This window comes from Lemur catta, chromosome 8, assembly GCF_020740605.2.
Source record: "Lemur catta isolate mLemCat1 chromosome 8, mLemCat1.pri, whole genome shotgun sequence".
NCBI lineage: Eukaryota > Metazoa > Chordata > Mammalia > Primates > Lemuridae > Lemur > Lemur catta.
In genome coordinates this window covers 98,988,525-99,060,613 of record NC_059135.1, presented here as the reverse complement: position 1 = coordinate 99,060,613, position 72,089 = coordinate 98,988,525, and the positions used below count along the sequence as shown (strand labels likewise).

The following is a 72,089-nucleotide window of genomic DNA, read 5'->3' as shown; positions in this document are numbered from 1 at the left end:
GAGGTGGAGAACCAGAGCTCTGCTTTTTGGTTGGGTTATTTTGCCTCTGGCAAAATAACTTGGGAAAGAATTGGTAGCAAAATAACACCAGCAAGAATTCTCAGTGACTATCCCTTCCTGTAAACTGCAATCTGTAGCCCTTAGGAACAGTCCCAATTACTTGGGGCATAGCATATGATCTTGCTTGCCTTTTCTTGGTATTAGTTTGGTGTAAAAGTAATTGTGGTTTTAGCATTGTTGAAATTCGCTGTTTGACTCTTAAATAAATGTGGTTATGTTATACATCATTTTAATGTGCATTGCTTGCTTTATGTGTTTTAGCTAATGACTTATTACTTGCTGTTTATTTTATATTTATTTTAGACTATGGAAATGATGTAAGACAAAAAGCAAATTTGAGTGATTTTCTTATTTGAGTTCAAAATGGGTCATAAAACAACAGAAACAACTTGCAAGATCAACAGTGTATGTGGCCCAGGAACTGCTAATGAACGTGCAGAGCAGTGGTGGTTCAGGAAGTTTTGCAAAGGAGACGAGAGCCTTGAAGATGAGGAGTGCAGTGGCCGGCCATCGGAAGCTGACAATGGCCAGCTGAGAGCAATCATCGAAGCTGATCCTCTTACAACTACTGAAGTTGCAGAAGAACTGAACATGGACCATTCTATGGTCATTCAGCATTTGAAGCAAATTGGAAATGTGAAAAAGCTCGGTAAGTGGGTGCCTCATGAGCTGACTGACAATTAAAAGAAACAGTCGTTTTGAAGTGTCATCCTCTCTTCTTGTGGGCAACAATAGTGAATCATTTCTTGATCGGATTGTGATGTGCGATGAAAAGTGGATCTTATACAACAACCAGTTATGACCAGTTCAGTGGGTGGACCGAGAAGAAGCTCCAAAGCACTTCCCAAAGCCAAACTTGCTCCAACAAAAAGGTCATGGTCACTGTTCGGTGGTCTACTACCTGTCTGGTCCACTACAGCTTTCTGAATCCCTGTGAAACCATTACGTCTGAGAAGTCTGCTCAGCAAATTGAAGAGAGGCATCAAAAACTGCAACTCCTGCAGTGGCAGTGGTCACCAGAAAGGGCCCAGTTCTTCTCCACGACAACGCCTGACCGCAGAGGGCACAACCAATGCTTCAAAATTTGAACAAATTGGGCTACAAAGTTTTGCCTCATCCACCACATTCACCTGACCTCTCGCCAACCCGCTACCACGTCTTCATGCATCTCCACAACTGTTTCAGGGAAAATGCTTTCACACCAGCAGGATACAGAAAATGCTTTCCAAGAATTTGTCAAATCCTGAAGCACAGTTTTTAAAGGCACAGGAATAAACAAACTTATTTTTTGTTGGTGAAATGTGTTGATTGTAATGGTTCTTATTTTGATTTGTAAAGATGTGTTTGAGTCTAGTTATAATGATTTAAAATTCACGGTCTGAAACCACAATTACTTTTGCACCAACATAATAGTATTAATTTTGTAGACCGTTTTTTGTCATCTATATTTAAGAGTTTTATTCACTAAAACTATATAGTTCTGCATTGCAATTATTTGTCGATGCTTTATTTCCATACTAGATTGTAAACTGCTAGAGGGCAAGGCCCACGCCCTGTCGTTCCTGCTCCCCTCGTAGCTTCTGGAAGCACGCTGTAGAGTGCAGTGTCTAATGGCACTGTTCAGAACACAGGTGGGAAGCAGGAAGACCTGGGTCTGCCCACGCCCTGATCCCCTCCTGGCAGTGTGACCTCACGCAACTGATCGAACCTTTCTGAATCTCAGTCTCTTTAGCCAAAAAGTGGGCATGCACATAGCTGCAACAGGGCATTACTGTTAAGATTAAATGGCACGACAAAAAGTGAGCAAGGTAATATTTGGAGTTTAACAATTGATCAAAGGCAGGGAACCATGCAAAACCTAAAGTCATGATAGTAGTGGATATTCAATTATCATTGGGATGAGTCAAAATAGCTGAAGGCAGCAAAACTGACAGGAATCAGGGACTTGACAGGCACACAGGCTGACGGCCTATTTTGAATCTGCTACTTTTTCCTTCTAACTTAATTGGAATCAGGGTTTCTCCACTGGTCTACCACAATATTATGTACTCAATAAATAGTACCTTAAAAAAGAGATCATGTAGGTTAATTGCCTTCTCTGGTCTCACTTCCCACTACAGCTTGTCTGCAGAGACCTTAATATTTGAATCCTGCTAGTATTAATCACACAAGTGTGAGCAATGTGATGTTGTGTATCATATTAGAATGTGAGCTCCCGGAAGGTAGTGGTTTTTGCCTTATTGGTTTACTTCTGTGGCCCAAGGACCTAGAATAAGATCTGGCTTATATTAAATATTATGTGTCCAATAAATATCGGATGAAGGAATGAATGAATGAATGAACAAATGAATGAGCCCCCGGGCAGTTTCAGCCGATCATAGCAGTTCATTTGGGTGCTAAAGCAGCTTGGATTAGGCATTGTTACTGGCTGATAAATGACTAAAGCTCAGCTGTCCAATGCGACTGCCTCTAGCAGTTGAGTTAATTCAATACCTGAGGCATCTTCTGGAGATTATGTCAGAACAGCCAGTTTCCCAGGCAGGCAGGCTGGGCTCATAAATCTGCTCAATGCATTCTCTCTCTTTAACAACAAAAAAAATTCATTTGGAGGTAAAATGTCTTGAAGGGGCCTTCAATAATATGTGTCATCGAAACAGAGAGGGCCCAACGGCCACCTCAGCGCTGGGAGCCATATTTCATTGCTAGTTAGTGTCAAACGTTATCTCAGTTGTCAACAGAGCACTGGGGAAGTACGACCAGGCAGCCGCTGGGGGACAGGCCGGCTTTGAACCCGGGGAGTCAGCACTTATGGAAGGGAGACCTGCTCAGCAGGGGGTGTGTGCCTCACTTCAGACCCTGCCTGGGACAGCAGCAGCCTGCAGCTGATTACTATGCTCTCTCTGGCCACAGTGAGTGGCTACGCTGCAATTACTCCTAAACAAAGACTGCAGCAAGCACGGAACACTCGTGCTTTCAAAGGGGTTTTACATCCTTGTCTGGCATATAACTGAAAAACCAAAAGAAACTGAAGAAAACTGGGAGCTACGCTGGGATATTTATGGACCTTACTTTACAAATGGTTTAACTAAGGTTACAGAGGGCAAAGACAGTACTTACGGGATAAATATTTGTATTTAAAGAAAGGGGAACAAATGGGTAGAGGTTGTGAGTCTCACTTTTACCATCTGGTAGAGCAAGTTGGCATCTTTTTTCTTCATTAAAAAGTTTCATGCTATTCCATGTTTTGCATTGTAGGACTTTTAGGAGTAGATTGTCTAGTTCCGTGGAAAATCTTGTTGAGTTTTTAATTGGTCTTGGATTTCATTTACAGATTAATTTGGATGATATAATTTTTAAATCCTTTCATGTTTATTCTAGTATTTTACAGGGTTTTTTTTTTAAAAAAAAAACTTTGATCCGTATAAAATAATTTTGATGCAAAGAATGAAGTAGGGATCCAGTTTCCATTATTTTTCTTAACAATGAGTCATTTGTCCAAACACGGTTTATTGATTAATACATGTTTCCTAACTGGTCTGCCTTACATATCTTACACTAAATTTTAACTTACTTTTGGACTCTCTTTTCTATTTCCTTGATGTCTGCCTTCTATTCATGTGCAAACATTAAGCTCATAATTATTGTACTTTATAATACTAAAAATCTTCTCCAGAATTATTCTGGATGTACTTTTATGTTTACTTTCCCATTACTGTTGAATCAGTTTGTGTGCCCTGACTAACCGCTCCTTCCCCTCTAACATGTCAATCTCATGTAAATATAAACATACAGATTTCTAGTTTTGACAACTTTATAGATTTATAGAGTCTTGATAGCTTTATAGTATTGGCTTTTCACCTCAAAAATAGAGTATGTCTTTCCACACATTAAAATATATTTTTTTACAATTCTCACTAGTATTTATAAATTTTCTTCGTAGAGCACTAGCACATTTCTTGCTAATGATTATATGTTTATTCTTTGTTGCTATTTTAATTACAATCTTTTTCTCATTATGTTTTCTAAGTGGTTGATCTTTTTATAGTGGGAAAGTATTGAATTTTTTATGTTGATTTTATAATCAGCCACCTTACTGGGTTTTCTTTTTGTTCTTAATTATTTTAAGCTAACTCTCTTAGGCTTTCTAGATATGCTTTCTTATTTTTGGCAAATGACAACAATTTTGAATGCTTTCCGATTTTGTGCCTCATATTTTTTCCTCTTGCCTACTTGTACTGGCTAGTACCTCCAGAATAGTGATAAAAATCATGGGCAGAATAGCCTGATTTACTCCTGATTTTAATAGGGATGATTTTAGTGTTTCATTGTTAAGCATAATGCTGGGTTTTAGCTTAATCTATAGCTACTTTATGACGATTTTTATTTTTATTTTAAAGTTAAGGATGGGTATTGAATTTTATTCAATATTATTTGTCTACCAGCTACAGAGGTATCTATGCCTCTTCTGCTGCTATGATGAATATTGCCGTGCAAGGCATTTGGTGGCTATATATTCCTTTGTTAATGTCCTTCAAGATTGTTGGTTAATACATAATTTAGGACATTTTCAATGACATTTTTAGTGAATTCATCTCTGTCTTATGTCATGTTATTTTTGTCATATTTTGATATCCATAGTATGATGGTTTTATAAATATAGTTTGGAAACTTGATTTTTAAGTTCTAAAATAATTCTGAAAGCACTTGGGTGATCTATTAGCTGAAGGATGGATAGAATTACTTGAGAACCTGGTGAGGTCTGATGTCAGTTATCATGTTCCTCTGCATACTATACTTTCTGTAAATTCATGGTTAAACCTAAAGACATTATCAAATTTATATTTTATTTTATTTTTGTAAGACTGCTTCTTAAGAGTTGTAGGGTACTTCCGTTAGGAATGTCTGATTTTTCTCTTTTTATGGTATTGGAAGCCATTGATAATCATTATCTAGATCCATTAATTCATTGGGAATTGCAAATTATTAATATCCCTATTGTATCATTTCTTTTTTCTTTATTTGATAGAATATTTTATTAAAAGAAGCTTTCTCTTATCAATATTTGGTTATATTGAGATATAAGTTCATATAGGAAAGGCAGAATAAATGTCCTAAATTCTTGCTTTTTTTCCCCCCACATAGTGAGTTTTTCCTCAGCATATTTCACAGGATAGCAATGAGAGGTATTTTGATGTGTCATTGCTGTTGTTGACTTTGCATCTTTATGAGCTGCATTTAGAACTTACAAGTAATGGACACGGTGAGTGTTGTAGAGGGGAAGGCATGCCTCTAATCCTCGACTGGGTGAGGCAAAGTCATAAAATGTAACCAAAATGTTTGTATCCTCACAATATCCTGAAATTAAAAAAAAAATTGTTTGATGTGCTGCATTGCAGTTACCAGCCTAACTAATACTCACATTTTCTCATCTGTGGAAATAAGACCTTGTCAAACTTTATTGATGAATCTTTTTGACCTGGACCTTGTAGTATTTGATATTTTTCTTGCTTTCTAATGGGAAAAAAATCATAGTCCCATTTTGTAATTTCTTTTACTTTCCCAGATCTAGAATGTGGGATCATTTTTTTCAAGGAATCCTGGTTTATCTTAGGAGAAAATAATATTTAGAGAACTGGGCACAAGGTATGTTTGCTGCTACTGGGTCAATCATTGGTAGGCTTTTTCAATGGATAGAGTTAAGAAATTTTTTTAAACTCACTTTGTGAGTTCCCACTGATACTTCAAATTCTAATAATTAACCATTGTAATGATTGATTCTCTTTATTTTATAGCACAACACACACACCAATTTCCTTTTGACAATATTAACATTGCTAGCAAAGAGGTTTAAGTGTTTGTATGTGGTAATTATTTATGTTCTTAGAGTATATCCCCCGACTATGAACACACAAAAATCACTGTTTTAAAGTCATCTACAATAGTGTCTTCCTGAGTAGTTATGCTGAGTGAACACTGAGTTTGGATCACTTGTTTAATTTATTTTCTAATTTGTAGGTATGGCTTTTTAATTTAATTTTGTGTTATAATTTGCATTTTCCTAATGACTAATGATATTGAATATATTTTCATGTGCTTGTTGGCTATTTGCTATCTTCTTTGGAAAAATAGCAACTGAAATAATTTATCTATATTTTAATTGGGTTTATTATCTTTTTTGTTATTGAATTGTAAGAGTCCTTTAAGGATTTTAGATATAAGTCCCTTTGTATACATATACGTATATAATTTATAAGTATTTCCTTCCATTCTGTGGGTTGTAGTTTCACTTTTTTTGATTGTGTCCTATAAATTGCAAAAGTTTTTACTTTTAATGAAATCCAATTTGTCTATTATTTCTCTTGTTGCTAATGCTTTTGGGATCTCATCTAAGATACCATTGCCTTACATAACATCAAGACAATCCTGTGCTTTTTCCTAAGATTTTTTAAAGTTTTTACTCTTACATTGAGGTCTGTGATCAACTTAAAAGTAATTATTTGTGAGGAATTATTTGCAAATTAATTATGATGTGAGGAAGGGATCCACCTTCATTCTTTCGCATGTGGTTGTCAAGTTGTCCTAGCACCACAGTTTAAAAAAACTACATCTCCCAATTGAATTGTCTTGGTACCTGTGTAAAATATCAATTGACCATAAATGGGAGGGTTTATTTCTATACTCTCCACTCTGTTGCATTGATGTGAGGTCTATCTTTATGCCAGTACCACAGTCTTTATTACTGTACCTTCATAGTTAAGTTTTAAAACTGGGCAATGTGACTCCTGTAAATGTATTTTTCTTTTTCAAGATTCTTCTGGTTATTCTGGGTTCTTTTGGTTTTGTTGATATTCTCTATTGCTTGTCTATTCTTACTTCATTTCTTTTGAGTCTAATCTTTGTTGTCTTATTTCTTCTGCTTATTATTGATTTGAGAGCTTTATTATTTTTTAATATATGCTATACATTACAGCTATGCATTCCCCTCTGAACATTGCTTGAACTGCATGCAGTCCACAACTTTTCCTATGTTGTATTTTTGGTTTATTCATTTGAAACTATTTTCTATTAGGCCATTAAATATGAAAAGTTGGATTTCAAATCAAAAGTTTAGTTTATTATATCTTAAACAAGAAGCACTACAATTAATCAAACTATGTGCCTAAACTATTGACACAGTTTTGTCATCTTAACGGCAGGTTGTTTATGTCAGCATTGAAGAAGTCTGGAAAGCAGGTGGCGATGAAATCGCAAAAGAGATTTTTTACAGCTTTTTGAGAATTGAATATTTTTCCTTGCAAGAAGTGGCCCAAAGTCTGGAAGAAGTGGTAGTCAGTTGGTGCAAGGTCTGGTGAATATGGTGGATGACAGGGAGTTTCCAAGTCCAGCCTCTGTTTTGGACAGTGTCATTTGTGTGACACATGGTCGAGAATTTTCTTGTCAGAGGATTGGCCTGCCTCAATTGACCAATCTCAGCTGTTTAATTGTAAGCATCCTCATCATTTCATCCAACTGGTTGCAGTAGACATCTGTTGTGTTTGACTGATCAGGTTTCATGAAGCTGTAGTGGATAAACCAGTGCTGGACCACCAAACAGACACTGTTGACTTTTTTTTGATGAATACTTGGTTTCGGACTGTGTTTTGGAACTTCATCTTTACCCAACCATTGTGTCGAATGCTTGTGATTGCCAGAAAGAATCTGTCTTTATTACACATGACAATATGGTATAGAAATGGTTTGTTTTTATGTTGTGACAGTGAAGAAAGGCAAGTTTAGAGACATTTTTTAATGCTCGTTTAATTTATGTGGTACCCAGGTATCCGTTTTTTTTTTATCTTGTCGATTTGTTTTAAATGGTCGAATAGTGTTGTAATAGTAACATCAAACCTTGTTGTTAATTTATATTTAGGTTGAGATGGATTTGCTTCTACTATAGCGTTTAGCTCATTACTATTCACCTTGGTCTCAGGTCACCCACGTGGATCATTTTTAAGATTAAAATCACCAGAATGAAACTTTTCAAACCATCAATGTACTGTGGATTCATTAGTCACATCTTTTTTAAACACTTCGTTGATATTTTGAGCTGTCTGCACAGTACTGGTTCCATGATGGAACTCATATTTGAAAATAACACAAAGTTTTGACTTATCTATGGTTTTACAAGAATTTTTTAAGAAAGATAATCACAAGTTGAACTGTGTGTTTGAAAGAATGAGGATGTACCTTCACAATAAAAATAAAACAAGAAGTGTCAAAGTGAAATGTCAGAGATATCAACTGTCAAACTTAGTACTTACGGAAATTGGACATTTCATACTTAATGACCTAATACTTTTCCCTATGATTTTTTCTCTGATCTTTAAGTTCTTTGTGAATACATTGTTTAATTTCTACATGTTTGTGAATTTCTCAAATTTCATTTTGTTTTGGATTTCTAATTTAATTCCATTTTGGTCAGAGAGTGTGTATTGTATGACTCTAAGCATTTTAAATGTATTTAGGTTTGTCTTAAGGCTTAGCATTAGAACTCTCCTGGAAAATGTTCCCTGTGTGCTTGAGTAGTATGTATATTCTGCTGCTGTTGAGAGGAGAGTTGTGCAAATATCTGTTAGCTCTAGTTGATTTATGGTGCTGTCTCGCTATTCTACTTACTGATTTTGTGTCTAGTTGTTTTATTCATTATTGCAAGAGGGCATTGAAGTCCCCAGCTATAATTTGAATTGTCTTATTATACTTCTACTTTGTCAGTTTTTGCTTCATGTATTATGTTTCATGTATTAAATGCATATATATTATCTTCCTAATATATATAATTTATTTGCCTCTAGTAATAATTTTTGTCATAAAATATATTTTATTTACATAAGTATAGCCACTATAGTCACCTTTTGTTTACTTCGTGAATGGTATATCTTTTTTAATCATATTATTTCCAAATTATTTGTTGAATCTAAATTTTGTGTTTTATATACAGCATATAGTTGGGTCATTAAAAAAATCTTTTTTTTATCTCTGACTTATGATTGGAGTGTTTAATTCATTCATATTTATTGTAATTACCGATTAGGTAAGATTTTCATGACATATATGGTATTTTTTCTATATGTCTTTTTGTTTTGTTTTGCTTTTGTTGTCCTTGATTCTTGCCTTTTCTGTTAAATAGATAACTTTTTCATGTAGACTTTTAATTCCTTGATGTTTCTTTTACTATTTTCTGAATTATTATCTTATTTTTTTTCCTGAGGATTATAATTAGCATCTTAAATTAAAATAATCTTGTTCATATTATTAACTTAATTTCAATAGTGTACATAAACTTTGCTCTAATATACCTTTTTTGCTAACCCCTCTCTTTTGTACTATTATTGTCATACAAATGACAAATTCTTACATTATAAGCCATTCAACACTGCTTTATAATTATTTTATTTTGTAATCATCTTTTGAATCAGTCATAAGAAGAAAAGTTTCAAATAAAAATCCATTTGTACTATATTTTATAATGCCTATCAGGTTAACTTTACTGGTACTTTTTATTTTTTCATGTGGATTCAAGTTATGATCTACTATCCTGTCATTGTATCCTAAAATCCTCTCTTTAGTATGTACTATAGGGCAGCTCTGCTAGTAACACATTTTCACAGTTTTTGTTTATCTTGGACTGTCTTAAGTTTACCTTTATTTTTGAAGGATAGTTTTGCTGGATATGGAATTCTTAGTTAACAATCTTCTTTCAACAATTCGAAGATGACATCCCACTGTCTTTAGTCTCTTAGTGGTTTCTGGTGATAAATAAGCTGTTGATCTTAATTAGAATTGCTTGTATGTGATATTATTTTTCCCTAGGTATTTTAAACATTTTCTTTCTTCCAGTTTGGCTATAATTTGTCTAGGAATGGATTTTCAAATTTTATTCTACTTACAATTTGTTGAAATTCTTGGGTATATAGATTAATATTTTAAATCCAGTTAGGAAAGATTTGGCCATTATTTCCAAAAAATTTTGTTCTCCTTCTCAGACTCCTACTATGTATATGTTTGTACTCTTGACAGATCGCTGAAGCCCTGTTCATTTTTGTTAATTTTTCTACTTTTCTAATCTGGGTAATCTTTCTTGACTTATATTTAAATTCACTTATTCTTTCTCTTATTTTCTCAACTCTGTTATTGACTCCTTCTTAGTGGTTGTTAAATTGCAGTTATTATACTTTGCAACTCCAGAATATCTATCTGGTTCATTTTCATAATTTCTGCCTTATAGCCAACATCAAGATATTCTACTCAATATCATTATTGATACTATCTATCCGAGAAGACATAGTTCTCATGTTTTCCTTTAATTCTCTATGATTTATTTTAATTATTTGAACACATTTATAATAGCTGCTTTGAAGTTTTTGTCTACTAAGTCCAAAATCTGGCCCCTGTTAGGGACATGTTCTATTGGGTGCTTTTTTTCCCTATGTATGTTGAATACATTCCTGTTTCTTTGCATTTTTTATTTTGTTGAAAATTGGATATATTATTTATTTTTTATTTTTTATTTATTTATTTTTATTTATTATTATTTTTTATTTCAATTCATCATGGGGGTACATAAGTTCAAGTTATGTACAATGTCCATGTCCTGCCCATCCCTCCGAGTCAGAGCCTCAAGCGTGTCCATTCACCAGACAGTTCACCTGGCACTCACCATGTAGTCATACCTCCATCCCCTCCCCCCACCGCCCAACCCCCCGAGTCAGCACCCTCAAGCATGACCGTTCCCCAGACGGTGTGCAACACATTCATTATGTAGGCATACACCCATCTCCTCCCCCCAACCCCCATCTCAGTCCGATATCCAATTGGTATCCTTCCCCAATGTGCATTTAGGTGATAATCAGGGAAACCAATTTTCTGGTGAGTACATGTGATGCTTGTTTTTCCATTCTTTGGATACTTCACTTAATATAATGGGTTCCAACTCTCTCCAGGAGAACCAAAGAGATGTCATATCATCGTTATTTCTTATAGCTGAGTAGTACTCCATGGTATACATATACCACAGTTTACTAATCCATTCTTGGATTGATGGGCACTTGGGTTGTTTCCACATCTTTGCAATTGTGCATTGTGCTGCTATAAACATTCGGGTGCAGGTGTCTTTTTTATGGAATGTCTTTTGTTCTTCTGGGTAGATGCCCAATAATGGGATTGCTGGATCGAATGGTAGGTCTACTTGAATCTGTTTAAGGTATCTCCATAATGCTTTCCACAGGGGTTGCACTAGTTTGCATTCCCACCAGCAGTGTATGAGTGTTCCTATCTCTCTGCATCCACGCCAACATGTGTTGTTTTGGGATTTTTTGATAAAGTCCATTCTCACTGGAGTTAAGTGGTATCTCATTGTGGTTTTGATTTGCATTTCCCTGATGATTAGGGATGTTGAGCATTTTTTCATATGTTTGTTAGCCATTCTTATATCTTCTTTTGAAAAATTTCTATTCATGTCCTTTGCCCACTTTTTGATAGGGTTGTTTGATTTTTTCTTGCTGATTTTCCTGAGTTCTAAATAGATTCTTGTTATCAGTCTTTTATCTGATGTGTAGTATGTGAAAATTCTTTCCCATTCTGTAGGCTGTCTGTTTATTTTCATGACTGTTTCTTTGGCTGTGCAGAAGCTTTTTAATTTAATCAGGTCCCATTCCTTTATTTTTGTTGTTGCTGTGATTGCCTTAGGGGTTTTCTTCATAAATTCTTTGCCTGGACCAATGTCTGTAAGAGTCTTTCCTACATTTTCTTCTAGAATTCTAATCGTTTCCCATTTAAGGTTTAAATCTATTATTGACCGTGATTTGATTTTTGTGAGAGGTGAAATCTGTGGGTCCTGTTTCAGTCTTCTGCATGTGGCTATCCAGTTTTCCCAGCACTATTTATTGAATAGGGATTCTTGTCCCCAGAGTATGTTTTTGTCTATTTTGTCAAAGATTAGATGGCTATATGGGGATGGTTTTATATTTGGATTTTCTGTTCTGTTCCACTGGTCTGTGTCCCTGCCCTTGTGCCAATACCAGGCAGTTTTAAGAACCACAGCCTTGTAGTATAGTTTGAAGTCTGGCAGATTAATACCTCCCATTTTGTTTTTATTGCTTAGAATTGCTTTTGCTATACGGGGTCTTCTCTGATTCCATACAAAGTGTATAATTATTTTTTCTAAATCTGTGAAAAATGATGTTGGTAATTTAATAGGAATTGCATTGAATCTATAGATTATTTTGGGTAGTATAGACATTTTAACAATGTTGATTCTTCCAATCCATGAGCATGGTATGGTTTTCCACCTATTTACGTGTTCTGCAATTTCCTTCCTTAGTGTTTCATAGTTCTCTCTCGAGAGGTTCTTTACCTCTTTCATTAAATATATTCCTAGATATTTTATTTTCTTTGTTGCTATTTTGAAGGGTATTGAGTCCTTAATTTGGTTCTCCAATTGAATGTTATTGGCATATATGAATGCCTCTGATTTGTGTGTATTGATTTTGTAACCTGAGACTTTACTGAATTCATTAATTAATTCCAGGAGTCTCTTGGTTGAGTCCTTGGGGTTTTCCAGATACAACATCATATCATCAGCGAAGAGTGAGAGTTTGATCTCTTCTGTCCCTAGTTGGACACCCTTGATTCTGCTCTCTTGCCTGATAGCTCTCACAAGGACTTCCAATACTATGTTGAAAAGCAATGGGGACAGTGGGCAGCTTTGTCTGGTTCCAGTTCTGAGTGGGAATGCTTTCAATTTTTCCCTGTTCAGTATGATGTTGGCTGTGGGTTTGTCATATATGGTTTGTATCATTTTTAGGTAGGTCCCATTTATGCCTATTTTATTAAGTGTTCGTATCATAAAAGGGTGTTGAATTTTGTCAAATGCTTTTTCTGCATCTATTGAAAGGATCATATGGTCTTTATTTTTGCTTCTATTTATGTGGTGAATTACATTTATAGATTTTAGTATGTTGAACCACCCCTGCATCTCTGGGATGAAGCCTACTTTGTCATGATGAATTATTTTTTTAATAAGCACTTGGATACGATTTGTTAGGATTTTATTGAGAATTTTTGTATCTATGTTCATGAGAGAAATTGGTCTGTAGTTTTCTTTTTTTGTTGAGTCCTTTCCTGGTTTTGGTATCAATGTTATATTGGCTTGGTAATGTGTTGGGGAGAATTCCATCCTTCTCGATATTGGAGAATAATTTATGTAGGATGGGCACCAATTCATCTTTGTATGTGTGGTAAAATTCGGATGTGAACACATCTGGACCAGGGCTTTTCTTTTTGGGAAGGTTTTTTATTGCTGTTTCAATTTCAGTTTTTGATATTGGACTATTCAGGAATTCTATTTCTTCCTGATTGAGCTTGGGAAGGCTGTGTGTTTCTAAAAATTTGTCCATTTCCTCCTCATTTTCCAATTTGTGTGCATAAAGATTTTTGTAAAATTCATAGATGATGTCATGTATCTCTGTGGCATCGGTTGTGATTTCTCCTTTCATGTTCCTGAAGGAAGTTACTAGAGATTTTTCTTTTCTGCTCTTGGTTAGTCTAGCCAGTGGTGTGTCTATTTTGTTTATCTTTTCAAAGAACCAACTTTTTGTTTTATTAATTTACCTTGTAGTATTTTTGTTGTCCTTTTCATTTAATTCTGATTTTATCTTAATAATTTCTCGCCTTCTGCTGGGTTTGGGGTCAGTCTGTTCTTCTTTCTCCAGCTCTTTGAGTCTATTCATTAAGGTGTCTATTTGTAAGTTTTCTGTCTTTTTGAAATAGGCATTTATGGAAATGAATTTTCCTCTCAGGACTGCTTTAGCTGCGTCCCATAGATTTTGATAAGTTGTGTCTCCTTTGTCATTTATTTCAAAGAATGTTTTGATTTCTGACTTGATTTCTTCCTTTAGAAAATAGTTATTCAGGAGAAGGTTGTTTAGCTTCCATGACTTTGAGTAGGAATGAGAGTTCCTGTTAGGGTTCATTATTACTTTTATTCCACTGTGATCTGAGAAGATGCATGGTATAATTTCTATTGTTTCACATTTTTTAAGACATGCTTTATGTCCTAGGATATGGTCAATCTTAGAGAATGTCCCGTGAGCTGATGAGAAGAATGTATATTCAGTGGATTTCGGGTAGAATGTCCTGTAGATGTCAGTCAGGCCCATTTGTTCCAGCATTCTGTTTAAGTCTGCTATTTCTTTGCTTCTTTTCTGCTTGGAGGATCTGTCCTGTGCTGTCAGTGGGGTGTTAAAGTCTCCAGCTATTACAGTATTGTTGTCTATCATTTGGTTCAGATCAAGTAGGGTTTGCTTTATGAATCTGGGTGCACCTAGGTTGGGTGCATATATATTAAATATGGTTATGTCTTCTTGTTGAATTGTGCCTTTCACCAGTATGTAGCAACCGTCTTTGTCTTTTATTACTTTTGTTGGTTTAAAGACTAAGTTGTTGGAAATTAAAACTGCCACACCAGCTTTCTTTTGGCTACCATTTTCTTGAAATATCGATTTCCATCCTTTTATTTTCAGTCTAGATGCATCTTTGCAGGTTAGGTGAGTTTCCTGAAGACAGCAGATACTTGGTTTGTGTTTTTTTATCCATTGGCCCAGTCTATGTCTCTTGAGTGGGGAATTCAGGCCATTGACATTTAGTGAGAGAACTGATAAGTGGGACAGATTTCTGTTCATATTGTTGGGTAGAACTTCATTGCTATGTTTTCTCTCTTGAGCCATTGTGGTGGCTGGAATTTGATCTTTAGCTCTTGGGTGGTTTTACATTCGTGGGTCTTTGTTGTGCTGATCCGTGTGTAACTCTCTTTTGAGTACTTCTTGTAGGGGTGGTCTTGTCTTGGTGAATTCCCTCAGTCCTTGTTTATTGGAGAATGTCTTAATTTCTCCTTCATATAGAAAGCTTAGCTTAGCTGGGTACAAGATTCTAGGCTGGGCATTATTCTGTTTCAGAAGAGTGAGAATGGGGCCCCAACTTCTTCTTGCTTGTAAAGTTTCAGTTGAGAAATCTGGCGTAATTCTAATGGGCCTCCCTTTGTATGTTACTTGTTTCTTTCTCCTTACAGCTCGAAGAAGGGTCTCTTTAGTGGATATTTTTGTCAGTCTGACGACTACGTGGCGTGGTGTTTTCCTATTTGCTATGAATCTACCAGGGGTTCTTTGAGCTTCTTGAACCTGTATATCTAGAGTTTTAGCAAGGCCTGGGAAATTTTCCTCTATCATGTCTTCAAATAGTTTATCTGGCCCTTGCTTATTATCTTCTTCACTCTCAGGCATGCCGATAACTCTCCTGTTAGGCTTCATCACATAATCCCACATTTCTTGTAGACTCTGATCTTTTTTCTTATTTCTTTGCTCTATCTCTGTGACTGACTTATTTAATTGGAAGGAGTTATCTTGAATCTCTGAGATTCTTTCTTCTGTTTGATCTACCCTGCTCTTGAGACTTTCCACTGAGTTTTGTAGCTCCCTGAATAAATTCTTCATTTCTAGGAGTTCGGTTTGGTTTTTCTTCAATATTTCAATTTCCTTAGTGAATTTTTCTTCCAAATCCTGGATTTTTTTTGCAGTTTCTTTGTGTTGGTTATCCATTTTTTCTTGTATATTGTTCAGCTTATTTATAATCCATAACTGAAATTCTTCTGGTGACATGTTGGTATTTTGAATCGGGGTTGTGCCAATTGGAGGAGAGCTGGTATTTCTCTTTGGGGGTGAGGTTTCCATTTGGTTTTTTGTGCTCCCCATATTTCTCCAGTGAGCCCTTCCCATCTGGATCTATAGTTAGATCTTTTCTCACAGCTTTAGTCTGGCTAACAGCATGCCTTGTACTTTGTTCTTAGGCTGTGAACCAATCTAGGTATGTTGCTTCCTTTGTCCAGAGGGGGAGACTGTTGTGTGTTGTTTAGAGTTTTTTCTATCTCAGTTGGGGGACTGCTTCTGATGTGTTCACCCCCAGAGGATTGGCTTGACCTAAGACCGGTTTGGCAAGTTAAGTCACTGTGTTGTGGACTTTCAGTTAGCAGGCAGGATTCACTGTATTTGTAAGCAGAAAGTCTCTCTCTCTCTCTTTTCTTATTTATTTTTTTCCTGTCTTTTGGTTCTTCCTCTAGATGTGTGGTTTCTGTCTCTTTCTGCAGGAAAGACACTGGCTGGGGGAGGAAGCGGTGCCCTCGCTCGCTCAGTGCCCCAGCTGCTGCAGCTCCCACGGGCAAAGGTCTACCCTGTCCCAATGTCCCCAAGGTCCAGGCTCCACACTCTTGCATCTGGGGAAGCACTCAGTGTTTACACCCGGGAAGGGGACCTGGAGAGGGTCCATGGACCAGGGGAGGGAGCCCGCTGGGGAGCCTGCTGGCACCCTATGGCTCTGCAGCAGCTAGGCCTTGGACCCCACAATGGTGGCTGCCCACTCGCAGATCACCGGCACTGGGGGGGAATGTTCAGGGTCTGGTAGGAACCAGAGCTGGGGGCCTGGAGAGCTCAGGAGTACACAGTAGCTCCCGGGCTAGAGGGCCATCGAAAAGGAGAAAAGAAAAAGAAAACAAAAATAAATAAATAAAAATAAAAAAATAAAAACACGAATAAAAAGAAAAAGAAAAAGAAAAACAAAAAAAGAAAAAAGAAAAAAGAAAAAACAAAAACAAAAACAAAAAAACACTAATAATAATAATAAAAAATAATATTTTAAAAAACCAATATGAATAAAAATAAAAAGAAAAAGTGAAAACAAGAAAAAAAGAAAAGAAAGAAAAAAAAAAAAAACCCTGGTATTCCACGACCAAGAGTCCAAGCTGTTTCCCGCTGATGTCTCCTGTCCACAGAGTTCACACAGAGCCACAGCTCTTGGTGTGCAGTCACGGACTATAAAAGGGAGCTGCGTGGGGACCCGCGAGGTCCCCTATGGTTCCGCAGCGGCTACGCTGTGGGTCCCAAGATGAAGACCGTGTGCCTGCTGGTCACCGGTGCTGGGAGAGAACGTTCAGAACTTGGCAGGTGCCAGAGCTGGGGGCTCGGTGAGCACCACAGCCCACGGCAGCTGCCTGGCCGGGGGGCGCTGAAGAAGAAAAAGAGAAAAAAAAAAAACCCACTTTATAATCCCACGATCGAGGTCCCTCGCCTTGGCGCAGCTGCGCTCCCTTTCCTCCTAATTGCTTCATCCCTGCTGGGATCCCCCAGAGTCTTTCCCGCTGATGTCTCCCATGAAAACTGGATATTTTAGATAATAGACCTGTAACAACTCTGCTCAGATTTCTTTCCCTTTTCTAGGTTTTTTTTTTTTTTTTTTTATCCTATTGGGTTTTTGTTTTTATTTTTGTTGTTATTTACTTTCTTGTTGCTGTTTGTTTAGGGAATTACCTGAACTAATTCAGGAGATTCTGCATGCTCTGCAAGTGAAGCCACCATGTTCTCTGCTACTTTTATTTTTTAAAAACATTGTTTTAATTTTTGAGCTTAGCTTCCTGGTATTCATCCCTAAGCCAGTGTAATGTGATCAGCCAACGTAGGTCAGAAGATTTCTTTAAATGCCTTATTTGTTCGTTTTCCTCCCTTTGCAATGGGGATCTGTGTGAGAAGGCACAACTTCAAAATTCAGACAGTTTACCAGGTAGCCCTAGCTTTTGCTTCCTTTTTATGCAGTGTTTCAAGGTCAGCCAGAGGTGAGAGGGTCTTATCTTTTACCAGATCTTTCCTTGGCATATGCACAGCCTTTGAGATCTCCAGAAAAATGGGAGAACATTCAAGTTCTCTGTGGTCATCTTGCTCTTCACCATTTCCTTTTATATTCCCGGGTAGCCTCTTGTTTGCCACTAGCAAATCAAGTCATATCCCTCAGAAAGCTGCAATGTTGTCAAGAAATTGCTATTGTTTTGGCAATATCCTAAGGGTAGGGTTTTTTAAATTATCTTCCTGATGAGCTGAGCTCTGAGTTAAATTGAATAGCCATAACACATGGGAACAGAGGTTTTTCCTCGGAGCTGGAAGTTCAGAGAAAATATTGACTATGCTCTGAAGATTGTGCTTTTAGTGGAGTTTCAGATGAGGTAGGTCATCTTGGTTGGCTGCAGGAATGCTGGCGCTACTCGTCTACACGCTACTGGGCTGGGATGAAGAGGAAATGGGAACAACCTCAGGATAAAATGTCACATGCCCTGCTTTGTTACTGAGGTGCAGTAACTTCTCTTGCATAACTGACTTTGAGTGTTATGAGGAGGCTTTGGTCAATTTCCAGTGTTCTGAAATAGTTAGTAATTAATTTTGTTTTGCCAATATTGTCACTGCTTTTGCAGTTCACTGAGGTCATCACATCACCATTTTGGTGGATCACTCCCCCTTTTTCCTGATAATTAAGCTAAATTCTCAGTATCACAGTACAAGGTCAGTACTCTATTTTATTCCTTATATACATGATTTACCTTCGTGAAAAATACATGTTTTATGTTCACAACCTGCCTTAAATTGATGTAATCTCAATCATTTAGGTTGTCTGAAGTTCATTCTTTAGATTTTCAGGAAATAATCATAAGAACAATATTCCCTCTATTCTTGCATAGGAACAAAACTGTGCTTATAACTTTTCTATTTGAATACCAGTTTTACTGGATATACAGTCCTTGGTTTACATTTTATTTTATTGAATATTTTAAATGTCTTCTGATATAAAATGCTGCTATCAAAAAATCTCTTGGCCATACAAGTTTCTTTTCTTTATAAGTTATTCAGCTGTTTGCCAGAAATCCCAAAGGATCCTTCCTTCTTGAAGGAAAGCTTCTTCCTTCCTTCTTTTCTTTCTCTCTGTCTTTCTTTCTTTTTTTCTCCTTCCTCCCTTCATTCCTCTCTCCTTCTCTTTCTCTCTTTCATTCCTGCTTTTTTGTGCGTACAACAATTTTATTGTACTACCTCTCAATGTTCGTTTTTCTGGGTAAATATTGACAAGTAGTATGTGGCATGTTGTTTTAATATACGATTCATGTCATATTTCAATTCAGTTTTCTTGAATTATATTTTTATTATTTGTGTCATTTGGTTTTCTTTTCTTCTTTGGGAACTCTAATTCTATATATATTGTATTTTATTTATCTCTTTTCTATATTTACTACTTTATCTTGAATGCTTTTTGTTTCCACTTCATTTTTTTCTTTTATTAATAAATAATTTTGACAAGGCATGATCTGTTATGCTAATTTTATCTTATAATTTTTTAAGTATTCATTTCTGAAATGATGTTTCTCTTTTTTTAAATAATTTTGAAAATACTCAAAAATTAGTTGATGAAGTCAAGGAGGATTGTTGTTTTTTCTTTTTACGAAGTTTGTTTCTAAGAAAATATCTTTATTCTACTATCTTAAACCTGGGTTATCAGAATATGTTTCACAGGTAATGTTTTGCTATCAGTGCTATCATCAGCCTTGGCAGGTGTCAGAATCTTTATGACTTTTTTTCTGTAGTGGCTTTCATTGCCATGGATAGAAAATTAAACATTTAAGAACTTCATGCCCTTCCTTTGACACTTTTTATGTTTTCTTTTCTACTCTTTTAAATAAATCTGATGCATCTTTTTTTCTTTCACTGCTAGAAAAAATTAGTCATATAGCTTTCATCCAGCTTTTCTTTTATTAATCCAATCAATATTTATTGAATTTTTGCTATGTACAAAGCACTGGTACAAGTGGCAGACAGAAAGTTCTTATTGTCATAGCCCTTCATTCTAGAGAAAGATGAAGACAATTTAAATAAGCCTGCATGACTTCCACAGCTCTCCAGGGAAAGGCTCTTAAACTGCTCACCTTCTCTACTTTCAAAGTTTACCAGTTCTCTTTGAACTTTAGTCTTGTAAGGGTTTTATTTGATAGGATATTGGTTTTTATGATTAATTATATTTTATTACTAATGCTGAACATTGTATAATGTAGCCTTCAAACACATATTGAACTTGTTGGGACTCAGAGGTAACATAGTCTAAGCTTGAGCCAGAATATAGATTTCACAGAATAACTTTGGGAGTATCCTCTCCTCCTCAATTTTTTGGACTAGTTTAAGTAGAATTAGTAGTACTTCTTCATTGAATTCCTGATAGAATTCTGCAGTGAAGTCATTGGGTCCTGGACTTTTCCTTGATGGAAGACTTTTTATTACTGCATTACTGCTTATATCTCATTACTTGTTATTGGTTTGTTCAGGTTTTGGATTTCTTCCTGGTTCAATCTTGGCAGGTTGCATGTGTCTGGGAATTTATCCATTTCTTCTAGGTTTTCCAATTTATTGGCACATAGTTGCTCATAGCAGTTGCTCATGATCCTTTGGATTTCTACAGTATCAGTTGTAATGTCTCCTTTTTTATCTCTGATTTTATTTATTTGGGTCTTCTCTCCTTTTTCTTAGTATGGCTAAAGCTGTGTCTATTTTGTTTATGTTTTCAAAAAGCCAAGTTTTTGTTTGGTTGATCTTTTGTATTTTTTTGTTTCAGTTATATTTTTTTCTGGTCTGCTCTTTATTATTTCTTCTACTAATTCTGGGTTCGATTTGATTTTGTTTCTCTAGTATCTCTGATGAACATATATGTAAAAATTCTCAACAAAATACTAGTAAACTGAATTCAAAAATATATTAAAAAGATTATTCATCATGATCAGGTGGGATTCATTCCAGGGATGCAAGGATAGTTCAATATACACAAATCAATCAATGTGATCCATCATATCAACAGAATGAAGGACAAAAACCATATGATCATTTCAATTGATGTTGAAAAACATTTGATAAAATCCACCATCCCTTTAAGATAAAAAGCCAAAAACTGGGTGTAGGAGGAATTTATCTCACATATGACAGACCCACAGCTACTATCATACTGAATGGGGAAAAACTGAAAGCCTTTCTTCCAAGATCTGGAATAAGACAAGGATGCCCACTTTCACCACTATTATTCAACATAGCACTGGAATTTCTAGCTAGAGCAGTCAGACAAGAAAGAAATAAAGGGCATCTAAATTGGAAAAGAAGCCAAATTATCCTTTTTTGCAGACAATATGATCTTATATCTACAGAAACTTGAAGACTACATCCAAAAACTATTAAAACTGATAAATAAATTAAGTAAAGTTGCAGGATACAAAATCAACATATGAAAATCACTAGCATTTCTATATGCCAATAGTAAACAACCTGAAAAAGAAACCAAGAAAATAATCCCTTTTATATTAGCTACAAATAAAATACCTAGGAATAAACCTTAACCAAAGAAGTAAAGGATCTCTACCATGAAAACTATAAAACATCGATGAAATAAGTTGAAGAGGACACAAAAAAAATGGAAAGACATTCTATGTTCATGGATTGGAAGAAAGAATATTGTTAAAATGTCAATACTACCCAAAGCAATCTACAGATTCAATGCAATCCCCATAACAATACCAATGACATTCTTCACAGAAATAGAAAAAATAATCATAAAATTCATATGGAACTACAAAAGACCCAGAATAGCCAAAGCTGCCCTAAGCAAAAAGAACAAAATGGGAGGAATCACATTACCTGACTTCAAATTATACTTACAGAGCTGTAGTAACCAAAACAGCATAAAAACAGACACATAGACCAATGGAACATAATAGAGAACCCATAAATAAATACACATCTATAGTGAACTTATCAAAGGGCAGTTTTTCAATAAATGGTGCTGGGGAAAACTGGATATCCATATACAGAAGAATTAAACTAGACTCTTATCTCTTGATGTATACAAAAATAAGCTCAAAATGGATTAAAGACTTAAATCTAATACCTGAAACTGTGAGACTATTAAAAGAGAACACTGGGGAAATGCTTCAGGACATTGGTTTGGGCAAGGACTTCTTGAGTAACACTCGCAAAGCACAGGAAACTGAAGCAAAATTGGAAAAAGGAGATCACAAAAAGTTAAAAAGCTTCTGCACAGCACAGGAAACAATTAACAAAGTGAAGATACAACCCACAGAATGGGAGAAAATATTTGCAAACTACCCATCTGACAAAGGATTAATTACTAGGATATATAAGGAGCTCCAATAACTTGAAAGGAATAAATCAAATAATCTAATTTAAAATGGTCAAAGGATCTGAATAGACATTTCTCAAAAGAAGACATATAAATGACCAACAGGTACATGAAAAGATGCTCAACATCATTAGTCATCAGAGAAATGCAAATCAAAATTACGAGACCATCTCACCCTGGTTAAAATGGCTTTTACTAAAGAGACAGGCAATAATGAATGCTGGAGAGAATATGGAGAAAGGGGAACCCTCGTACACTGTTAGTGGGAATGTAAATTGGTGCAACCAGTATGGAGAATGGTATGTTGGTTTGTCAAAGAACTAAAAATAGAACTATCATATGACTCAGCAGTCCCACTGCTGGATGTATATCCAGAGGATGGGAATTTAGTATGTTGAAAAGATATCTGCACTCCCACATTTATTGCAGCACTATTCACAATAGCCAAGATATGGAATCAACCTACATGTCTGTCAACATATGAGTGGATAAAGAAATCATGGCACATATACACAATGGAATATTATATAGCCACAAAAGGATGAAATTCTGCCATTTGCAGCAATATGAATGGAACTGGAGAACATTATGTTAAGTGAAATAAGCCAAGCACAGAAAGACAAATATCGCATATTCTCACCCACAGATGGGAAGTAAATATTAAAAACAATTGACCTCATGGAGACAGAGAGTAGAATGATGGTTACCAGAAGCTGGGAAATGTGTGTGTGGGGACGGTGGGGGATAAAGTGGGGATGGTTAATGGGTGCAAAAATATGGTCAGATAGATGGAATGGGCAATATTTGGTAGCAAAACAAAGAAACAATAATCAACAATAAGTTAGGGTATACTTAAAAATAACTAAAAGAGTGGAATTGGAATGTTCCTAACACAAAGAAATGATAACTGTTTAAGGTGATGGATACCCCAATTGCCCTGATTTGATTAATTCACATTGTATACCTGTATCAAAACATCAAATGTACCCTATATAGACATACAACTATTATGTACCCATAATAATTAAAAAGTAAAAAAGGAATATAGATTTCAAAGTATACTGAATGCAGGACTTTTAAAAAAAGAAACACTGAAAGAAAATGCAGCCCATTGTGTAATACAGGCCACTTGGCATTTAGCACAAAAGGGCATTTTACAAGCTACTTAAAGGTAAATTTTGTAGCTATAGAAATATTGATGCTTCCTGAGTCAACCATCCATCATTATGTCCACAGATTTCCACCAAAGTTTACAATGACTCTAACTTTCCTTGTGTTCAAATTACTTGCACAGAATCAATGAAAAACGGTTGCTCCTTGTCAGAATTATAAGACAACAAATAACAGAGTTACAGCGATCTTTAGTCAACTTGTTAATTATAAATATTTTGGTTACTTGTTAATTTTGAATTTTCTCTGAAGTGCAATCTTGCTCTGTGTCTTTCTCCAGTGGAGTGCCTGAACCTCATGAGTTCCAGAAGGTCGGGGCAAAGGAAGACAATTATTATTACTGCCCTTTTGAGCCCAGAAATCATTACAAATAGCAAGGTGGAAACTTTCATCCGTCATCCTAAACTCCTATCTGTTCAGTCCACATGCTCCTGTGCGCCTGTTTTTATAACAGGCTCATTATCAAAGCTGGGAAATAAGACATTTAGCTTCAATTAATCCCTGTTGTTCATTCTACTGTGTTTATCTTGTAAACTCCAGAGCTGAGCTAATTAAAAATTAGCTTAGGTGGGCATGTCATGATTTCTTTACCAACTTTTTTTCCTGCTTTGACCCAAATTACCCCTGCAGTTGAATGTCATCAGCCTAGGGTTGAAGATGACGTTATTTCAAGGGACATCAAGCTAATGTGGGGAACAGAAAATAAAGTATACAGAGATTGTAGCAAACATTAGGTCAGTGTTTTAGGTTCCCTGAAAATAGACTCTGAGATGGGTTGTGCCATGCAAAAGGCTTTTTTGGGTGTGATCACAGGAGACAAACCTGTAAAGAAGTGAGAAATCAGAATTAGGTGGAGGGGAAAGGTAACCTTCAATGTGGTCTTAACTGAGGCCCCAGCCAATGCACGGGACCTGTTGAGCTGGGACAACTCCTCACAGAGACCAGGCCTTTGGTTCCCCGATCAGCTTCCTTAGCGGTGGTGTAAACTTGGATGTAGAGTTTCCCTAAAGCTGAGGGCAATGTCCAGAGTAGATGCAGCGGTTAAGTGCCAGCATTCCATAGTCATGCCAGCTGGGACGTGTGTGTTTGGCTTTGTAGAGCGGGTCTGGCTGGAGCTGCAGAGAATCCATTACAAGTAGGCTTAAGGCTTAAGGTTGGGGAGTCTGTTTATGTTACCAGAAGTACAATTTGGAGTCAAACTCTTCATGCTACTAGAAGTCTACTGATTAAGCCGCACTGCTAGGCTTTTAAAGCCATGAGGCAAGAGTTAATGGTATAATAACATCCACGTTTCTTTAAAATGAGTAGTTAATTTTCAGCCCAGACCCAAAATAGGCAATGGCTCTTCCTGTAAGAAAGTATAAATTACAACCCACTGCAGCATCACACACTGAAGGTAACAGAAGGCAGAGGAAAGACTGTTTGGGCAAATGGGCAGGGAGAGAAAAATAAAGTGGAAGAGAGAGAGAGAGAGAAAGAGAGAGAGAGGGAGAGGTGTTTTGTCTTTCCTGAAAAGCAGCTGGCTTTTCACAGATAAGTTTTAGGAAATGCAACTACTATCGGAATAAAAGTTAGAGTCTATAAGTGACTTTTGGATTTTCCATCTCCAGTAAGGGAGAGTGCTTTTTATAGACCAACGCTCCTGCTGAGAACAACCACAAAATGGAAAGAAAATACAAAACCAAATCTCTTTGAAGGCTTTAGAAAACTACTAAGCCAGCCAGAAAGTGAAAGGTCAGGATCTGAGAGAGAAGGAAAGCATATTGAGATGTGGCCAAGGTGTCACAGGGATTTTCCCATGGAGGCATTTGGCAGTTGTTAAGTGGCAGAGGGCTTGGAGGCTCATATGCCACACAGAAATCAGTGGTTGGAGATTGGGAAGCCATGCTGAGCCTTGTGAAGCCTCCTGGAGGAGAGAAATTAAACTTAGACGCTTAAACTACAAGGCAGTCAGGTGAGGACTGACCAAGTGCCAGAGAGCAGGGAAGTGCACTGAGGCATACAAAACTGTGTGTGCTGCTCTTCCTCCTGTCAACCTTTAGGCATAGGAGTTAAGAAGGCAAGAAGAAAGCAATAGAGAAGAGCAGAGCTTTTGGCAGTCATGTCTGGCTGAGCAGACAGATGTTCTGAGCCCACCAAATAGAAGGGAGCCTGAGAAACACCCCACCTTCCACTGGTAGGACAAGGAATGGAGGCTGGTGAGGAGTAGGAGTGTAGACACAAGCCCGCTCTCAGAACACTCTGGAATCCACCTTCAAACCATCTCAAACTGACTGGATGAAGGGTGTCTACTCACAATATACCCTTTGAGGAAAGAAGGGAGAACCAGCCAGGGCATTAAGTGATCTGTATAAAGTCTAATACAAACTGTTTGCCATTCAATTAAAATTACTAGGTATACCGGGAGTCTGGATGAAACTGAACAAACAAACAAAAATGGAGTGGAACAAAAGCCACAAAAATGGACCACATGGATCCTTAGTTATCAAGGGAAACAGACTTTAAAATACTGATATTTAATATTTTTAACCAAATAGGTGGCAAGTAGGAAAATTTCTACAGAGCCTTGGAGTCCATAAAATAAGAGACAGATAGAAATTATAGAGATAAAATATAGTATATGAAATTAAAATCCAATATGTAGATTTAACAAATTAGAAAAACAGTTAAAGATAAGATTAGGAAAACTATAAAATAGCCAGTAGAAAATATCCAAATTGAAGAATGGAGAGGAAAAAAATTAAAAAATACATAGAGAAACATAAATGACACAAGAGAAACAACAAAAATTGCTATATATATGTAACTGGAGTCCCAGAAGAGGAGGAAGGTCAGAATGGGACAATGCAGTATTTATGGATATTGGCTAATAATTTGCCCAAGCCAATTAAAGACACCAAATCACAGGCTCAAGAAGATTTACAAGCTCCAAGCAGAATAAATGCAAAAGCATATAAAACTAGACACATCAGAGTAAAACTTCCAAAATCCACAGTCAATGAGATAATTTTAAGTAAAACAGAGAAAATAAAGTATTATCTCTATAGAACAACAGCAAGACTTATAGCTGTCTTCTCAATAGAAATTGTTGAAGCCAGGGACATGGAACACCATTTTTAAAGAGATAATATGAACTAAATGCCAATATATAATTTTATATTGAACAAAAATATCTTCCAAAAATAAAGGTAAAATAAGTACATCTTCAGGCAAACAAAAGTAGAAAATTTATAACTAGGAGATCTTCATTAAAAGCAAGGGCTTATTCACTAGGGCATCGAATATGTGTGTAGTATTGGGAGAGTGTTAAGGAAATAAAAGTGAATGAGGCGTAAAAAAAAAGAAATTCTAGAGGAAGTTGTTTGGCAGGAGAGAAAGAATTGTAAATGGAGGTGTGGAAACATGGAAGTGAATATATAGCATTGGGAATAGTATATATAAGGGAGGTAGCTCTAAATTTATATTGACTATAAAAACAATGTCCTGTAGACCTTAATGTCAACATAGAATCAAAATACATAAAAATAATAATGCCAAATTTGAGTGTGGGAATTTAGCATAATTAAATTGTTTTAAAGTATTTATGCTGTCTAAAACACCTACAAAGAACTCATTTATACTATACTTTAATAACTCAAAGAATCCATGTAACCACTGAAACTAGAGTAAAATAATTTATAAGAAGATGATAGACAAATTGAATGATTAAAATATTATTTGATAGATTCAAAAGAAGGCAGGAGAAGATGAAAAGGGATTATAGAATATATAGGCAAAATAGAAAACAAATAGTAAAATAATTTTAAACCCAGAAATATCATTAAATTAAATTAAATTACATTTAAGCTTTTTATCACAGATTATATGGAGCAAGAATGAGCCTGTTGCCACCACAGGGCCGAAGTCAGTGCCTCCTCTGAGTATTGGTGGGGGTATCGGACAGGATCCTTCCTTCCTGGCTCCGCAATAAGGACACTGGTGCTCAGAGTGGGAAAGCACAGCTGTGGCTGTTTATAACTAGCCTAAATGAAGTATGCATATTACTGGCTGTTTCTAAAATTAACATGTGGTATCATGTTTCACCTAAACAAGACTGATGTACGAGCACGACTGAGGTGGAGGGTCGTCTCACCTTGCCGTAGGCCTCGGGCTAGTCCCGGCTGCGGAGGGGATGGCTGTGGGTTAAGCTGGGCACGAGAAAGTTATTTCTGCCCTGCCAAGTGTCAGAGTCCAGTTTATTTAAAGTTATGTTAAGTGAAACAGACACAAGCTCCTTGTGTCCTTCAGGCAAGCCTGAGACAGGTCGGAACAGACAAGCACAACAAACCGTGAGTGAGGTCCCTCTGCCACCTGTGTAGCTGGGGTCCAGCCTGCCGCCCTGGGAAGGCCGGCTGGGGTCTTCGAGACCAGTACTGAGCCGGGGGGGCGGGGAGGATGGGGCAAAGGCAAATAATAGCACCACAGCTCTTCCTACCATTTTGACTTGCCTTTTTCTCCATCCATCCTTCACTTTGCTCCATGAACCCTTCACGGACGGCCAGAGTTCTGGACAGGTTTTGCTCATGTTTTGATGCTCCTGTGGAGGGACAGGAGTTGGGAGGTGCCCATTCTGCCACTTTGCTGACATCACTCTTTTTGAACTTCTAAAAAATAATAATTCTAATAATTTGTATGTATATTCTCTTGTGTTTTACATATACACTAACTTATAATCTTATAATTATATTTTTATTTCTTTTTTCATATATAGCTATATAATTGTGTTTTGTAATACATGCTACTATACATATTATGTAATCTGTATGTCACACTGTGCTTACTACACACAAGCACACACGTACTAACTAGCTAGCCAGGTAGCTAACTGGATATCTCAAAGTACTGGCTAAAATTTCTAATGAAATGTATATATATAGTACTAGAATATAAGTATTTGATAGATATACTCTACACAATTTAGGGTGGTCCTTATATGCCTAATTCGCTGAAAGTTATTTGCTTTTAGCCATTACTTTGTTTTAAATTTTATCTAATGCATTTTCTGCATCAATTCAAACCATCAAATTTTTAAAAATATCGAATGCAATCATGTATCACTTAACGATGGGGATATGTTCTGAGAAATGTGCCCTTAGGCGATTTCATCCTTGTATGAACATCCTAGCAGGTACTTACACAAACGTGGGTGGTGTAGCCTACTACACACCTAGGCTATATGGTGTAGCCTGTTGTTCCTCTATGTATAACACACAGAGCATATAGATGTAAGCTTATTATTATACATCTTCCTTGGGATTGATTTGTCCTGAATCTGATGACTTGGGTGTTTAATTGTCCTTATGAGTATTGCACCCCCCCTGTATTTTCTATATTTTCTTCATGCAGAACTCTGTGTTAGATATTCTTTTCCTGTGTTCCTTTCATTTTAACCTCTCATAGTTTTCATCATCTTGTCTCATTGTGTTTCACTCCAGAAAAAATCTTTACATTTATTTTTGTTTTCTAACTTATTCTTTATTGTATCTAATGTACTGTTTGAAGTAGTTCTATTTAGTTGTGTTTAAAATCTTCCTGGTAGTCTCTTAGTTGAAATGTAACACAATAGGCATTTTTACAGATTAAGCCCATAACTAATAAAAAACAGTTCCAGATTTTATAAATAGGTAATGAAGAATGTCCCAGGCCGCTGCTGGTGGTCCCTCCCAGGCATTGCCCACCCCCTTCCCGTGGTAACCACTCTCCTCCTTTCTAACACAATTGAATACTTTTGCCTGTTTCTCAATTTCAAATAAATAGAATCAATGCAGTATTCACTCCTTAGAGTCTGTCTTCCTTCAGTCAGTATTATCTTTATGAGATTCGTTGTGTCATTGCACTTATGAATGTATCATTATTTTTCATTGCTGTATTCTCAAACTCCTGACCTCGAGCGATCCTCCTGCCTCGGCCTCCCAGAGGGCTAGGATTACAGGCGTGAGCCACCGCGCCCGGCCTCATTGCCGTATTCTTACGAATGGTTACACCACAACGTCCTCATGCCTTCTACTGGTGGAGGGCATTGAATTTGTTCCTGACTGGGGCCATTATGAAAAGTGAGTCTCGTCCTTGTCATCTGCTGCATACTTTGCACGTTTCTGTAGGGTATATAGCTAGGAGCAAAATAGAATCATGGTCAAAGAACTGGTGTATATTTTGCTTACGTATGTATTAATATTATACTTCCAAAAGGCACCAATTTATAAACACTAATAATGCCACATTGTCACCAAATCTGATTTTGCTACTTTTTATATAATGTGAGTTATTCTGGTTGGTGTGCTGTTGTATTTGGCTGATATTTTTGGACATCTTTTTTCTTTCTCACTTTTTAATTTTCTTTAAATTTCTTTAATTATTTAACACATACTTGTTTTATGTTCTGGCTTGATAACTCTACTATCTGAAATTTGGGGCAGTTTTTTCTGCTGATGTATATTTATGGTGACTTGCTTAAACACACACACGCATACTCACACACTGACAAATTTGAGATTACATAAGGTTGTTGTAAGTTCGGTAAAGACTGGCTTCCACTAGGGATAATTGTGTTGCTTCTGCTAGTTGCTCTACACTGCTATTAAGCAAGGACCGCTTACAATTAAGTTCCCTTCATTTATGGTAGCACTGTAGCATGAAGGGGTACGAAATTGATGGAGGATTTAAAAAGCTCAGAAGAGATACTCTTTTCCATCTTCGGTCCAGTTTGAGATGGATTTTTTTTGTTTGTTTGTTTCCATTGTAAGGGGATGAGATTTCTGTAGTCCACCCATCAGTGCACCAAAAGCCATTCGAAGGGCTTGTCTGATGCTAGTCTCCCAGCCCCAGATTCCCTCTCGGGCTACCCCACAGCCTTCTCCGGCGTGGCCTTTCCCACCCGCTGCCCGTGTTACAGAGAATGCAGGAGCTGAGGCGGCCACATGTGAGTGGCCTTATAGTACCCTGCTCAGTTTGGGCTCCGGGGCTTTGCTTTCACTTTTGCAAGAATATGTGGCATTTTAACTACTATTTTTTATTATATTTAATCCAAGATTTTTGCATGCTTTTAATAAGCAAGCTTGTTTGGCTTTCCGGTCCTTGTCAGATGTGGAGCTGTCAGCATTTCTTTCTTTGGTGATTTCTTTCTATTCATTCCTTTCAATCTTCCATTAGATGGACCTTGTAACTTCTGGTTTATTTTCATTTTTGCTATGTGTCTTTACATACTTTTCATATTTTCGCCACGTGTGCTATGTGCAGGGGCATCTTCAGGCATCTAGTTCATTATTTGCTTTCAGCTGTGTTTATTCTACTCTCCATCCAGGTATTCTTTTTGTTTAGTAAACATAATTTAAATTTTCATGATTTCTCATAGACTTATGGTTATGATTATTTCTCCTATGGTTCTGAGAATATTGTCCTGTTCAATTTTCTCTATTTACTTTGTTTACCTGGATTGAATTCTTTTGTTTGTAAATTTGCTTTTATTTATCCAAACTTGTGGCTTCCTATAAATACTAGATAATTCCTGCTTTGGGGATCGTCCCTGGAGTTGACACTCCCACTGACAAGCTCCTGTGTCTGTGCAGCTCACGCAGGGAAGTGGGCGGCATGTGCTGCCGGGACTTGCTATTAGCAGAAGCAGGGAGGACGGGACGAGCTATTGAGAGGTGAGTCGCCCTCAGCGTCCTGGACGCTCAAGTTTCCCTAGTTGCTTCTGGCAGCTGCGAACTCTGCTCGTCTCTAACTCAGGCTCTGAAACCGACAGATCTTACCCAGCGTTGGAAACCCCAGCACTGAGGCCTGGCCCTTGGGGTGGCTAGGCCAGTTATTACAACATGTACTCTTCATACATTAAAATATAATATTTTCTTTTACCACTTTCTTAATAATGTGGTAATCTTAGAACACTTTAACTCCATTCATCCTCTCTTACCATTTGTGCCATTGTTTTAGAGTATTTTAATATTCTCTATATTTTTCATCATTATCACTTTATACCCTCATTATTTATTTAAATTTATCTACCTATTTACAATTTTTCCATCTATCCTGAATATCTGAACTTCAGACATAATTTTCATTTGGCCTGAAGCACTTTAGTACATATCTACTGATGATAAATTATCTTTTTATGTTTGATAAAAATGTCTTTATTTCACCTTTTGTCTCAAGGATATTTTGCTAGGTATAGAATTCCTATATGGTGATTCTTTCTCCTTCCTCTGCCCCCATAACTTAAACATATGGTCCCGCGTTCCATTGTCTTCTGACTTTCCTACTCTCCACCAAAAAACTACACCCAACGTTACGGTTACTCTTTGAAGATCACGTATCTCACCCTCTTAGCCTTAGCTTGCACTAGCCTCGTTCTATGATGTGCCCTGGCTTTTCTTCATTGCCTTAGTCAGTTCAAGCTGCTGTAACAAAATGCTCCTTAAGCAAGAGACATTTATTTCTCACAGTTTTAGAGGCTAAAAGGTCTGAGATGAAGGTGCCCGCAGGTTTGGCTCCTGGTGACACTCTCCTCCTGGCTTGCAGCTGGCCACCTTCTCCCTGTGTGCTCCTACTGGACAGGAAGCAGCTTTGGGTTTTTCCTTCATGAGGACACTGATTCCATTGTGGGGGCCCCACCCCCATGACCTCATAGAAACCCGATTGCCCCCCAAAGGTCCCACCTCCTAATACGATCACACTGGGGGTGAGAGTTTCAACATATGAATCTTGGGCAGTCCCATTCGGTCCATAACATTTATATTTATCAACCTGAAGCTTGATGTAGTTTGTTAGTTTTATAATTTCCTGAACCACACACTCCAGTATACTGGATTTCTTGTCCTGTGTCTAGCGTCTGTGTTGTTTTAGTCAAGTGTGGTATTCTCATATGCATCATAATTTTTGTTTTAAGGCTAGATCTTGTATTTGAAAATGTTTAAAGATAATTTGAAGCTCTTAATAATGTTATCTTTATTCATAGAAGATCTGTGTTTGCCCTGGCAAGCAGCTGGCTGGGGGAAAAATTCCTTAATCTAATTAGAGACTAAGATGATTAAAATTTGGGGTTCATGTCAATTTCCAATTCTTCGTTATTCCAAGGGTGTTGCTCTTACAACACCTAATCAAAAGCCGTGCTGTTTGCCAGACAATCTGGTCCTTGGCTGGCTCTGATCTCCAGTTTAGGTGTCCTCAGCCTGCTGGCTTGGGCAGAGCCGGCATTCAGGCCCCAGCTGCTCTGCCCTATTTTTACAATTGGCAATCCCTCAAGGGGAGAAAGGTGCCGAGTATTGGGCTCGCTTTTACTGACATCCTCCTTTGAAACCTTGGCTGTAAAACTCCTCTCTGACTTTGTAGCTCTCTGACATATTCAAATAAGGATTTAGAAATATGTGTGTGTGTGTGTGTGTGTGTGTGTGTGTGTGTACGTGTATAATCCAACTTTTCTAGTTTCTGTTGTGGGAAACACAGCCCCAGGAGACCTGTGTTTCAATCTCAGTACTGTCACGAAGCTGCAAGATATTTTGACCTTCTGAGTTTTCTTTTTCTCATTCCAGTCAAACCATTATCTGCCGTGTTCACCTCTTGGGGCCCCGAGAGGATCATGTAACGCACTAGGTGTGGAAAGGACGCTCCACCTCGTGACGGCGAGCGGTACGTAGGCAGCGTGCTTCCCCACCTGAGTGCGAATGGCACCGGCATTTATGAGCTCGCACCACACACAGGGCAGTGTTCTATGCACTTTATGAGCGTCAGTGCATGACACCTTCACAGTGCTCCTATGAAGGATGTATTATTATAACCATTTTGCAAATGAAGAAACTGAGCCACAGAGAATTTAATTGTGTTGGTAAAAGTCACCGAGCTAGTAATAAAGGCACCAGAATTCAATCTAGGTGTTATGGAATGTGAGACCCTGTTCTTAAAAAGGGGAAAGATGCTTTACAAGGAAGAAAAACAAATGGCAATTAAGCTTAAGAAAGTCATATTTGTTCTATCCAATTTGAAAAGCTAAAATAATTGTGTGCTATATTGATGAGAGTGTGTCCACACAGATATCTTCCTTCCCTGGAGGATGTGCCTATGGGTGCAGTCTTTCTGGGGGCAAGTTTTACCTTATGCTTCAGATGACTTAAAATGTTTATATAATCTTATGCAGTTATGCAAATTCGTGGAGTATATCATAAGGAAATTGTTAGATATACTCACAAAAATGTGTGAAGCGATATAGCATAATGCTTTATGTCAGATTGAAATGACTTTCTTCATGTAAATATCTGCCACATGGCAAATATTTAGTAAGTTACTTTGTACAAAGATATTCATTAAATATTATTTATCATAACAAAAAATGGGAACAAGAAAAATGATCCACAATGGGGTAGTAGTTAAACAAATTACATCCATATTTAGAAATACAATTAGCCTTTAAGAATTCTATTTCCAAGAATATTTAATGGCAAGAAAAAATGCATAATATGATAAATGTAAAAAAGTAGAATATATTAATATAATTGTGGCTACAGCATGATTTTTAACTTATATGTTATTGTGTTTGTGTACATTTATAACATATGTTATACATCTATATTTTGAACTCTTTAAATTATTTCTATCAGGCTATCTACCTGTCAGACTCTATCTTTTTAAGAGTCTCACGCTCTATCCACTGAGCTAGCCAGCACCTGCTCGCTCTGTCTTGGTAAGTCCGTTTTTCTATTATCTAACTACACAGGGAAAGAAGCCAAAAGGCTACTGAGAGATAGCTTAGAATGGTGGCATGACAGGAGATTTTCATTTTCATATATTGTTCAGTATTTAAAAAATTTCTACAAGCTGTGTGCCTTAATTATGAAATTATGAATACATACACATGTATGTACACCTACACATATTAATATCTCTGTGTCTATGTGTGTGTGTGTATAGTGAGTACACAATGTGAGTTTGTCTTGTGTGACCACTAAATCACGTCACGTACATGTAGTGCCTAGAATGTCCAATATTGTCCTTGAAGTTTTGACCTATGTGCATCCCATACTCGCCAGTCTTTAAGTCACAGCTCTTTACCGTCCTGCGCCTCCATCTGCCTGGCAGCAGATTGAAGACGTTCTGCGTAGGGTAGTCCTTTCTGTCTGTCCCTGTCTAAATGCACAGCTCCTTGCCCTTCCTCCTTGCCCCCACTTCCTACTGGCTCTGCCACAGTTTAGTAAGAATGTTGCCACCGTGGGCAAGTCTTCCTTCGCTCACCTAGCGTTGCCCGCAGAGGCTGCTTGCACAAAAGACTCCTAGAGAATTTGTAAGAGAACTGATCTGTTACACATTCCCTCAACACGATTCCCAGATTCTCCTCGTATTACTGTGAGTTGAGAGTATATACAGGAGGGGAAGGGGCTGGGGGTGGAGAGAGAGAGAGGGAGAGAGAGAGTTTTATCCCGTTATGGCTACACACCCATTTCCAAGAGGATCCGAAGGCTCGCTCCTGCTGGAGTGCTTCCTGTCACCAAATAGTGTCGTGTGCGTGGCTTGAGAAATTTAGAAAGCGGATTTGAGAAAAACCTGGGGAAATATACCATTCAAATATTTTTCTTAGTTGAATTGACAACCTTGTTTGTTTTTATTTCATTTTTAGATAGCTAAAGCTCTTCTGGCAAATACAGAAAAGAAGCCTAGCTCTTTGGCATTCATGTTGAATAGTTAGCTTCGAGTGTTGTTAATCATTTATTAGGAAATGCTTTCCCTTCAGATGTGTGTATATCAAGAAGTTGTTTGTATGCATAAATGTAGTCTCCAAACCAAAAGTTTTCCCAGAAGAACACGTCTCTGAGTTTGTCCTCAGAATGTGCGATCAGAGAGTGCGCATTCCTACACACTCATCTATTCTACAGTGAGGCACCTCTCTCTAGGATACTCTCTTACCCACTGAATGAGGGGCGGCCCCTCAAAACAAGGAAGGCATTAATACTAGTGGGCATTAGGTGGCCCTGTCATCCCATTTAAGAAGTTATTTGGCTGGTGTTGGAGAATAGTCTTAAAGGAATCAGGAACTCAGGTGACTATATAAAAAGATGCATTTTCCCGTGGCCCCCGGCCCCCACATCACAGAAGAGCACTCTGTGACTCCAGTGTCTGTGTCCTAGTGCCCTTTTCCCATGTCACTTTGGAAATACCAGCTCCTGCGGAAGAGCCACAATGCATATGGCATCGGGGACACGTCCCAAGTGCCAGCCCCGTGAGAGCGGTGTGGGTCCTTGGCCTGCCCCTCCTGCGGTGGAGATCCCTGGACTCTGGGGAGGGGAGAAGCAAATCCTTTGAAATAGTTCCATCAGCGTGTTCGGCCCTGAAATGGGCGGAGAGTACTCATTCGACAGAGATTTCTAAGGTGCTCCAGGCCACCCCTGACGGGAGGATGATCCGATGCCAGGGTCACAGGAGCCTCCTGCAACGTGAGAAGAAACGGAGACCCTGAGAGGACATCCCCAGACCCCACAGTGGTCAGCAGCAGACTCAGCACTAGATTCCGGGGTCCTGCTTCTCCTTCCACATCGGCCTTCCAAAAACTGCAGCCAGATTGCCAGGAACCGTGTCAGCGCGTGGTGTTTGCGACTGCCTCCCTGCGGCTGGCCAGCCTCCAGTCCAGGCCACCGCACGGCCTCCCCTCCTGTTCCAGCCCAGCCCCGTGCGTTCCTTCACTCAGACTAGTATTTATCAGCACCTCAGTGTGACACCAGTAACGCTCTGTCCTTTCTAATTTATATCGTATGATTTTATAGTTTGTATCATCACAAGCCTTCTCACTAATGAAGTGAGATAAAAATAGAAGAGAAACAAATCTAAAAATAGCTAAATTAACACCTACTAATGCTCCTATCACCCCACCTCCTCATTAAAACCATTTCCCGAATTCTTGCTTTCATTTGCTCATCTGGAAGACTGGAAATGCCAGCTTATCTTGGTCTCCAGAAACAACTTCTGGCTATTTGTTTAGGGCACATTTGCACTCCTCATTCCTCTGCAGAACTGAGATTCTCCTGCTCAGTCGCTGCCCAGGAGTAACCAATTTGGCTTTTTGTTTTATTCTTTGCAAATGCTCCTGCGTCTTGTTTTCTGGACCCCATATTTGAGGAGTGCATCCAAAACTCCTTTTTTGCTCAATTAAAGGCTTCTCGCTGGCACTTTAAACCACTATCTCCTGCTCTCTCATATCTGCTAGCAAGATTGTATAATGGAAATCACACTTGAGAGGGGCAGCTTCTGGTGCATCAGAAGAACCCTAAGAAGTAATTTTCTAAAAATAGGTTGTTGTTAATACCAGCAGTAAAGTGGGGCTTGGAAAAAATACCCGCTGTCAAAACACAAAGAAAGGTGAAAAGGCAAATAGCAAGCTTTTGGTACAAGCACCTTATCATGGTGCAGACAGGGTGTTTTCCTAGAGAAATCGCTCGCAGCGAGTATCTGCGAATAACAGAAACTAACAGTGGCGCTGCTGAAGCTAGAAGGCAGGGAATGCGGACAAGGGAATGAGGGGTTGGGATGAATGTTCTGTGGAGTCAGGCAGCAAGCTGGGAAAATGTGCCTGGTGGGGTAGGACGAGCTTGGCTTCTGGAGTCCCCGAGACTTGGGTGGCATCTGCCTCAGTCACTAGTCATGTGACTGTGAACAAGTCACTTAACCTTTGTGGGTCTTGGGGCCCCTGGAATAATGGGAGATAAACGTATTTCAGATTCAGAGAGGTTTAGATGAGACAGGCTTGTTATGCACCTACTGGAGTGCAGAGGACGCTCTCCCTTGCTGGAGTATTCGGAACAGAGAACACGTTGACACAGAGGCAGGAAATGAGGCAGTTGAGAACTGACAACGGGTTAGCAGGGGGTCTCTTTACAGATACATTTCCAGTGGCGGGGGTGGGGGGGCATTCTGCCTCAGGCACAGAAGGCGTGTGCTTTGGAGTTTACCAATTTTATTTCACAGCACAGAGCATCTGGGCAGCTGGAGCTCGGCCCTGGGCGGGGCATGAGGACTTTGAGGGGAAGAAGAGCAAGGTGTGGCCTTGAGCAAACCTGTGATATTAGCGAACTCTGCATTTCTGTGCCCTTTGCTGGGCACCTCCAGTGTCCCCATTCCCACATCCACCAGAATTACTCACAGTAAAGGTTATTTCCACCCATGGACATGAGTATAAGTCATAGACTTCCCCTCTATTTCCACTTTCACCCCTAAAAATTTAAACCTCAGATTCAAGCACCTTTCTAGACCAACTCTCCCCGTTTTCCTCCACATGAACCAACGCTGAGGGGCTTTGCTGTCAACCAGGACAAAGCACTATTGGCAGGGCCATGGGAGGACGTAGATGGATCAGTGACTCTGTCTATAGCCCCATAGCACCAGCTCCAAAGCGCTCAGCTCCACTGGTGCTTGTTGGTTTTAAGCTGGGTCCTGCCCTGGTGTGCTGATACATCTGTCAGTCTTTTAAGACTGTGAGACAAAGATGCATTAATTTGTAAAGCTTCGGTCTCCACTTGGCTGGTCTGGCCCCAGAGTTTTATTTTTTCCAAATACATTTTACATTTTTGTTAACAAACATCTAGGTAGTATTTATGATGTGCCAGGTGGTATTCTGGTACTTTACAGATATTGAGTCATTTGATCTTTGTAACAATCCTCTAAAGAGGACATTATTATTATTATTATTATATCTCTATTTGGGCATATTATCCCTGTAAGAAAATCAAGACATGGAGAGGTTAATGTCACATAGAAAATAAGTGGAAAAATTAGTGTTGCCAGATTTAGCCATATAACTTTTATAACAATATAGAACTTTCTAGCACAGTGGTCCCTTGGTATCCATGGGGGATTGGTTCCATGACAGCCTCTCCCAAACCTCCCACCCATCCCCCAATTCCAAAATCTGTGTATGCACAAGTCCTTGACATAAAAATGCACAGTATTTGTGGAGAACCTGCACGCATCCTCCTGGATACTGTAAATCATCTCTGGATTACTTATAATACCCAATACAATGTAACTGTTCTGTAAATAATTATGCTGTAAATATTATACTGTATTTTTAAACTTGTGTTATTTTTTATTGTGTTCTTAGTGTTTGTTTTTTTTCCCCAAATATTCCCAGTTGGTTGAAGCCAGAGATGTGGAACCCGCAGAGAGGGCGGGCTGACTGTGCAGCACATCTTGTGCAATATTCTTGTTTATGTGAAATTCAAATTTCACCGGAATTCTGTGTTTTATCTGGGAACTAGCAAGACAGAATTGAACCTGGGAAGTCTGCTTCCCAAGCCACCCTCCTCACATGCCCACCGGAATCCTGAGGTGCCTCATGGATTTTAAAGTTTTGACTGTCACTCAGGGAACTGTCATAGTGCTTTGTCCTGGCCAAAGCAAACACTCCAGGGTGACCCGACTTCACCAGCTCTCACTTGCTCGCCCCGCGCCCCACGCTGTGCGCTCAGTGCTGGGCGACGCTCTCACTGATCCTGGAGGTGTCCTCTGGTATTTCACAGAGGGACATTTAGACAGGAATGGCAGGGGCAATACTGTCCCAAGCCTTTTTCTGATTTGGGGCTTCCTTTCCATGGGGGTGTAGGGAAATGAAACTTGCAAATAAGAGAATGGAGAAAAGGTTGCTTTTCTCCGAGCAGGTCCTTTTCAAGCCCTTGCGACAGAAAGGTAAGCATTTCCTCACTGAAGAAGGACAAGCTGGTGACATTTCCTCATTTTGCTGCATGTGGTATTCACACTGATGCCAATTATGTGCAGTGTCGGTTCCGAGAGTTCAGCTTTAAGGGGCCATAGGTTTTCTTCTCAATTGAGTGGAAGCATTTTAAATCATTCCCACCTCATGCCGGCCGAAGTCATTGTTTTCTTTATAGCCAACTTTCTTCTTTCTTTTTCCAAGCACAGCACAAAAGGTGGGAGGTTACTTTAAAGAAAGGCATTTATTTTTAACAATAAACCAAGATCTGTGGAGAAGGTAGAATTAGAGACTTAGTTCCTGCAAAATGAAAAAAAAAATTACAAAGACATTATGCTAAAAAAAAAAGATTCTGTACAGAAAATGAAGAGTTGTTGGCTTAAAAAATACAAAATGTACAAAATAAAAAGAACATTTTATTTTACAGAGGTCACTTCACATTCCCAGGCTTTTCATATTTTCTTCAGTGTTAAGAATGTGCATATCTTAGTAAGAAACATAACCTGTAATTTGATGGATATAGGTTGCTTTCTCTCCTTTTTTGTAGACATGTGGAATCCCTGTTCTAGGAATGCTCCGGGGAGGTGCAACTTAAGGCAATGGATATTTTCTGGGGGCTTCAGGGATCACCCATAATGTTTTGCAGTGGTTGGTGGCTAATGTTTTCAGTGAATCTTTTCATGAAGTTAATTACCTGAGAAGAAGTTGAGAAAGGGTCTAAAGATTAAAGGATTGTATGGGTCTGATACTGTAATTTACAGTAAGAAATACATGTATTTGGTTTCTGTTCTGGCTCCTGGCACAGAGCTCCTAAAGTCCTGGGTGATAGAAGCATCTTTTGTTTTAATGAGGCAACTCGTGGTGGGCTCCTTGGGTAGGAAGGAGCCACCAGGAAGACCAAGCCATGGGTAGAAGCTTGGAGCTTTCAGCCCACCCCCATGCTCTGGGGAGGAAAGGGCTGAAGATTGAGTTAATAACTGCCCATGCCTACTTGATGAAGCTTCTGTAAAAATCCCTAAAATGCAGGGTTCAGAGGGCTTCCACACTGGAGAATAAGAACACATCCAACGTGCCAGGAGGGTGGCACACCCCAAACTCTGGGGGGACAGAAGCTCCGGTACTCACCATTCTTCCAAACCTTGCCCGCGTACATCTCCATCTGGCCGTTCAGTGGATCCTTTGTAATAGCCTTTAAAATAAGCTGGTAAACTTAAGTAAGTGTTTCCCTGAGTTCTGTGAGCAGTTCTAGGGAATGCTAGAACCCAAGGAGGGGGTTGTGGGAACCTCCCACTTACAGTGGCTTGGTAAGAAGTGCAGGTGACAACCTGGGACTTGCAGTTGGCATCTGAGCTGGGGACAGTCTTGTGGGACCAGCCCTAACCAGTGGGGGCTGTGCTATCTCAAGTCAGGTCGCGTCAGAATTGAACTGAACTGGAAGACACCCAGTTGTCCACAAAGAATTGGAGAATTAGTTGATGTGAGAAGACATCCACACATCTGGGTGTCAGAAGCCAAGTGTTCTGGAAGCATTGAGTGTCGTGAGAGTGTAGAGAAACACAGCCTGACTCTCCTGTACGGTGTGGTGATGGGGAAGAGATGGGGTTTTCTGGGACAGAACTTCTCTCTCTTACGTGAGGAGACAGTGCACACGGGCCCTGGCAATGAGCTAGCAGGACAGTCACTCAGTTATTCCTTTTTCTCTCATTCTTCCATCCGTTAGTTTGGTGCCCACGGCCTAGGATGGCCTGTGCTGCCCGTGGCAGGTGCAGAGCCCCAGTCAGCGTTCCTGCGCCCTCGAGAAGGTCCCAGTTCAGCAGGAGACACACGACCCAGCGGAGCGTGCAGAAGCCCACGGTGACTTGAGCAACTGAGTGTGCATGTCGGCCTGGAAGCGAGAGGGCTGGCTTCCCAGAGAAGGTGGGGCGTGAGCTCACTTAAAACATGGGAAGGAGTTTGCTAGGGGGACAGTTGGCAGGCGGAGGGGACCGAGAGTGAAAGTGCATGGAGCACGCGAGATGCCACTGCAGGGACCAGCTCTGCGCAATGTGGAGAGGAGGACCGGGCTGCAGAGGGACCCCGATGCCTTCCTGGCAGGGCATCCTTCAGGACATTCCTACCAATTAATGCTGTGTTTGCTTGTTTCCCGCTTTTTGTGAGGCTCTGGGATGCCCTTCCTGGCCGGGGTGAACGAGAGAGGCTGCTCTAAGGAGAGCCGCCCACCAGTTCCTAATTTGGGAACAAGACAGGTTGCAACATCCAGAGTTTTCCTCACGGCGGGGTTGCCCAGCCTCCTTCATCAGAAGCGCACGGGCACCCCGGGAGCCTGTTAGGCTCGCAGCTGCCCAGCCCACTGCAGACCTGCTTCCTCAGACTCACTTCATCTGTGAAGGGCCCCAGGGGTGTGTATTTGAACAATCTGCCCTAGGGATTTTTCGGCGTCCCAGAGTTTCAGAACCACTGATCTGGAGACACTGGCGTTCTGGGTAGAGGTGATGACCCGAGCCATGCACTGGTTCCCTGGGCTCTTGGTGTCTCTCCAAATTGGTGGCGAGTTTCCAAGGGTTTAATTGTCTTGGCATCTCCTGCCAACCGAGAACAGGATGCGGCAGACAGCAGGACGTCAGCAATGTGTGCTGATGACTCCCAGACTGACCATTTAGGGGAGGGTGACAAAGGAAGGCTCTGAGTTGCCCAGCCCTCTGTTCTGAGTCTTTGGAGAGGATATGTAAGGGTTTATTGGGACAGCAGCTACCAGGAACAGCACTGTGCTGGCGGTAGGGGGCAGGGCAGTAATGGTGACCACGCTGGACTCCTGCCCAAGACCTCCCCTATCAGTGGGCACAGGGACGCGGCAGAGTGGGGGCGGCGCTGAGTTTGGAACCACTCAGTCTCTGCATTTGCTGCTGGATGCCAGAGTCGTGTCAAGCAGAATGGGTGCCATAGAGACAGAGGGGTCGTAAGAGTTTGGTTCACATTCTAGGGCTGCCTCTTACTTGGTGCTCTGCCTGTAGAGAAATGACAACCTTTCTGAGTTTCAATTCTCATATTTCAAAGGAGGTTATAATGGCAGCTTCATATCATTCCCGTGAGAAATGAAGACGAAGCCACTGTGTGAAAAATTTAATAGGATGATCCCGGATTCTGGAACGTGGCGGGTACTGTGGGTGAGTTGGTCACACCCTCCAGTCCCTGGTCTAGAGACGCAAACAGGTTCCTTGACTGATGGGGGCTGTGGCAGTAGAATAACCTGCCCCCTACAGGTGTCCGTGACCTAATCCCAAAAACCTGTAACTATGTCACCTTGCAGAGCCAAAGGGGCATCGCAGATGTGATTAGGTTCAGGGTCTCGGGACGGGGAGATTATCCTGGGTCGTCTGGGTGGGCCCAAGGTCATCACAAGGGTCCTTATAAGGGGAAGGTCCGAGTCAGAGGCGGCTGCTGGTGCAAACGCCGAGGAACGCAGGCAGCGCCAGAGCTGGAGGAGGCAGGAAACATGTCCCCCCTTGGAGCCTCCAGGTGGAGGATGCAGCTCAGCCGACGAGTTGATTTCAGCACTGCAAGACCCATTTTGGACTTCTGACTTCTCGAAAAGTCAAATAATACATTCATGTGCTTTCAGTCACTGAGTTTGTGGCAATTTGTTACATTAGCAATAAGAAACTGCTATGGGGGTATTGTAATTCCTGTTCTAGGGTAGAGCGCACATTAGGAAGCCTCCTAATGACACGGATAGAGCTGGTGCAGTTTTTAGTGCAAAGAATGCACATTGTCAAAGTCAAATTGCCTCCTTTGAAATCACCAAAGGGAGAGGCCACTGAGATTTAGACCCTCCCTCCCCTCCTGTCCTTCCATTCCTCCTCCCTTCCTTTCTTCCTTTTTGTATTTTTTGATGACTAATAAGTAAACATTGTGCTCCCAGCATGAAATCATACCTGCATGGATACTTAACCAATTCTATTTTAATGGCATTGTGCTAAATACTGCCGCACTGGTATAGACACACTCCCATCTACCAGTTCATGTATATTATTATACGTATTATTAAATCGCACAGACAATATGATACATATGCAGCGTATATAATTTCTATAAGATAGGGACCTATAGTTACAGACACACACTCACACCATAGATGAGCCTTATCTCAATCCTGACTCTGTAGCTTCCTCTTCCTGTTGTAGACAGCATGTTTAGTATAAAAAATTGCCCCTGTGCTTGGGGAATAGAGCACTAGTGTGCACAGTAGGAAAACCTGAATGCCCCAAATATCTGGAAGCTGAAATCCAGAATGCTTCCCTGGTCTCTGAAAGCAACAGTGGAAATGGCTTTTATGTCAAGTCTCTGATGCATTTACGGTGCGAGTTCCTCTGGGAGAAGGCCACACTGGTGGGCCTGCAGTTGTGGGTGGGTCTCCTTCCATTTCCAGATGGATTTCCCTTCTGTGCAAGAGCTGTCTGGGTGGGCTGGTGCTGGGGAGGCCTCAGGCTGGGCCGGATCCTAGAAGTGATTTCTTACATCTGATGGGGAAACCCAGGATATTCTTGCAGGAGCAATATGTGGCTTATACGGAGGACTGAGTTTTAAGAAAAGAAAAGAGAAGGAATTAGGAACATCTGAGGAGACATGTGACTTGCCGGGTACTACTGATACCACTTGGGCACGTCCAGAGATCAGACCAGAGCTGTGGGAACAGTCACGACAACCATGGTGCCCACACCTGTCTGTGTTGAGCCCTGTGTCTCGGCACTCTCCATGGGCGCCTTTTAAGTCTCCTGACAACCTCCGAAGGGAAATCTGTAGCCACCATCATTAGCCACGTTTTATGGACTAGGGAAATGAGGCACAGAGAACTTGATTAATTAGCTCAGGCCCACACAGTGGATGATAAAGGCCATGTCCAGTGTCCCAATGGTCCTTATGACTCAGGCCGCCCTAAGGCTGTTCATAGAAGTTCCCAGGACTGTCTTCCTCATCCCTCACTCCAACTGTCTCTGGGATGTCACTACCTGGACCTCACCCTCTCCTAACCAAGTCATGACCCTGGCCTCTGCTCCTCTGGCTGACACTGAAGCTCAGCTCTCCCCGTGGATGCTGATTCTCGGTCTCCTCCGGCAATGTGGGCCCATGTTTTCGGGGATAGAAGGAACCACACTCCCGCTCAGGTCCCATGGAAACCATCCCTTAAGTCAGGGTGGCCAAGACTTCCAGCCTGAGTGATGACAGAAAAGGAGAGTGAAGGGAGGCCACGTGTGGACCCTGGTGGCAGGCCTGGAAAAGCCATCTCGGCTGGGGAGGGGGAAGGGGCTTTCTCCCACGAGGGGCTGCCTCGTGGTGCCAGAGCGTGTGAGTTAGGGAGAGGCAGAGAGGGAGTGACAAGCATTTTAGCCAAGTCTGGTGCTGAGCAGGGCTGGTGGCCCATGGGGTTTTGGAGCTTCGTGGAGCAGACAGACAGGATCTCGTGTCCATGAGACGGTCCGGCAGGGAGGGACCAGAAAAGAGACCACAAGGCAGTTGCACAGGGACCTCTTTCTCATAGGCTGGTTGTAAAGTGAGTGAGATGAGAGCTGCTTTTCTTCAGCTAAATAAATAGCAATCTAATAGACAGAAATCGACCATTATACTATGCTACTGACTGTTCTGGGGAAAGTTTTAACCAGTTTAAATCTTTTTTCCCTATTTGTATAGTACCTAATTCATTGGGTTATTTTGAGAATGATACAGGATGATTTTTAATGCCACTAAGTGTTGGGACGGGCCTGTCACACAGCAACGCATAGTGGAGGGATGCTGTGAAGGACTGGGTGAGCGTGTCTAAGAGGCAGAGGGCGACGGCTTCAGGGAGGGCTGGATCTAGAGGCTGAAACAATGTCATTGGGATTCTGTCTCTTTCTCCAAGAGTTTTTTCCTCCACTTTCTTCATCATTAGTCAGATTCTCTGTACATGATGACAAAAACTGTTCCCCGGTAGTTCAGCCTTATGTCGTGCCATTAGGAACGCCTACAGAAAGAGAAGAGAAGGTTTCTTTCCCAGTAACTGAAGAAAAGTCCGGGCCTTTCCTGTCCTTGGCGTGAATGGGTGCTGTGCTCAGGCCTGGCCAACCCCTGTAGACTGGAGAGACCACTCCTGTGTCCTGTTTCCACCCTGCTGTCTGGGAGAAAGTTAAACCCACCCAATAACAGGAAAGGCTGATCCCCCCAAAGAAAATGGACATGCTACTGTCAGGAAAATAAACAACAGATGTTGGGCCAGCAAATCAGCACCTGCTAGTGCCAGTCACTGTTACTCAAGGCGGGGCTCTGGCTTTGGGTTTGGGCCCAGAGTTAACATCACACAATCTTTGGCAACAGTGGATGCGCAGTTGCATTGAGCAGAACCACACACACAGAATCGAGTCGCTGTAATCCAGCCTTGCAGGTGCTGTGTGTATGTGCACGGACAGAAGGGGCCCGTGTGATCTGGGGGGGCAGCATCCCTCCAAAACGATGATGTCCTCTTTTACAGGCAGAAAGCCAAGGACACTGCTTTCCCTTCAGAGCCCAGGCTCTGGTGACTGTCTTTCCAGCCTGGGTCCTGGATGGGACCTTGCACCGCGTGAGTTCTGCAGCAGCGGAAGTCAGTGTGGCAAAGTCGGGAAGGATGGCAGACTCCGAGAATCATCTGAGAACAGGGGAAAAATGAATCGTCCTTTTACAAACTCCTCTAATAATAAAATAAATCAGCTGTATTGTTCAGTGATGAACTGCTCTGCTCTCTGGCCAGGGGGGCCCCAAAGTTATTACTGGCTAACAATAGCTTGTTAAAGTGCTTGGGCACAGAAAAATCAAACTCTCCAGGTCCTGGGAGAATCTGGTCATATAAAAGAGGGAATCCATTCCAAATGTGAGCTATTAGTTCTGCTCTGAATATCACTTTTATTAACCGGAGGGCTGCAGTGGAATTTCCAACCTGCCGGGGTCTCAATCCTCATCAACTGCCCAGGAAAGTGACTGTGACAGGTGCTAATTGGTGATTATAGAAAAGAATACCTTCGGACTGGAAGAAATGCTCCAGGTGCTAACTAGTCATGATAGCAGTGCTGTCCTGGGGGTGGGGGGCTGCTCTTTGGGTGAGCGAGAGTGCTCTGCCTCTGCAGCAGATGGCCCTGCTGACAGCTGCTTCTTGATCTCTCTCTCTCTCTCTCCCCCCCAACCCTGTCTCTCTCCCTCTCCCCGCCCCCCTTCTTCTCTCCCTGCTCCCCCTTTCCCCCATCTCCTGCTCCTTCTCTCCCCTTCTCTCTTTCCTGGGCTTCTGTTCAAGCCAGACCCTGACTACACATCCTGACTCCTCAACCCTGTGCTTTTTGGCTTTGAAGAAACTCAAATCTTCTTTCAGTTCCCAGCTGTACCAGCACAAGCTCTGTGACTGGCTTGGTCAGGTTCTACCTAATTTCTCTCTTGATTTAATTTTCCTCAAGTCCAAATTCAAATAGTATTTGAACTGACCTCAGAGAGTGGTTTCCAGGAAGCCACAGATGTAAAAATGTGTGCTTGAGAAGAATGTGTGTTCTGCTGCTGTTGGATAGAGTGTTCTGTACACATCTGTTAGATCCATTGGCCTATAATTTTATTCAGTTCTGTCTGCTCATTGCTTGTTGACTTTCTGTCTGGTTGATCTACCCATCATTGAGAGTGCGTATTGAAGTCCTCTGTTAGTGTTTTCTGGTTGTCTATTTCTCTCTTCAGTTCTGCAAATATTTGCTTTACATATTTAGGTGCTCCAATGTTGGGTCCGTACATATTCATAATTGTTATATCCTCTTGATAAATTGAGCCTTTTCTCATTTTATAATGATCTTCTTTTTCTCCTGTGGCAGTTTTTGATTTAAAGTTTATTTTGTCTGATATAAGTATAGCCACCCTCTCTCTTTTGGTTAATATTTTCATGGAATATCTTTTCATATCCCTTCACTTTCAGCCTATGTATGGTTTGTTTGCAGGTGACATTATCTTATATAGAGAGAAAACTAACTTTAAAGTCTTCACCAAGAAACTATTAAACTAATAAACAAAATAATTCAGTAAAGTTGCAGAATACCAAATCAACATACAAAAATCAGTTGTGGGGCTGGGCACGGTGGCTCACGCCTGTAATCCTAGCACTCTGGGAGGCCGAGGCGGGCGGATCGTTTGAGCTCAGGAGTTCGAGACCAGCCTGAGCAAGAGCGAGACCCTGTCTCTACTAAAAATGGAAAGAAATTATCTGGCCAACTAAAATATATATAGAAAAAATTAGCCTGGCATGGTGGTGTATGCCTGTAGTCCCAGCTACTCGGGAGGCTGAGGCAGTAGGATCACTTAAGCCCAGGAGTTTGAGGTTGCTGTGAGCTAGGCTGACACCACGGCACTCACTCTAACCAGGGCAACAGAGTGAGACTCTGTCTCAAACAAAAACAAAAACAAAAACAAAAACAAAACAAAACAAAAAAAAACAAAAATCAGTTGTGGTTTACTAACAATGAACTATACAAAAAGTTAAGGAAACATTCCATTTATAATAGCATCAAAAAAGAATCAATACTTGGAAACAAATTTAACTAAGGAAGTTTAAAACATGTATATGGAAAACTGTAAGCAATGAAATAAATTGAAGAGGGCAAATAAATGGAACGGTATCCTGTATTCATGCACTGGACAAATTAATATTATTAAAATGTCCATACTACTACCACAGGGCTGATTAATGCAATCCTTACTGAAATTTCTATGGCATTTTTCACATAAATGAAAACAAATCCTGAAATTCTGATAGAACCACAAAAGATGCTGAATAGCCAAAGCAATCTTGAGCAAGAAGAACAAAGCTGGAAGCATTGCACTTCCAGATTTCAAAATACATTACAAAGGTGCAGAATTTCTAACAGTATGGTACCAGCATAAATACAGACCCGTAGACCAATATAACAGAAAAGACAACTCAGAAATAAATCCACACATTTATGGTTGATTGATCTTCGACTAGGCTGTGAAGAGTACACAGTGGAGAAAGGATAGTCTCTTCAATAAACGATGTTGAGAAAATTGGATATTCATATGCAGATAAATGAAATTGGATCCTCATCTCACATCACATGCAAAAATCTTCTTAAAATGGATTAAAGACTTGAATGTAAGACCTGAAAGTGTAAAACTACTAGAAGAAAACATAGGGGAACAGCTTCTTGATATCATCTGGGCAATAACTTTTGAATATAATCCTGAAAACATGGGCAACAAAAGCAAAATAAACAAATAGGATTGCATCAAACTCAAAAGCTTCTGCACAGCAAAGGAAACAATCAACGTAGTCAAAAAACACCCTATAAAATGGGAGAAAATATTGGCAAGCCATACAACTGGTAAGTTAATATCCAAGATATATAAAGAACTCAAACAACTCAATTGGAAAAAATCACAAACAACCCAATTTTCTCAAAAGAAGACATACGAATGGCCAATGGATATGTGAAAAAATACTCAACATCACTAAGCATTAGAACAATGGAAATTAAAATGACAAATAGATACCATCTCAACCCCGTTAGAATGGCCATTATCAAAAAAGACAAAACAAAATATGTTTCTGAGAAGATGCAGAGAAAAGAAAACCCTTGTACATTGTTGATGGAAAATGAAAATAAAAAGACTCCTTAGATAAAAAAATAAAAAAGTTAGGGAACAGGAGTTTCCTGGTGTTTTGAGCAATTTCTGTTCCTTTCTGTCTAAGCCAGTGACACTTTTCCTGTTACAACTGCCTTAAAATTTTTTGTGGATTTTCTATGTGTCAGATTGTACTCCAATGTGTTTGGTAAAAACTATACCCAAAATTTGTTGAGGTATGGTTACTTCTTATAGCTTTAAAGTTATTTTAAAATTAGGTTCCTATAAGAAAATGCCATTAAGATTCTTAAGAGATTGTTTTGTTTTGTTTTATTTTAGCTGAAAGGCTCTACTAACTACCATTTAAAATCTTTCAGAAGTCTTCAATACGTGTGAGTCCCACTACATAGCCTTTAATTTCTATTCACATACTAAACAGTTCTTTCCTTAGCTCATCTCTCTTGCAATACTTTATCATACATAGATGTACCCAACTGACACTAGAGCATTCTGCCTGGATACCTCCTTAGCCTGATCAAAAGGTTATAAGGTACATGTGATATTCCTTAATTTACTCCAGGCAGCAGCTTTGCCAACTGCTTTACTACACTAAATATGTTGCCATTTTCCAGCTGCTATGGCAGTTTCCTCAACAGTTTGCTAGCCACCATTGAAAGTGTGCAGCCTTGCTAAGTTTCTCCAATGTGCTTTCAGCCTCCATCCACTGCCCAGTTGCAAAGTTAATGCCGTGTGTCTGAGAGTTTGATTTAACAGCAGCACCTCACGTCTAGGGAACTATTTTTGTATCAGTTCCTTTTACTACCTTACAAACCACCCCAAAACTCGGTGGCTCAAAACAATAACCATTTATTTAGCCTACACATTCTGTGGGTTACTTGGGCAGTTTTTCTGGTTCTGTTGTGGCCAGCTGGTGGGGTGGCCAGGGAGTGGTTGGTCTGGGATGGGCTCATGAGTCTCACAGTTGGATGAGATGATGGAGGTAATAGGGTTACACATCTGTCATGCTCTGGGAGGCTTCCTCAGGCTTCTTCAGTTGGTGGCAGCCAAAGTATCCCTAAAATAATAAGAGGACAAATGTCACTGAGCAATTATTTTTCAAGCTTTATATCATGATGGCTGATGTGCCATTGGCCAAAGCAAGTCATGTGGCCAACCCAGATTTAAAGGGGAGAAGTAGACCTCACCTGTGGATGGGACGGGATCCAATGTGGCTAGCTGTGGCCAGGATGGCAATCTACAATAAAACCTTAGTTGATCCAGGTCAATGTCCAGCATTTAATCACCACCCTACATGGCCTCAAGTTAAACATTATACTAAAATCCACATAACCAGTGAATATCTGGTGGGGTTAAAGAATATATTAAATTTCAAATACGAAGTAATATTTATAGCCAATTAACAGCCAGATATAATTCTCTGTGTTAGCTCATTATAATTGCATAATAAGGGCAGTAAGATATTTTGGAGAGTATAGGTAGAAAGTTCACTCATTACTATAGCATTACTTTTCCATACTCTTTTCTAAGCCAGATGTCAAGTAGAAAAGAAGAAAATTGGGATGGGGAGTAAAAAGTATCAGTCTGATGGGTAAAAATACAAGGCAGTCTGGATGGCTCATCTCTAGGCACGCTGAGATGGGTTTAAATGGCCTTTGAAGGAGTAGGGAATTTAGGAAACAAAGCAGCAAGTGTCTTGCTTCCTTCCCTGCCGATTTAGTAAGAACAGCACTTCACACCTGTGCACCCTTGGCAGCCTGCTCAGCTCTTTCCCTTCATCCTCTCGCTTCACGCTCACAGTGCCCGCAGGTCCTCTGCACGTGCTGCTGTCTCCATTCTAAAAATTACTGAGACTCGCCCAGCGGCCCAGCACATCCGTGTCAGGGCAGGGAGACCAGGGAGAGAAGAAAGGGCCTTGTGAGAGAGCGTGGAGGAGGTAGAGCAGGAGATGAGGGCATTGTTCAGAGGGTGGGAGCTCTACAGAGAGCAGACGCTTGCTAGAGAGAAGTTACTGCGTCAGAGCCTAGAACTGCAAGTACAAGCAAAGGCTCTGGAGATCACAGAGTTATTGATTGTTTTCTCAGAAAGCAGGTTCCTTGGGGGCAAGAGGAACCAGGAAGATGAGGCCCTAAGTGAGAACATAGGAGGTGAAGGAGTGTGGGCAGATACACAAACTGTTTTTTGTTTTGATTTGTTTTGTTTTCGAGGCTGAGTCTCACTCTATATCCCTGGCTACAGGACCGTGGCATCAGCCTAGCTCACAGCAACCTCAAACTCTGGGCTCAAGCAATCCTCCTGCCTCAGCCTCCCAAGTAGCTGGGACTACAGGTGTGCACCACCACACCTGGCTAATTTTTTCTATTTTTAGTAGAGACAAGGTCTCATTCTTGATCAGGCCGGTCTTGAACTCCTGAGCTCAAGCAATCCTCCTGCTTCAGTCTCCCTGAATGCTAGGTTTACAGACATGAGCCACCGCACCCAGCCTCACATGAGCTGTTGGGTGCTCGTGCCCACCTATGGCAAATCCTGTTATGACCCAGAACTCTGGATTCTTTTAAAAGGGAATGTTATTGCTTGGAGAGCTAGCTTTCTAGATGTGTTAAAACAATTTAGGGGATACATTTCATATATGCAAATGTGATATTTGTGTCAGTAAAGAGATCATTTACATATAAGCAGGAATAGCCTTTGTAACGTGAAAGTTAGAAAAGGACAACAAGCACGTTGCATCAGACTTTAAATGCAACAAGTGGTTTAGATAGTTTTGTTTATTTACATACTTATTTTATTTATTCAGCAAATATTTATTGAATGCCTATTATATGACAGTAAATTTGTTAAACATTGAGAGTGTACAGATGAACAGATGCCCACATGTGAATAGCTCAAGACCGACGGCGCTGTAGCCCGTGGAAACACAGCGCAAGGCACCGTGCATTCCCAGGAGCGTCCCAGTGACTCGCAGCACAGCTCGGTTGCCACCAGCCCCGTTGCAGCGCTTGGCAGCCGGATGTGGCTAGCAGCACCCTGTGGACAGCTCAGGGCAGCGGGGGGACAAGGATGTAAAACATTACCGTATAATATGGAAAATACCGTGACAAGGATTTCACAAGGTGCAATAAAGGGACATGAGCCTTCAGATGTCTATGTCTACCCGCACTTTAACTCTTAGTTTAATTGGAGTGTTTAAGCCACAGTTTCCAACAACATCCCATTTATGTTTGAGCTGAAAAAATAAATGATTTCATCTCCTAATAAACATGAGAAATGCTTCATTTTACAACCCCCTTTTGAAATTCAATATGCATTTGAATATATTTAAAGCTCTGAGAAGTCCTGAAGAAAAGATATGATCTTTGGTGTGCTTAACTTGATATTTCTTCACAGTTGTTGACAGTGAAATTATCTCTGTATAGTTATAAATAATTATGAGAAATACTTCTTGAAAAGCCTGCTTAAAGAGTATGAACTCTATTGAATAGAATTATTTGGATAACTGAGAGTTCTGTTTCTACTCTGGCCAACATTTTTTCCCTAAAATGTCTAGTTTGGTTTTCTTGCCACGATGAGTGTAGTGAATCCACTTTTACCCCTTCTAGGAATCTACGCCTACAGCACAGGTTTCCTCTGTCTAACATGTCCTTCCTCTTTCTCCTAGGAAAATTTCCTGTTATTTTGCCAGATCCGGCCCAAATATCGCATCTCCTCAGAAATGTTCGCTGATTCTCCGAGGCGGGAGCAAGGGCTCCCTCCTGCGTATTCAGAGCAGTTGCCGAGATCAGCTGTGTTGCAGTTTAATTTCCTTAACGCAGGGCAGGAGCCCAGTCTCATCTACTTCTGTATCCCCAGAGGCTGGAATAGCACCAGGCACATACTAGCTATTCTCTAAGTTTGTTATTTTTGCCCCACTCACTACCTGGACCCCATTAACGAGGGGTGCTCAGCTAGTTTTCTGTATTCGAAATCGTCTTGCTCCTGGCCCTGTCCAGCCCTGCATCCCGCAGGCCCCGTGTCCAGCAGCCCGCAGGCCCCACCAGGATGTGTCCAGCAGCACCACCTACCAGCTGCTGTGGCTGGAGCTGGAAGACGCCGGCTCTTGCCTGGCTCCGGCCCTCCCCCTCAGTCTCCTTGCCTGACTCCTAACCCTCCCATACAGCAGGATCCCGGCCTACCCTGAGATCGTCAGCCCTGGCCCCTGCATACGGTGCTGGCCCCAGTGAGGAATGGCGAAGTACCAACCCCATGCCTTTGACCCTTGGCACCTCCTGGCCTGGGGTCAGCTTCTGCCCTTCTGCCCTTCTGCCCTTAGGGTGTACCTGGCTCTGTCTCCTCATCCCCCACTCAACGCCAAGCCCTCTGTGACCGCACACTCGCCAAACACAACAGAACTGCCCAGAGCTAATCCCTCCTCGATTGTGCAGTTCTCACTCTGTTTGTTCCTTGTGTCTGTGATGCTCACCTTTGAGCTGCCATCTAACATTTGCAAAGCCCTCTCTGCTTGGGCACTGGATCAACTTTGCCAGTGTTTGTGCCCTCTCTGCCTCGCTTCTCCGCCCTCTGCTGGGTCCTCGTCCTCTCCGACCTCCTCTGCTCCATCCCGTCCCCTGCAGGTGCAGGGCTAAGCCGCCTCACGTCTTCTTGGAACAAGATGGAGATTACGTAGTAAAGGGCCTTTTTTATTTCCTTCTTTTTCTTCAAGCGGTAGACCTGTCTTAGGGAACAGTCCCTGACAGCCCTGTTGAGTAGATTCAGATTAAAAAAAATCAGGAGATAAACACGTCCAATTATTTTTCCGTTTCGCATGCCTAACTCCATCACAAAGCAGGAGCACCGGCTCTTGGATGCGGGCTCTGTCTAATGAAAGCCGCGCACCGCTGCTTCAGGGCTGCATCATAAAGCGATGCCCTTTGGACCTCAGTGTTATGGAAATGAGAATTGTTTAATTTACGGCCTTTCCTACACCGGCCTTGTAGATCTGAAAAATTAATTAACCAAATGTCATATTTTACTCCCCACAAAACTGGGTAGAGAAAGGAAAGAGAACTTTAATGTGGGAGCTAGGGGCCCCGCGGCACGGTGACGCCTCCAGGTCCAGGGAGCAGGGGCACACTGCATCCTGCTCTCACTGCCCTCCCCTGGCTGGGGCGTGCAGCAAGGGTGCGCGACCTTGGCACCCAGCAGGCTGGCGGGGCGTACTGCCCCCTCCTTACCTACGTGCGGGCCAGGCAGGGCTCGCTCCTCTCTGAGCTGTCTGCCCACAGGTAGTTTGTTTGGGTATCACTACCCACCTCGTAAGTTTCCTGTAAGAATTCAAGGAGAAGCATATTCAAAAGCTCCTAGCCAAAGCAATCTTAAGTAAAAAGAACAAACTGGAAGGTATCAGTCCACCAGAATTCAAGCTGTACTACAAGGCTATAGTAACTAAAACAGCATGGTACTGGCACAAAAACAGAGACATAGACCTTTGGAACAGGACAGAGAATCCGGAGATGAAACCATCCACATATGGTAATCTAATCTTTGACAAAGCAGACAAAAATATACACTGGGGAAAAGAATCTCTTTTCAATGAATGGTGCTGGGAAAACTGGATTGCTACAAGCAGAAGATTGAAACTGGATCCCCACCTCTCACAAAAATCAATTCAAGATGGATAACAGACTTAAACCTAAGGCATGAAACCTTAAGAATTCTAGAAGAAGATGTTGGGAAGACCCTTTCAGACATCGGCCTAGGCAAAGAATTTTTGAATAAGACCCCCAAAGCAATCACCACAGCAACAAAAATAAATAAATGGGATCTCATCAAATTAAAAAGCTTTTGCACAGCCAAGGAAACTATTATTAGAGTGAATAGACAACCTACAGAATGGGAGAAAATATTTGCTCTCTACACATCCGATAAAGAGCTGACAACAAGAATCTATCTAGAACTTTAAAAAATCAACAAGAAAATATCAAACAACCCCATCAATAAATGGGCAAAGGAAATGAACAGAAACTTTTCAAAAGAAAACAGAATAATGGCCAGCAAACATATAAAAAAAATGATCAACATCTCTAATCATTAGAGAAATGCAAATTAAAACCACAATGAGATATCACCTAACCCCAGTGAGATTGGCCTCTATCAAAAAATTACAAAACAACAAATGCTGGTGAGGATGTAGAGAGACAGGAACACTCTTACACTGCTGGTAGGACTGCAAATTGGTACAACCTCTGTGGAAAAGAATTTGGAGATACTTGAAAGAGCTAAAAATAGAAATACCGTTCCATCCAGCAACAGCACTATTAGGCATCTACCCAAAAGAGCAAAAGACATTTTATAATAAAGACTTCTGCACCCAAATGTTTATGGCAGCACAATTCACTATTGCAAGGATGTGAAAACAACCCAAGTGCCTGTCGATTCATGAGTGGATTATTAAAATTTGGTATATATATACAATGGAATATTACTCAATTATAAGAAATGACAGTGATCTAGCACCTCTTATGTTTTCCTGGATAGAGCTTGAGCCCATTATCTGAAGGGAGGTATCACAAGATCAGAAGAATAGGCTCCACATGTACTCGCCGTCAAACTGGCACTGAATGATCAACACTATGGTGCTCACATGGTAGTAATATTCTACAGGGATAAGGGGGTTGGGGGGGTTAACTCACAACTAATGGACACGGTGAGCATTGTAGAGGGGAAGGGCAAGCCTCTAATCCTTGCTTGGGTGAGGCAAAGACATAAAATGTAACCAAAACGTTTGTACCCTCATATCGTCAAATAAAAAAAAAATGCTCCTAGCAGTCAGAGAGCCCAACACGTGTTGCGCGATCGGCTCCAGTTCCCTTCCTGCCATGCTTGTTTGGACCCAGGAACCACAGCTGACCCCCGGGCCCTCCCTCAGTGAGCTCCTGCCCCTCTCCCTTCCCCTCCACCTCTACCTACCACAGTGCTGGGGGCCAGGAAGACCCCAGTGTCTACACCCGGCCCAATAATGTCTCTCCAAAATCTTCCCTGAACTTTCATTATCTGAGTAGTTTCATTTCTTTTGCTTAAAGCCTGTGTCACTGGGAAATGAATGCCCTCCACTACACACACACACACACACACACACACACACACACACACACACACACACACAGGGCAAGTGTTCCTTTTGGAACTGGAAGATGGTCTAGAGATAACTGTGCCCATCTCTCTGAATAGACAGGTGGGGAGAGTGAGGTGCAGAGAGAGATGTGAACCACCTGGGGATCCACAGGTGGGGCTCCCAGGTCCCCAACCCCTCTGCATTGTGTGCTGCATGTGGAGTTTGTATTCAGGAATCCAAGGTTCTCATCCTAGTTCTGCTGTTTACATGGGATGCTCATGTAGCCGCTTAGTGCTCCTGAGCCTGTTTTCCCATCTATAAAACTGGCATAACATTCACTGGTTTGGGCACAAAATGAGATCAGATTCCATATAATACTCAAATGATTCATAGTCTCCCCACTAGCCTCTTATGGGAACCTTGCTCTCTGTCCATGTGATCCTCCTTGCTGGGCAACTTCAAGACATCCAGCTGAGTGTACTCAGGTCAAGGAGTCACCTCTGGTTGTCATCACCCCCGAGCAAGGGGATGCAGTTAGGAAGACATCTGTAGTTCTTTTGCTTATTGTAACAACCACACAGTGGCACTGCTACAGCCTGGGTGGTCTGGTTGCTCACACCACCTTGTTTGTCCTTGCTGGATAACCGCTGAAGCTTGGTGGCCAGGGAGCAGGTGCCATCCCCACCCCTGCAGACAGGGCTGGCAGAGTCTGGGGTTGCCATTGGAGCTGGGAGTTGGGTCTGAAGGAGGAATCTCTTTTCCTTAGTTTCAAGGTGTTCAGCCAGTCCTGTGCCACCACAGGTCTTGGCTCCCAAAGTTACAGCTATTTTGGGGTCAATCTTTTCTGTTTTTCACTCCCTGCATGACTGTTTTCCTAAGGCCTGGCCACAGTGTCAGGGTGGCTGGGTCTGCAGGGCTTCCAGACCCAGAGACACTCTGGCCCCGACCCAGTACACTCTCCTGACCTCCAATCCCTGATGCTGCAGATGCGCCAGATCCACCCCTTCCTGTCCCAGGACGAGCAGCATTTTCCCAGGCAAAGGTCCCATCATCTCAGGCTGACGTGGTGCCTTCCTTCCAGGGTTGCTGTGAGGGCTGAGTGTTCCCAGGTACCTGGAGAATGTGGCACTCTGCTTTCACTTCTGCCTCTCAGGACAAAGGAAGGCTTACATAAAAGGTTTTTATTTAGAAGCAACACAGGGAGAATCAATAAAAAACAATCACATTTTTTTTTACCTACAAGATAGTAGGGTGTGGTGTGGGCTGGAAGGCTACAGGAGAGAATGACACTTTTGTAAGCATAAATTTTATAATCTTCTGATTTTTAAAGCCTGTCAATAGGCTACATATTCAAAAAATGAAATCAACAAGAATGGAAGGAAAACTAAACATAAAACTGAAAGAAAACTGAAACAAAGGAACCCAATGAGAGCTTAGTGAGTACCCTGCACACACTGAAGGGGAAAAGAAAGCAAGCAAGACCCCATTCAGGTCACTAAAGGTCACACTATGTGACACACACCACGGATCTGGGGCAGGGTGGGATGTGTGTGTGCACGCAGGGGGCAGTACACACATTCTGAACTTTTGAGTAGGTTTGTTCATTTTAGTGTTGTAGAGAAAACTGTGCTAAAGCTATTTTAGATGCAATAATAGGGTTGAACAGATACAATGCACTGAGGCTGTGAGGACCAGGGTTCTCCACACAGAAGGAACACTGGAATATGGAATGGAGGTAGGTTGAGGCAGTGGTGTGGACTCAGGATTTCTAAAATATGTACACACATGCATTTTTAGATGCACATGTGTGCAGACATGTGTATGCATATCTGTGTGTGCATGTGCATGTGTAAAAATATGCAGCTGCTTTTTGTTTCTGCCTCTGAAAGAGCCACAGGCAAAGCCTTCCTAACAGCAATGAGCACATCGAACGATCAGATCATGGTCTGTAATATCATTCTCTTTAAAATGAATCAGAGTGCAACAGAGAAATGGCTGATTGCACAACTGGGAAGGGAGGTGCAAGATGAGCTTGGAGCGTCTTGTATGCCAAAAATTAAGAGGTGTTAAAAAATAATGGTGGGGCATGTTATAAGGAGCCAACTTGAAGGGGGTCCCACAGGCCAAATGTGGGGCAATTTGAGCATTAAATAATTAAGGGCAGTAAGGAATTATAAACCTTTAAAAATACAAATTTATTAGTCAACACAGAAATATAGGTAGATAGAAATAAATGGTGGGGAGGAATTATAGTAGAATGTGGAGAGCCATCTGTGAAATGTAGATGTAGTGCTGGAGTTTAAGGAAACCATTTGCAACCAGCATGGTAAAGATTGTATCAGGCGAGACTCACTGATGGATGCTAAAAGTAGGGAAATTGTGATGAGAGGAAGGATATTTGCATGGTCTTAAAATGTGTTCCTATAAACTGCTTATTAGATATTGCAAGGAAAGAAACAATAATTATACACTGGAGAAGGGAAACTTTTTCATTGGGTGTTCAAAATTAACATCGCCTACGAGGGACAGTTACACATACAAGTATGATAGCATGGAGGAACATGACATCAACTATGTGGTATTCCAAGAATGCATAACCTTAACACACATGTGAAGGAAGAATACAGGTTCCCCACTACTGGCTTTTAACGTTTAAGAGAACTCCTGCAGGTTCCTTTTGAACTTAGAGCTACAGATCAGAACAAAAAATCTGAAAGAAATACAAAGCACAGAGTATTTTTCAGTAGTTCCTTTTGTGCAGATGGTCAAGCTACCTTAACTGCCTTATAGGGCCCTTTAGCTAAGTGTTAATACTAAAGTCCTTGGCTAATGAGAAGTACTGTGCATGCTTAACCGGTATCATATGTAAACATGCAATGACACAGAGAAAGAGAGAGAAAGAGAGGGAGGGAGGGGGAGGGGGGGAGAGGACTCTGTGTCACTTGCCAGGGAGAAAGTTAAGTTTCCACAAACAGGCAGGCAATGCGGATCTTACTCTCCAAAAACCTCTTGTTGAGGTGCAGGAATGGCTGGAGGATTCCTGTCCTGACTGGGAACGAGAGCCTTGTGTAGATAACCTCTGATTAACTCATCTAACTCACCAAGCTGGACCTGTCTGGGTCATTTCTTTGGTCTCTTGACATCATCTCAGTTTGGAGGGCAGTTTTTCTACACCGTCCTGAGATTCTCCCAAAACAACAGGAGTATCTCATTTTATTGAACTTTGCAGATATTGGATATTTTGCAAATTAAAAGTCTGTGGCAACCCTGCATCTAGGAAGTCTATTGGTGCCATTTTCCTAACAGCATGTGTTCTGTTTTGTGTCACTGTGTGACACTTTGGTAATTCTTGCAATATTTCAAATGTTTTCATTATTATTATGCTTGTTATGTGATCTGTGATCAGCTACCTTTGGTATGACCACTGTAACTGCAGTTGTGGTGGAAGCAAGAGAACTAGCGTTAGAAGTAGAGCCTGAAGGTGTGAGTGAATTGCTGCAATCTCATGATAAAACTTGAGTGGATGAGGAGTTGTTTCTTACAGATGAGCAAAGAAAGTGGTTTCTTGAGATGGAATCTACTCCTGGTGATGATGCTGTGGACATTGCTGAAGTGACAACACAGGATTTAGAATATTACAGAAACTTCATTACTAAAGCGGTGACAGGGTTTGAGAGGACTGACTCTGATTTTGAAAGAAGTTCTACTGTGGGTAAAATGCTATCAAACAGCATCCCATGCTACAGAGAAATCTTTCGTGAAAGTCAAGGCATATGGCAAACTTCACTGTTGTCTTATTTTAAGAATTGCCACAGCCCCCTGCCCCTCCCCGCAACCTTCAGCACCCGCCTCCCTGGTCAGTCGGCAGCCAACATCAAGGCAAGATTCTCCACCAGCAAAAAAATCATGACTCGCTGAAGGCTCAGACGATCATTAGCACTTTTAGCAATAATGTATTTTTAAATTAAGGTATATACAATTTCATAGACTTAATGCTATTATTACACACCTAATAGACTACAGTATAGTGAGAGCATAACTTCAATATGTGCAGGGAAACCAAAAAGCCGTGAGACTCTATCGTAATTACTGCAGTTGTCTCTAGCTGAACCCGCGACACTGCCGAGGTCCATCTGTGATCATGCAGAAACATCAGATACAAGATGGGAAACAATGTATCTAAACAAAAGCAGGGGTTGTACTCTTCAAAAATGACAGTGTCATAAAAATCAAAGAATGGCTAAGGAAACATTCTAGATTAAAGGAAGGCAAAGAGATATGACAACTAACGCTACACCTGGCCCTGGACTGAATCCTGCACTGGAGGGAACAGTGCTAGAAAGGACATTATTGGGTCAACTGACAAACTTAGATCACAATAGTGGGTTAGGTAAAAGCACCGCACCTGTGTTAAATTTGCTGGAGTTGGTAACTGTATTGTGGTTGCATCAGTGCGTACCCCTGTTATTAGGAAATGCACGCCAAAGGGTTTAGGAGAAAGGGCTGGTGTGTGTGACTTACCCTCAGATTAGAAACACAGACAGAGAACAGGTATTTAAAGCAAGTGATAAACAAAACAATCGGTGAATCTGGATAAATGGTATATGGGTATTCTTCATACTGTTTTTATTATTGACTTTTTTTTCTTTTGTAAATTTGAAATTCTTTTCAAGTGAAAGTAAAAACAAAGTTTTTTTGGTTGGTCTGAGAGATGTCTGTGAGGAGACAGAAAATGAGGTCCCTGGCTCCTGGTAAAGTGTGTAGAGCTGACAAGACCCCCAGGGGAAGGAGACAGAGGTGAACTGCCAGCTTGTCACTTTTGCCCTGGGTCACATCTCCCTGTCTTATTTAAACATCATGCAAAGTAATGAGAACATATTTTCCAGCTTTGGACTCTCTTTGAGTCACCAATAAATGTCAGAAATAATCCCAGGCTCAATAAATCAAATATACGTCTGCACTTAATTATCTCCTTTTGTTCTCGCAAATCACTTGTGTTAAAAATACTTTCAGGCAAGAACAATTATAAAAACAACCGGCCATTTGCTCCTGACTTAAGCATGATGTCAGACCAAGTAGGACTTTTGCCATTTGGGGGGCGTGTGGCCTTGGAGGAAGTGGAAGGTGAGCTGTCAGATGCCACACTTCCTGAAGTGAGCCCCCTGGGGTCAGGCTGGGCCCTCCTTTGGCAGCCGAAGTCCTTACCAACAGAACATTCTCCACGCCACAGGGCTGCCTCACGAGGCCTCCATGACTGTCACGAAGAAAGGCAAACACTGTAGACTACAACACTTTGAATGTTTTTAAATTTCTTTTGCGCTTTATCTCAAAAATCTCAAGTCACATTTCTTTTCAGGCTAATATAGAAGGGCAGGTTTTTTGGAAAACATTTTAAATTATTTTAAATAGATTTAGAACCTGAAGAATTGTCCTCACAGACCCCCTCTGCTTCTCTCTCAATCTCTCTTTCCCTCTCTCTCTCTGCCCGTGCGCACACACACACAAACACACACACCCCCTACATTAAACATGCACAATACATGTGTGCAGGCACACTTGTGTGTGTGTGAAGTTCTTTGGTACTTTTACAGAAATGAGCAGGCTGGTCCTGTAGGGTCAGCATTTGCTCCTTTGGTGAAGAGAGAGGAGTTTGTAAACTGCCCTGGGGGAGAATGTCGTTGAAATAAGCTGAAGCTGGACCCCCATTTGAGCAGACCCAGGAATGGCCTGATGTCGTCCTGACCACATCACGCTGCACCCACAGTCTGTCCACAGGTCTTGGGAGGAGCTAGGGAGGATTAAACTAACACTTGGTGCTTTATGTTCAATAATTCAAGGCAGAATTGGACTCTCTCTACACCGCCTAATTTCAGAGGTGATGAGAAAGGCCTGCTGCCATCCCAAATCTCCCTCTCTCCTGCACACAGTGGTCCTGAGAGTCCTTTATCCACCCACAAGCTAAACTCCTCTCACCTCACCACTTGCAGGAAGCAGAGTGTTGGTTCTAATGGAGCCAGCACAGACTTGCAGTCACCTGCTTGGCTTCTTTTCTTTAAGCCAGGCCTGTGTATTTTGGTTGAACTCTGAGATGGGGGAGGATTTAGGACTTCATTCCAAGAAATCAGCCTTCCAAATCAAAACCAATCAGACTCCCAAGAGTAAGGATGATTTTTGGCTTTACTAATAAATCCTATTTTTATCAGAGTTTATCTGAGTTTCTAAAATCCAAGCAGCTTTGCCTTAATATAATACCCTTGGAAGCTATTTAAGTTGGTGCAGCTGCTCGCTCCTGCACAAAAGAACTCACATTTGCCTTGCACTCAACCCCCACTGGGTGTGTGCCTGCGATGCTGATATATGTGCTAGCCGGTGGCGAGTCAAGGGCAGATAAGACAGTCCCTATTTATAGGGCTTCTGGTTTGATGGTGGAGACACACAGGTTGATAGATAAACGACATACAACTAATTAAACACTAACTGTAACTGAGATATAAACCAAATCGAATGGGAGATGACAGGAAAGAACACGTACATGTGCCAAAGGGACTCAGGGAATTTGAGCAGGCTCCAGATGAGTCTGCTAGGTGAGGACTGTGAGGAAAAGAATTCCTGACATACAGAACATTCCGAGAAAAGCCATAGGTGGCGGGAAGGGCGCGGGAGTCTGCGGCAGGGGGAGGAGAGGGAGGTCTGGGCAGGGGGAGGAGAGGGAGGTCTGGGCAGGGGGAGGAGAGGGAGGTCTGGGCAGGGGGAGGAGAGGGAGGTCTGGGCAGGGGGAGGAGAGAGAGGTCTGGGCAGGGGGAGGAGAGGGAGGTCTGGGCAGGGGGAGGAGAGGGAGGTCTGGGCAGGGGGAGGAGAGGGAGGTAGGAGGCAGGGGAGGAGAGGGAGGTCTGCGGCAGGTGGCTGGAAGCGGGTGCACTGGGACGGAACGGAGATGAGGCTGGGAGGGACGTGCGAAGGCTGAGCGTGAATGGACTTAGAGCTCAACGAAGAAGCCTGAATTGTGTCTGTTTTAATTATGGCTTTTTTCTTTATTTTGTAACGCTTTGACACCTGAGGTTTTGCTAACCCAGGAGAGACTGCCTCTTCAAGGACTAGGTAATTCCCAGAGACAACAAAATACTTGCCTGTGTGCATGCCTTCGATTTGCAAACCCACCCATCCTAATTCTGTACCCCACGACCTCCTTTTATCAGGTTCCTACCCTTACCCCAAATCACTGCAGGGCCAGGTGCTAGACGACTGGGGACCACCCTACAGCCCAGAGCCCGCCACAGTTATTCAAACCATCCAATCCTCAGCCTGCTGACCCCCTCACCCATCCCTTCCTGTGAAAATCACAGTAAAGGCTCCTGCCCATGTTCTCCCCTGGCTCCTCCCGCCTCCTGGCCTGCCTGGAGCTCCCCGCCCCCCAGGGGCCTGGTGTGGCATGGCATGCTCCCTCCTCTTGGGGATTGTGAGCACCAAACTATATTTTCAATAAAAGTCATTTCTTGATCTGCTGGCCTCACCACATACGAATAAAAATAAAATATCAGGTACATTTTAAAACATTATTCTCAAGGTAAAAGTTGTGCAACATAGGCATTAAAGTAAGCATAGCTTATAATTTTTTTTTTTTGCAAGAAGATAACCTTAATGACACTGCAGAGTGTCACCTGGAGTGGAGGAAGACTCGGGCAGGATGAGCAGTAGGAGGCGGCGGAAACACGAAGGGGAACACAGGGAGGGCTGCCAGGAATGGCGATGCTACTGGAAAAGCTTCCGAATCTAGTCACTGTCATTGCTCAGAATGTTGTTTTCTTGTGTCTTATTTTTATGCTTCGTCTGTCTTTTTACTTTCCCATCAGCTGTATTTCCTTGATGTTGGGAAGCAAACTTCTAAGAAGATTACTCTGTCTTCCAGTTTGCTGTTTCTAGCTGGTCATGGGTTAGGATGCCAGGTACTCAAGTTTGTTAGAAGAGTATCTAAGGAAGAGCACATGGATTTTGTGGGTGAAGGCGTGAGGATCTCTCCTGCAAACAAAATCCATGAGCTAAAGTGTATGGAAGCTTTGGGATCCTTGTAAAACCTTCAGAGATTTATGCTTGAGCTAAATTCTAGGTCTTCATGCTCTAAATATTTCAGACAGAGAAATATCCCCTGGATAATTTGGAAGCCTGAGAAATGTGGGAAAGTTAGAAATATTACACGAGTAGGCTTGTCAGTATTTCTTTATTCCTGGTCTCAGAACAGCTTGCCAAATCTGTGTTCTGTTCTATTCTAAAGACTTCTCACTTCCTGTGAAACCACATGGCTTGGTCCTCCAGGTACGGCACAACACCTAAATTAGGAACCAGACAGCAGAAACCAAGCATGATGACAAACATTAGCCATGGACAAAACAGTAGCCTACTTGCTGAGATGGAAGTGAGCTACCCAGGAGTGCTTTCCAGCAGAGAACAGGAGGATAAGGGAGGTGAAGTTACAGAGGCACGTGTTGGAGGGGCCCTGACCTTCCAATGCAAACCCATTGCCTCAGCTCACAGGTTTCTACCCTGATGGCTGCACTTCAATTTCCTTGGTTAAGTTTAGAGTTGGAAGAAAAATTTTACTGTGATTTCAGAAGTAACTTAGGGTGCTTAGGGACATGAAGTCTCATTTGTAATGTGGACAGATTTCAATGTGACTGTGTCAGGGACATTGAGGCAGGAGGTCTCAGTAGTGGTGGGACATAGACTGAACCCAGCAGGGAGGCATGCTATTGGAGAAGGACCCATTTCTAGAAGAAGGAGAAAATCCAGATTAAAAATAGCCGTTAAAAAGATGTAGATAAGTACACAAGGCAGATTTATAAAGGAAAGGGCTGTGAGGTGGATGTCTGCGAGAATGGAGTATAAGACACTGATCTGAGTAGATGAGGAACTAGTTTGTAAACAAAGGGTGCATGTGTATGTTGATCTTTTAATAATTGTAAGAAATTTTACCAATCATTAAGTCTTACTTTTTGGAAGGTTTAGTATCAGGCCTTTCATACATTATCTCCTTTCCAATAGAAGGGAATATTAAAATGTAGAGAGAGATGAAATTGTCCAAGTCACATGGGTAAGTGAAGGAATGAAGATTGCAAGGAATAGTTGCTCTATAACTTTGTCTTTGATTTCTATATGATGTCTGTCTTGCTACAGGGATTTAATGCGGCTGCTCAAAGATACCAGACTGGCCTGGAGTGAAGGACACCAATAGAAAAATAGCCCCCTCATACTCTTGGAAGAACATACAGTTTTGTTGGAGAAATCAGACTTCTCACCTTAATAAAAATGATGGAACAGTAAAAAACAGCATGGACTTAAATACATGACTAGGGAGTTAGGAAAGAGCGAGCTGAAATTCCAATGGAGTTAGGGGGACTGGACATGAAGCAGAACTTCAACTGGGCCATGGAAGAAAGTGCGGTCTGGCTCGGTGATGCAGGGAGGCCACCCTGGAGGCAGGCCTTTGCATAAGGAGGAAGAAAATGTTCCTCTACTTGACAGAAGGTCCTTCTGCTCTTTGTGTTAAGCGGAGTCTGCAGACTTCCTTCCTAACCATCACTGTAATCCATCTCCTTCCTCCCAGCACACAGAGAGAGGTGTGGGAGAACTTATGTTGGGCATTTTGCCACAGGCGAGGCTCACTGTGTCCTGGGAGGCAGAGGTGCTCTATCCTCACCTCCACCCTGCTCCCTCCACTTCTGCATTTCACACAGGCCTGTGGGGTGATGGACTTGCCGTCATCCTTAGCAGGTTCTAGACCTCTCTGCCTCCAACTTCTTTCTTACCTAGGGCTGGCTAAAAGGTGGGGAAAGCTGAAGACTTAAGTGATGTGCAGGATTGGGGTGCAGGGCCCGAGGCAGAGGGAAGGGGAGAGGGGTGCTAGCCCTAAACCGTGTGCTCCAATCCCACCCTCACAGGTCTCTGCAGCAGGAGTCCCAGCTAGTGTAACCACCTCCCACAACACAAATTATTGCTCTGGCATCTGGTAACTTCCTCCTGTGCTTCAGCCTAGCACTGACTGTGCCGGTCTACTGGCCAGTCCTGGTCTACAGACGTGAGCAGTGGTGGAACCTGTGGAATGCTTACCCAGTAACATTCATGCCACCTTTTTCTTTCCCAGCAGGGCACAGATTATACACAGAGAGCCATCCTACTCCTTGAATCTCTGTGCCTCCCGGAAAGTCTCCAGCCCAGGGAGTGAGCGCTGACTGGCTGAAGCCCTGGATGGACTAAACCAGTGTTTCTCAAATTGTGGTCCCTAAACCAGTTGCATTAACACCACCTGGGAGCCAGAAACTCAGGTGGTATTTCCTGGCAAAAAATTTATTGATAAAACTTTCCTTTTTCTTGTTAGACATTGTCATGTCCAACCAAGCTTCTTGACACGACCTTGTGGCTAGGCAGGAGCCAGCCTGGGGACAAGCACGCAGCAGCACTGTGGGGCCCTGGAGCAAGCTTCCCTGCAGCCGCCTGCCTCTGCCGTGGGGAAGAATGCTTTTCTCTGTTTGTTTCCGTTTAGCTGGGCTTCTGTACTCTGCAGACAAAAGTGTACAATTTGAAAATAAAGACAGGACAAAGAGAAGAATAGAGCAAGGAGGGAAAATACGGGCAGGATGAAAGAAAGGGAAAGAGGAGGACAAAAGCAAAAGGCGTCATCACCCTTTCACCCACTGCTCTCCTCTCACCCGAGCCACGCCCTCTGCAGACTTCCACCCGCGCCTAATCACTCGCAGCCTGACCACACCGCTCGGGTCCCCGTTCCTGCCTCCTTTCCTTGTGACATATCGTGCCTGCGTATGGGTTTCATGCAGTTCACATCTCCTTGGATTCTTTTTTGCTTTTTATTTTACTTGTAGTACATACTTAATTAATTCTGTAGTGGGGGACTGTGGCTGGTGAATTTTCTGGGGTCCTGTATGTCAGGAAGCACTTTTGATTTTATGTTCACACTTGGATGCTCATTTGTCCAAGTAAAGAACTCTGTGGTTAAAATGATTTTCTCTTCACATTTTAACAAAGTATCTCCACCGTCTTCTCATATTTACTGTTGCTAAAGAAAGTCCTATGCTAATGGGATTTATTTTATTTTATTTTATTTTATTTTATTTTATTCAGGATATTATGGGGGTATAAACATTTTGGTTACATGAAATGCATTTGGCTCTCTCAAGCCAGGGCCACAAACGTGTCCTTCCCCCATACAGTGTGTCCCGTCTTCATTAGCTGTGGGTTTACTCACCCCACCTGCTCTAGCTTCCACCGCTACCCCCCAACCTGACCAGCACCCAGTGAGTAAGGTGCACCATGTGAGCACCTTAGTGTCGATCAGTTAGTACTAATGTGATGGTGAGTACATGTGGTGCATGTCTTTCCATCCCTGTGATACCTCACTTCCAAGGAGGGGCTCCAGCTCTGTCCAGGATAATATAAGAGGTGCTAGGTCACCATTGTTTTTTGTAGTAGTCTGAGACCAGATGGGCTCACTCCCGAATTTACTAAACATATAAAGAAGAACTCATATCTATACTGCAGACATTATTCCAAAACATTGAGAAGGATAGTACCCTCCCGAACTCATTCTACGAAGCCAATATCACCTTGATACCAAAGCCAGGAAAGGATGTAACAAAAAAAGAAAACTACAGACCAATATCCCTCATGAATATAGATGCAAAAATTCTCAACAAAATTTTAGCAAACCGAATCCAATAGGACATCAAAAAAATAATTCACCATGACCAGGTGGGCTTTATCTCAGGGATGCAAGGCTGGTTCAACATATGCAAATCTATAAATGTAATTCACCACATAAATAAAAGCAAGAACAAAGGCCACATGATTCTCTCAATAGATGCAGAAAAAGTATTTGATAAAATTCAGCACACTTTTATGATTAAAATCCTCAAGAAAATAGGCATAGATGGGACATTTCTTAAAATTATTAAGGCCATATATGACAAACCCACAGCCAGTATCATATTGAATGGGGAAAAATTGAAAGTATTCCTGATTAGAACTGGAATCAGACAAGGTTCCCTACTATCCCCACTTCTATTCAACATAGTGTTGGAAGCCCTTGACAGACCAATCAGACAAGAGAAGGGAATGAAGGGTGTCCGAATGGGGGCAGAAGAGGTCAAACTCTCACTCTTCGCTGATGATATGCTACTATACCTAGAAAATCCCAAGGATTCAGCCAAGAGATTCCTGGAATTGATAAACGAATTCAGTAAAGTCTCAGGATACAAAATTAATGCACACAAATCAGTGGCATTTATATGAGCCAATAATAAGCCGAACATCAAATCGAAGATGCAACACCTTTCACAATAGCAGCAAAGAAATTTAAATATTTAGGAATATATTTAATGAAGGAGGTGAGAGATATTTATAGGGAGAACTACAAATCACTGAGAAAAGAAATTGTAGACTATGTGTACAGATGGAAATCCCTACCATGCTCATGGATTGGTAGAATCAATGTTGTTAAAATGTCCATTCTACCTAAAGTGATCTACAGAATTAATACAATCCCTAATATGATTTTTGTTTATTTTCTGGCTACTTTTTCTTCAATAATAACCTTTTAAAAAGTTAACTTTATTCTCCCAGATGAGAATGGACAATGAATTTTTTTTTAAATTTTATTTGTTTGCTTTTTTAAAATTAAGGTATATATGACAATTAAACATGTATATATCTTCTTTTTTTTTTTTCCCCCTTTGGTGAGAACATTTAATATCTCCCCTCTTAGCAAGCATCAAGTATACAGTCAAGTATTGTTAACTGTAGTCACATAGTTGAGGGGAAACAGGGAGATGTTGGTGAAGGTATGAAGTTCCAGTTGTGCAAAACGGGTGTATTTATACATGGTTCTTTTAAAAAATTGATCCTTATTAGAGTATGATGGACATCATCACCTCAAAATCATTTTCATACCACAGGCAATATTTTTATTTTTAAAAATTATTTCTCATTTTTTTCTCTCTATTTTCACATATCAGATAAATTTTAACACCCTGGAATGGTCTGTACATCTATCATTTATCTCGCATTTTCTATAGTTTTGTATTTTGTTGTATATCATGAGAAAGCACCTCGATTTTATTTCCCAGATCACCAATTTGATTTTTTGGGGTACAATTTATTATTCATATAGTTGGTTTATTTTTAATCATGTAATTTATAACAATTATTTTTATATTTGTTGTTTGCTTATTTTTACAACAACCATGCATTTTAACTTGAAAACAGGCTTTCCTTTCTTCCTGGCGTTGATTCGTTTTTTGAAAGTCCACCGTTTCCTGAGTAATTCCTGGTCTTTCCCGGATTGGGGTTTGGCTCCTGGCTGGACCGGCGGCGCGTGCTCAGCGCGCTCCCTCGACCCGCAGAACCGGCGTCACCTGGGACCTTGTTAGAAACGCACATATCCCAGCCCTGCCCCGGGTCTGTGGAATCAGGATCTGGGGGGTGGGGCCCAGAAGTTTGTGTGTTGCTCATGACAAGCCCCCTGGGGGCCTCCGAGGCAGGCTAGAGGTTGGGAAGCCCTGACTTCGGCTGGTCTCTCCCCAGGCCGTAAGTGACAGCCAGCAGCGTGGCCATTCTGGATGCTCCTGGCTAGCACGTCTTTTCAGTTTTTGGAGTCCATGCTACATTAGCTATTAAATGTGTTCATTAAAAATTCTCTTTATGATGTTTGCTTTACTCCCACTTGATGATATTTGGCTGTGTTTACGTAACTGCAGACGAAGAGCTGCGCGAATGGGCGAGGGCAGCCGGCCCGGCCCTGCCCCCCGACAGCCGGCTGCGGCCTTTCGGCCTTTCGCAGGGACGGGGCCGGTGGGCAGCGCGGGCGGGGCAGGCTCCGAGCGAGGGACAGGCGCGGTTGGCGGGGAGGGACGGCCTCTTGCTTCCCCTCCTCGCCTCACCTCAAGTCCGAACTCACCAGGATTCTGCTCTGCTGCTTTCGCAAACCCCAGACTTTGCCCGGCGGGGCAGCTCATTTTCTTTTTAGAAAGCGTAGACTTCGGGCCTGAAGGCCAAGGGGCTGCCATCTGTCTCCGCTTGCTCAGGTACTCACAGGGGCTGCTGTGAGGTCAGACTGGCTCTGCTCTTTCTGATGCCGGCCGTACACACGGTGCTTCCCCGACCTGAATCGGCCTTTGGATCCTGTTAAAATACAGAGTCGAATTTAGTCGGGAGGGTGGGCCCACGTTTCTGCGTCTTCAGCAGGTTCCCGGGCGATGCGGGTGCTGCCGGCCCCTGGAGCCCACATTAATTCCGTCCTCTGCGCACTGGCCAGAGCGTGCCCTGCTCTTTAAACGTATTCCCTCCAGGCTCCTAGTTCCTCTGGTCTGCTCCCAAAGTCAGAACACACAGCTTTCCCTGCGCACCCTTTCAGCCTGGTTTCTTCTATCCTGTCGCCCACTGTCCTTTTTTTCTCACTTTTCGTTGTTTCTTGTAATATCCAATATGTGGAGGAAAAAACACTTCTTCTTTTTAGTACTGTTTTAAAATTAGTATTAAAAGCACACAGTGTATAGGACATGAAATAGACGCAGGTGCTATATGCGATTATTTTGGATTCTATATAAAGATTTCATTCCCAGCCTCTGCTCACCTTATGGTCTTGATGTACAAAATTGGCTTGTCAGCTAAGACAAGCTGCAAGGCATGTTCTGGTCTTCTGAAGAATATTCTCATGATCTAACTTAATTAACTCTCTTGGTTCTCTCCAGCCTCAGGACTTCATACTGCGCCAGTCCTCAGGACTGCCCAGCATCCCCACCCGGGCCCCAGGGTAGCTCGCCACCTCCCAGTGTTCATCCAGAGAGTCAAAAGAGCCCAGCCATCCCACTGGCAATTGCTGGGTACCATCCATGCACAGCACTTGCATCCTATGATATGTCCTAGTTCTATTTGTTGTTGATCTCCAAGGAGGTTCCTATCCCCAAAGGAAGGGCAGCATCAAAGTTATAGCTAATGGACATTGATGAAGCTAATGGACAACAAGCAGGTCCCTTCTTTGCACTGGAGCAACCTTTGCTATTTTATTTCTTGAGGATGCCTTGCTTTATGAATGCATACATGTGAATCTTAAAAGAAAAATCCTAGTCTGAAGGCTGGTGCCATAAAATTAGCACTGCTCAAGGCAGAGAGTGAAGAAAGAGTTTTTAAAACTTCTTAGGCCGGAATCTCAGATCCCCTTGAGGAAGGACTTCATCTCCATCTCCAAGCCACGTCCAATTGCCTCTTTGTCAGCCTCTGATTAAAACCAGCAGCAACTGGGCCATCTAGGTGCTCTGTATATAACAAGGTTTAGATACTGGCTTGGCAGAGCAGTGCGGTTTTTCAAAGGCTAATAAGGTTGAACTTGACATCATCTATCACTAATCTGTGGCTTCATCCTTGGCTCCCGTTTCATGTTCTGCCACATTAAATTTACTGCTCTCATGCTTCAGGTGGCACCGACGATGTTGAAAGTCAGTGGGGCATGGGGGGCGGGGTGTGGGACGGCTGTGGTTAATAAATGTGGTTCTGGCAGTCTGGTGTGTACCTGACCTTTATCTTTCAAATAACCTGTGTAAATCCAGAACAGTCAATGAACCCAAATAGATTGCTGTGTTAGGGGAGACAATGAAATTAGGCGAGCAATTCCACTACAAGGAAAAATGAATGTGGTGGCTCACTCAGTCCACACCACCCAGTTCTGCAGTTTTTCTTAAGTGGCTTCCTTGGGTGATATTGAGTGACTAGGACTGGCTGCTAATGGGAATGGATGGCCCATTTTCTAATGGGCTGGGATGATGGAACTTGATCTCAGAGATATTTTCGGAAGAGAGGAGACAGTGTCATGACTGTGAACAGGAAGACAGGTTGCAGTGTCTTCTCTCTAAAATGGGACAAAGGAACAAAACCCTCCTGTACACCTTGCCCCAGATGGCTTATAAAGAAAAGTTTCAGACTCTGCTAACTTTTCTTTTTCAAGGAACACTTTTTAGGTCACCCCTCCTGTCACACTCACACTTTGACTTGCTCTTGTCTGTTATCCCTAGGGCTTTTGTCTCCAACTCCAAATCTGTGCTTTCCTGCATAGTGTTTGGCTTAGCTCTTTATTCCAATTTGAGCATCTCCTGTGTATTGAACAAAGATGACACATTCTACCCCAGGCTGTAAAGAAACCAGCCCTGCCCAAGCTAGTCCCCCTCTTTACATGAGACAGAAGCAGACAAGGCAGAGAGAGAGAGTGGGGAAGAGTGTCCCTTAGGAATTTACCCTTCTCTGCACCTGTGTTCCCGGGGGCATCTATTCTTAGCTTATCAAAACATGCTC

The 72,089-nt window shown here is 41.4% G+C and overlaps 1 long non-coding RNA gene across 1 annotated transcript; it reads left to right on the top strand.

The window, feature by feature from the left end:
• Positions 1–27,397: 27,397 nt before the first annotated feature.
• On the top strand, positions 27,398–34,087 carry LOC123643471. The gene is made up of 3 exons (XR_006736802.1): positions 27,398–27,626; positions 32,865–32,961; positions 33,927–34,087. It is a non-coding gene; the product is annotated as an uncharacterized LOC123643471 (long non-coding RNA).
• The last annotated feature ends 38,002 nt before the right edge of the window (positions 34,088–72,089 follow it).